Genomic DNA, 72089 nt, shown 5'->3' on the forward strand with positions numbered 1-72089 from the left:
AGAGGGCAGCTATTCAATATCGTAGTAACTTAAATTACTTTAATTCTTTATAACGTAATACCGACCTAAATTTTGCTATTAAAACTTGTCAAATGTACTTATTGATAAATGGTACTTTTTGTTAATAAATAGTACTCATTTTAAACAATATTCCCCAGCAAAAATATTCTAATAACTTGTACTTACTCAATAAGTACTACATACCGTCTACATTACTTAGAAATAGTCAAGTAATGTCTTACAAAACAGTTTTTGTCAAAACTAATAGTAGAAGCAGTGGAACTATCATACTGTTATTTTTTTCCTCAAAAACATAATAACTTAACTCCTTATTAGCAGGCGATCGTAGTAAGTACTTACCTATCTTGTTATTTGTAAGCGAGCATCTTAGGTACTTGCCTCCAATGTCATCACTGCATTAAAACTCCTTACTATTCAATGTAAGTTTTTGCTGGGATAAAATTCTATTTTTCATTAAATAATGTTTTAATGTGATATTTTTTTATCAATTGGTACTTTTTATAAAAAGTATTATTATAAATATGTCCTAAGGGTCCCCACCAATTGATTGATAGACTAGACTATAGTCTAGACTATAGAGTAGACTAGACTATAGACTAGACTACAGACTAGACTATAGACTAGACTATAGACTAGACTATAGACTAGACTATAGACTAGACTATAGACTAGACTATAGACTAGACTATAGACTAGACTATAGACTAGACTATAGACTAGACTATAGACTAGACTATAGACTAGACTATAGAGTAGACTATAGACTAGACTATAGACTAGACTATAGACTAGACTATAGAGTAGACTATAGACTAGACTATAGACTAGACTATAGACTAGACTATAGACTAGACTATAGACTAGACTATAGACTAGACTATAGACTAGACTATAGACTAGACTATAGACTAGACTATAGACTAGACTATAGACTAGACTATAGACTAGACTAGGACTATAGACTAGACTATAGACTAGACTATAGACTAGACTATAGACTAGACTATAGACTAGACTATAGACTAGACTATAGACTAGACTATAGACTAGACTATAGACTAGACTATAGACTAGACTATAGACTAGACTATAGACTAGACTATAGACTAGACTATAGACTAGACTATAGACTAGACTATAGACTAGACTATAGACTAGACTATAGACTAGACTATAGACTAGACTATAGACTAGACTATAGACTAGACTATAGACTAGACTATAGACTAGACTATAGACTAGACTATAGACTAGACTATAGACTAGACTATAGACTAGAATATAGACTAGCCTATATCCTAGACTATAGCCTAGACTATAGATTAGACTAGACAATAGCCTAGACTATAGACTTAACTATAGGCTAGACTATAGACTAGACTATAGACTAGACTATAGACTAGACTATAGACTAGACTATAGACTAGACTATAGACTAGACTATAGACTAGACTATAGACTAGACTATAGACTAGACTATAGACTAGACTATAGACTAGACTATAGACTAGACTATAGACTAGACTATAGACTAGACTATAGACTAGACTATAGACTAGACTATAGACTAGACTATAGACTAGACTATAGACTAGACTATAGACTAGACTATAGACTAGACTATAGACTAGACTATAGACTAGACTATAGACTAGACTATAGACTAGAATATAGACTAGCCTATATCCTAGACTATAGCCTAGACTATAGATTAGACTAGACAATAGCCTAGACTATAGACTTAACTATATACTAGAGTATGGAGACTATATAGTAGTCTATAGACTAGACTATATAGTTGTCTAGACTTTATAGTATTCTACAGACTAGACTATAGACTGCACTATAGACTAGTCTAGAGACTAAACTATGAACTATACTATAGACTAGACTATGGACTACACTATAGACTCGACTGTGGACGTCACTATCTGCTATAGGCTGCACTATAGATCAGACTATAGATTACACTATAGACCAGACTATGGACTAGACTGTGTTGATTTTAATAGATATCGGATCAAAAACTTTAAATTAAACTTAGATTTGTATGTGCAATTTAAAACTTGTGACTGTTCTACTGAAAAGTATTGTCGTAGATTTGGGTTCGAAGGACCTATTATCTACATATACGTATATGTATATACAAAAGAGTCGTGGACTGATTGCTTATCATACAGTCTAAACGACAGAACCTAAAATTACGATATATTGACAGTATATAGTTTTGGTCATGTGATCCACTTAGGACGGATTTTTAGAAAGTAAAACCGGTTAAATTTGTAAAACTAATATCATCTAAACTAAAACAGATAAAATATAAATGTTTAGACTAAACTTTATTAGTTCAATTGGTCTGGTACTTTTTCGAAATTCTGTACTTTGTGGTAGTAAAAGAACGAAAAGTGAACTTTCTTGTAGCTGATGTACCCTTTAAACCTGTGATTATACATATGTCACATTTGTATACACTTTCTGGTACTTTTTGCTCTTTAACGAGGGCTTATAGGTTATTCAATTTATCCAAACAATTTACAATTGGAATAGCTGCAGCTTACGCACCCTCTCACAGTTTTTTCTATACAAAAATCTTAAAAAGAAATCACCTTAAACCAGCTCAATTAAAACAATATTTAAAATACACTTTAAAAAAATTGCTTAAAAATGATAAAAATATCAATTTAAAAAAACACAGAATTAAATTAATTAAGTCCAAAAGAAACAAATATAACAGATCATAGAGAAAGTATTAAGAAAAAATTGCAACAAAAAGCTAAAATCTCAAAACAATATAAAAATCTATAGAAAACAAAAAAAAAAAAATGATCCCTCCAATTAAACAAAATTATATATAATATATTTATATATTTATGATAAAAAATATATAAAAAACTCAAGTAAAAGAAAAATCTCAACAAAACAAAGCTTAATTTCTGTAATTAAATAGTTTTCGAGTGTAGAATTTTATTCCTTTGTATAATTTTTATTAATAATTTGTTTATATGTAGATGACAGAAAAACAGAAAAGAAACACATAAAACAAACTTTAGTAAAACAAAAAAATAAACAACTTTGTAATATAAATTTATATACTGAACTGATTGAAATTTAACAAAAAAAAAAAAAAAAATAAAAACAAGGAGAAAACCATAAATAAACTAAAAATTAAAAAAAAATCCAATTAAAAAACCAACACACACATACACACAAATTTGTATTAAATAGAAAAATTCATAATTAAAGGATTTAAAAATTGTTGCTCTAAACTCAAAAATATGAAGACTACTTTTAGGCATAAATAACTAATATAAATAAATTCAAATTTCAAAAGCGATTTTCTACTAAACTTTTCCCAAAAGTAGGCTTTATATTTAAGAACAAACGGCAAAAATTTCAAATAAATCCTTTTATGGCAAAAAAAGTATTAATTATAATTTCATTAAATATTTAATTATTTTAACATAAATACATAACAAGTATTTTAAGGTTATAATTAAAAATTTTTAAAAATTATTATTTCATTTATTATGACAAAAATAATAAATAAATTATGCTAAGTAATAAAGTGACATGTTTGTATTTGTTTAAATAGTATTTATAAACATTTCCCTTCATTTACACATGCATTCAAATACTTATACATATAACACAAATATTTACATACATACATATTTATGTATTTGAAATTATATAAAACTGCAAAATATATAAGAAAAAAATCAAATGATTTCATATAAAAATTTTGAATTGTGAAACTGTGTAATCATTAATAAACTAAAATTTAAATCAATTATACTCCAAAGACAAGAAACAAAAAAAAAAAAAAAAAAATTGAACCTACATACAACGTACATAGATTGCATATAATTGGAATAATGTTAATTTCAATAAAAATATATTATAAAAATGAAATTAAAATAACAAATAAATAAATAAATAAAAAACAACAAAAAAACATAAAAATATGGTATTTCATTTAAACTAAAATTTCTAGGTTAGGTTGAAAACATCTATACATATAAACAAGTAAGCATTTATCTTCAATATTCCCTTGTTCCGATACATTTAAGCAATTTATGGATGAAAAACTAATTTTCTGGGGGCTAGGGGCAAATATGGACCAAGCCCGATAAAATTTTGTGAATATATTTATATTTACATAATATTTTATTGTACTGAATTTCATCGCGATATTTGTGTTTATAAGTTAATTTGGGACATTCAAGTAATTTTCTGAAGGGGACTTTGTATGGGAGCTAGGGTCAGATGAGGCCCGATCTTTATGAAATTTGGCAGGGTCATCAAGACTTCTTTAAAACTTAGTTGCGCCGTATTTTATCGATATAGCTGTATATTTAACATAATTATGAGCTCAGAAGCTCTTTTCGGGGGGACCTGTTCTATGGGGGCTAGGTGAAATAATGGACCGATTTTAACCATTTTCAATAGGCTTCGTCCTTGGGTCAAATAAAACGTGCGTGCCAAATTTCATCCAATTATCTTGAAAATTGCGAACTGTACCTTGCGCACAAGGTTTACATGGACAGCCAGCCAGCCAGCCGGACGGACGGACATAGGTTAATCGACTCAGAAAACGATTCTAAGCCGATTGGTATACTTTAAGGTGGGTCTAGGACGAATATTTTTGTATGTTACAAACATCAGCACAAATCCAATATACCCTCTCCACTAAAGTGGTGTAGGGTATAAAGATTCGCTTTACTGACTGATTGTTCCTTACACAGCCTAAACGTCTGAACCAATGTTTGACATTGGTTTCTATCAAAAACAGTATCCTCTAGTTCTTTCTTCAAAAGGCTGAAAATATATGGAATAATCTTGATACATGTCGAGAGGACAAGTTAATGTAGCCTTCTTTCAATGAAAAACGCACTAGACAGCTAATAACCCGGAAAAGGCGGGATATATCTTGATACATGAAGAGAGGCCAAGTTAATGTATCCTTCTTTAAATAAAAAACGCAGACAGACAGCTAATAACCCGGAATAGGCGGGATATATCTCGATATATATGTGCCAAAATTAACTGGTGTCTATGCCTCAGGCAGGCACGCAGGACGGTTTGCTCTCCGCTTTAATGAATACTGTCGCAGTTGCAAGGATAGGACGAATGCCCTGCTCCATCCGTCAATAGAAACAGATTCCTTGACAATTATTTCATATTCAACATTTCAAAAGGAAATGCTTTCGACTCTACTTGACTGTTCACCTCGGGGTATGTTTCTTTGATGTATGACCTGCATCTTGGTGTATTGCAATCCCGGGGTTATGAGGTGCTACCAGTACCTCTAGTCTGCAGGGACACTTCATTCCTCGTCCTTGATATGATTTGACATGGGGTCTAACCAAAGCACCACATAATCTGGTACTACGGGTGGCCAGTTGCCACAGGATAGTTTCTTGGCTGGTCAGTTGGTTGAGGTTCCTTCGGGATCTACGTAGTGGCTGTGGTTTAAACCTAAATTAGCAGGAAGGGGGTGCATGGTTAAAAGATTGATACACATGATATATAAATTTACGGCATAAGTTTCTGTTCTAGAATCTGGAAGCGGTACGAAACACAAAACATGACTGTGGATTAATAAGATGTTGTCAATTGAAATGATCTGTGTTTCGGACTACCAATTACTCCCCTTAGATGCTGTTGCCGAATCAACAGATCCATCTCAGTAGTGTGGTTGGGCGACATATAAGGTTTTCCATTGTCTGGCTTAGATTGAGCTTGCTCATGACACCTGTTCTTCCCCAACGGGACTACTATGGCAATAGATTAGATAGCTCGAGCAAAGTGCACGTATACTGGACTGGAAATTCCATATACGTAAATTGACACCGTTGTGTAAGAAGCACAATGGGGCGGTGGTGAGTCGTTGCAAAAGCTCAGCCAGTGGTTGAAAAAGACCACCGTGAAATAAGGCTCTCAGGGCAGGCGTTCACGTAAAGCACTACGACATTTTCCTTGACTGTTTGTGCACAGTGAACTACTGCCAGGAAGGCCCCTGTTTTTTCGCCAACAGCCCCTGGAGAAGGTGATGATAAAATATATCCTCGGTCTTTCCTTGGAATGATTTGAAATGGGGTCGGAACCCAAAACCACATAATGTGGTACCACGGGAACCGAAAGCATACAGTTCAGAGTTTCGGATTTTGTCTTGTCCCGGTTATTGGAGAGGTCCCTACCGGGAGCCCGGAAGAGAATGTGAGTTAAAGTATTGATGCACTATAAAGTGGGTGGGACTAAGCGTTGAAAATGAGTTGGTGTTATGCGATTATTATACGCGATATGTGTGTCATATGTTTTTCTCAATGAAAGTGTCGGTTGAATATGAAATGTGCTGAGTTGAATTGTGATGGACGTAGGGTAACTTATACAAGTGATATTAGATTTACCACTACTGATAGATTCGTGTTCCGGTCTAACGATTAGGTCATCACATCTGTGTGGTTGTAAACGGAAGTGATTTTTTCGCCACTCGGAAGTTAAGAAACGGCGCAGCAATGGTCAAAAATTAGATAGATTGAGTACTTGAGCAAAGTGTTCATGAAAAGCACTTCGTCTTTGGTTCATGCACTACGATGCAACCCAACATGAAGGCTAAACCAACTGTTTTACCAAAATGATCCCAATCTTAACAATTGGAAACAAATATCACTGAACAGATCTTGTAGAACAAGTTCCAGAAAACTTCAAAGGTTTAAAATAAAAAGTAGAATTTTATTTCACTTCAGATAAGATAAAATAATATGGTAAGTAATTGCAATAGCTCTATATTTTACAACCCTGATATATATACAAAACAGGATTAATACACGAAAGTTTGTAATAAAAATTATAAAAAATATCTTGATTTGTTTTATTATTAAAAAGCAATAAAATATTTAGTTATTTTGTTAATTTCCTAAACAAAATAAAAAAAAAAAAAATTATTATAGCATAATTTGGTTTCTCTTAAATCGACACACTCTTAAATCTTGAAACTGAGATACTTATGAATATTTAAATTTTAAAAATAAAAAAGATCGCCAAGAACTTGTTGAGAGTGAGATACATACTCTCAAACAAGTTCTTTGTATTGAATTAAATAAAATCAGTTTCAAAGAGATGCTCGTCGAGACAACTTAAAAGCGGGGATTTATTAAAGCGTTTATGGAACGCCAATAAAAAAAAACACACAAAGATCTTGAAAATACTTAATAAAAACAACAAAATTTATATACTACATATCAAGTACTCGTACTACATGTATTTTGGCTGTTGTTTTTGTTGCGGTTTAAGTTTGAGTCGTTTTTATTATTATTAACAAACAAAACTTAATTTATAGAATTTTAGTAATGAGAATTTCTAAAAATGTTTATCAATATTTCATACAAATAATTGTGATCTCATTATGTTTAACGAATTTTTATGGCGGTAAGTGATAAGACAAGATTTATTGGAAATGCCCAACGAAAAAAAGCTTAATTGTAAAGCCCCGTGCACTTTTCCTGCCAGCGATTTGTTTATTGTGACAAACAGATGATTTTTGTTACAAGATGTTGCCAGATTTTTAAAAGATTTTAAACATCTTTAGAAATAAACAGATAATGTTTAAACTAATTAAAACATTAAAAATTTAACAAACTATTTTTGATAAATTTTAAAATTGATTTTAAATAAAGCCTAAAATCTGTATTAGATTTGATAACGAGATCTTTAAGGTCAGTTTATATAATTTTCTTAAAAGTTATGGTTTTTTTGATATTTTAATAATTTATCTGGCAGTATCGTGCAAAACACATAAACAGAGAGTAAAAAATGGCAAGAGAAATTTAAAAATGTAGGGAGAATGAGAATAAAATACCCACTTATAAGTGTGAGATAACTTCAGACCCCAAGTATCAAAATACGTATTGAATGATCAATACATAATCAGTATGGTTTAAAAATAGTATTATTTTTTATATATCTATAATGTGCTTCTTCGAAATACTACTATATAAATGGAATAATTTTTGAATTCGTGCTCTAAAAAGAAATTGCATATCTTTTCTTCTCATCTTAATACTAACCATTAAAAAAGACCGGTTGTATATTGATTCCGTTTATCAAAATATCGGTTGTAGACCCACAGAAGCTGAAGCAATTTCAACGAACACTTAAAAAATAATTTATACTTCGATAATCGCTAATATGACATCAAAAGTTCTTTCAAAGTGTGACTTTTAAGTTAGGTACGTTTGATAGGAGGATGTATACTATATCAAATCCGAAGAAATACACCTTAGGCCACTATCGGGTCTGTTATGAGCTGCTTTTCATAGCAAATGTTTGCTGGTAAAACAAAAACCTTACATAGTCATCAATGTAGGTATTATCGTCCGATGTTCAGAAACTCAGTTTCCTGGGCGTAATCCCTAAGAATTTTTCTATAAGTATTGGTGAGGAACATTGTATCCCGAATAATGTTACTCCTAAGATTCTTGGATCTAATTTCGACTACAGTCTGTCAATGCAAAGAAGTAATTCAGAGTTTCAAAGTCCTCTTCACAGGCTCTACATTCGTCTGAATCATTGCGTCCAATTTTGTATAGTTGTGCCAATGATCTGGTGTGTTCACTCAAGATACGTAGCATCATACTAACCTCAGACCTCTTTTTCATTATTCCAAGATGCCTTTTGGGTTTCGCATTCTATCTGGTTCCCGACATATTATGTGTCTGGCATGAGATCGGGCAAGTCCAATGTTTGTGTATAACCTTTCAATGTGTCCAGTATATTTTGATTACTCGTCCTTTAACTGTCAAGTTAGAAGCCGTTTGGTTATAAGTTCCGCCTCATATATTATACATTTCTATTATTTTAATGGGTGGAATATCTAGAACCGTTTACACAAGAGAAGAGAGCTGATATTTTTAAATCTCTTACTTTTTTGAGTCCATGTACTTGCACTTAATATTCGATACTACATTACAACAGCCTTAATCTTTATTCTCATTCTCTACATAATCTAATTTCAATTAAAAACAAACCTAATTAGAGAACCAAAAATTTCCGATATTTGAACTTCTATTTATAACTAACTAGCCCGCTCCCAATGTAGCTACAATGACTGGGCATGTGATAATGGCCAGTGTATACCCGATGACAAATTGTGTGACGGCAAAGTGGATTGTCGTGATCGATCAGACGAAATTGCCGAGAATTGTATACAGTTTCATGAGTCCTGTCCAAAGTATGCCTTTCGTTGCGCGTATGGTGCTTGTATAGACGGAAAGACAAGATGTAATGGTGTGCAAGATTGTGCTGACAATTCGGATGAATTGATATGTATTAAAAAAGATGATTCAGATTTTCAAAATATTTGGTAAGAAGTAGGGGAGATTTATAAAAATTATAATATTTTAGTTTTTTGATTAATTTGGAATGTAATTTACAGTTCGGATACTGAAATTCAATGTGTGAATTCTAAAGAATGTATAAACTCAATTAATCTTTGTAACGGTCGTGTAGACTGCAAGGATGGTTCCGATGAATCATTGGAGTTGTGCATCAACTTTGGTTGTATATCCTATGGTTTTCAATGTGGCTATGGTGCATGTATTAGCGGCAATGCTAAATGCAATGGTGTAAAAGAATGTGCTGATGGTTCTGATGAAGCCTGGGAGTTGTGTAATACACCACGAAAGACCACTAACAATATTGGTGGTGTTACACCAACCCCAATACCAAAACCAACACCCACACCTACTCCCGCACAATTTACTAGATGTATTATACCAAATATACCACAACTACAGGATTTGGTATTTAAATTACATCCTGAAAATGGAACGATTCCCATAGGATCATTTGTGGATGATTTCGATATTATACATATGGAATGCCAGAACAAATATACTTTAAGAGGTCAATCCAGTCTTTTGTGTCAAAATGGTAAATGGAATTTTGATTTTCCTTCCTGTGTGGGTAAGTCTTGGCTACGGATATTTATAATTTACTCTCTAACCTTGGTTCCTAATATCATTTAGGCTATTGTGATGGTACACTTTTGCGCGGTCTCTCTGTGCGTGCTGTTTGTGATTATAGAACTCATTTTAAGGATTGCCCGAAAAGAATTCGTCCTGGTACTGAAATTCAACTTAATTGCAACTTTGGTTTTATACGTAATCCAGATGTTCCACAGTATATAAAATGTTTATCAGACGGTACATTTGACAAGAGTCCCTTGCCTTGCGAACTTCATTGTGGCAGAGTTTCTCCTAACTCTGAACCGCTGTCTAAACGTGGCGTTCCCATTAAAGCTAGTACAGCACCCTGGCATGTGTCTATACATGAAAATAATAGTGTTTATTATGATTACATTTGTAGTGGATCCATCGTATCGCCTCGTGTTATCGTAACAGGTAAATTATTAATGAAGAGAAGACTACTAGAGCTTAAATACTTATTCCGATTTACTTTCAGCTGCACATTGTTTTTGGGATCAACCAACATTAACATTGAGAAATTATACGGAATATCAAATTATTGCCGGCAGTAATACGAGTAATTATACAACGGAGCAAAATGAATACTTGCAGGTAGTACAGGTGGAGGAAATACATATTCCAGTAGAGTAAGTATTATTTTAGACTTAAATAAATGAAATCATATATTTTTCATGAGAATACCTATAGAACCTCTCAACAAGTAGTATATATAATAGAATCAAAGAAGCTCAAGACTTTATCATAATTTCCACAATTATATACTTTAAAATTTTCTCTCATTACAGTTATCGCGGTAAAAATGGACGTCAAAGGGATGATATAGCATTTTTAAAACTTAAAACTGGTCTCAGATTCTCAGAAACTATAGCCTCAATTTGTATGCCAAATCAAATTCGCAATTCTGCATCAAATTATATTCTCTCCAATCAACCAGGTTTTATGACCGGTTTTGGCCTAAACAATCATTTGGAAAGACTTAACATGCTAACGTTAGACTATAATGAATGTTATAAAAAAAGTGTAAACGATGCCCCCATAGCAGATGATAAATTTTGTATTATCAATAAAGAAGGCGCTTCAGTGTGTCGCGGTGATAGTGGTGCAGGATTTTTTACCGAAAACCGAAATTTAGACAATGAAATTATATACAGACTATTGGGTGTAATAAGTAATACGCCGACCACTAGGAATGATTGTACACTTGTTGATGATGATGCTTATGTTGCAATTACAAACATTCACTATATGACTTCGGAATTTAAGAAAAAATTATTTGATGCTATAAACGAAGATCGACCATTATTTTAAGTATTAGTGAAGAATTTTGTTTATAAGTGTAAATTTTAATTAGATTGTGCAATAAAGATAATTTTAACATTTTTTTCTATATTTATTTAACTATTGATTTTTGATGTTGGCTCTATATATGGACTTTTTTATTAGATTAGTTTCAACGTGAGGGTGATTTCTGGAATAAGAGATTTGGTTAGTTATGAATCCAGCTCTTCAAAATTAAAGAAGTAATTACTTTTTCGAATTGTTCATATAAAACTTGCTTATATCGAATTAGAGGTAGGGTCAATTATGGACCCTCCTCCAAGAACTTAGTAAAGAGATTTCGGTTAATATAACACACATTTATGTCAAATTTCGTTGCATTTAACTTTAAAGCCATTTCTCGAAGGAGGCCTTATATCGGGTGTAAATTATGGACCGATCCACATAATACTTGAGTGATTTTGTTTCCCCCAAAACTTGTTTATTGTGTATTTCATTGCAAAAGTAGTATTTCTGATCCCGTAATGAGATATTTTCTGAGGGGGACCTTATATGGGGGTAGGATTAATTATGGATCGATTCTCATAAAATTTGGTATAGAGAATTCGGTTCTTATAAAACTTTTCTATGTTAAGTTTAATCGCTAGACAGGCCAGATATACGCGTTAGAGTAATTTTGTGATGTGGACCTCATATGGGTGGTAGGGTCCAAAATGAACCTATATTCATAAAAGTTGGCAGACAGTTTGTAGTTAATATAAAACTTGTTTATTTAAAATTTCATCAATATTCAGGTACTTTTATTCCAGCTATGAGCTTTAAAGTAATTTTCTAAAGGGGGCCTTTTATGGCTGGTAGGGTCAATTATAAAACTTGGTACAGAGATTCCCGTTAAACATTTGTATTGTGAATTTCGCCAAAGTAGAATTTTGAGTCCGTAATGAGCGTTAAAGTCATTTTCTGGTGGGTCTTATATGGGAGAGAGAGATTTCTGTACTTCTAAAACTTGTTTATGTCGAATTTGATCTCTGTATTGGTCTTTTCAAGCCAGTTATGACTGTATGAACTGTATACTGGGGGACAGGTGAAATCGTGAACCGATCTTGCCCTCTCCTTTTCCGTTCGGACTCTATCGTGTTTTCAACAGACGGACGGATCGTCTTAGAATCTAATGAGGACCAAGAATATATATACTTTTCTGGATCGTAGACCAATATTGCGTTGTGTTTTTAGGATTTTTTAAAGGATTTTTATCTACTTTTAGGTTAGGACGATGTAGCCAATTTTATTATTTGAAAATCGATTAGCGCTTTTTATACCCATTGATATTGCTATTTCCTTTGTAAGACATCGAAATATTCTCGATAGGATTTAAACGGTAAGAGATAGTAGTTTGAAGATATCTATTTATATTCTCTGTCAATTAGATTTGTTTGGTATTGAACCAGGATGATATTGGTTCTTTATTTCAGCTATACTTCATATCGCAATATTAGTGTAGACCTTCACATGTTTTCAATAAGTTTCCATCCCAGTGTTTTAGAAACTTCAAATTATGATTACAAATTTTACATGGATAGAGAGATGATCGGGTGGATCGGAGAAAGTGTATCTGAACCGACTGGTATTAAGATTGAGATTAATATTTAAGTGTGTTACTAATACAAATGATTTCATATGATAACAGTTCAAATTTAAATTAATCAATTGAGCGAAAATCAATGTCTCTTTAATCAGATACTGTTCTCAATATATTAAAATAACAGTTTTCAATTGGAAAGAAATCAGTTTTTAAGAGTTGCTTATTAGTTCAACATATAGAGTTTATTTTACTGTTTGGGTCAAGTGTTTAAATATAAATTGAAATAAATAAAAATTATTTTTAAAAATGTTCAATGATTTCAAAATACAATTAATTTTAATTTCACTATCTTTTGTGAACTGTGGTAAGAGAAAAATTATTATCATTTAAATTTGTTTATGATCCCAATTTCAATTAACAACAATCAAAATCATATAATTACTTAGTATATAGGTTTTCTGATATTTTAAGTAACATTTTGTACATTTACATTAGTCCATTCCCAATGTAGCAACAGTGACTGGTCATGTGACAATGGCCAGTGTATATCCGATAATAAATTGTGTGACGGTAAAGTGGATTGTGGTGATCGATCGGATGAAATTGCAGAGAATTGTATACAGTTTCATGTTATCTGTCAGAATTCTACTTTTCGTTGTACATACGGAGCTTGCATAGACGGCAAGGCTAAATGCAATGGTGTGCAAGATTGTGCTGACAACTCGGATGAATTGATATGTATTCAAAAAGATTCAGATTTTCAAGGTGTCTGGTAAGTGGGAGAATTATAACTAATATGTGTATGCTTTTATTTTAAATATTTACAGCTTTGCTACTGAAATACAATGTGTGAATTCTAAAGAATGCATAAATTCAATTGATCTTTGTAATGGTCGTGTAGACTGCAAAGATGGTTCCGATGAATCCCTGGAGTTATGTATAAATTTTCGTTGTGTTGGTTTTACATGTATTAGCCTTAATGTATTAGCCTTAATGCTAAATGTAATGGTATAAAAGAATGTGCTGATGGTTCAGACGAGGCCTGGCAGTTGTGTACTACACCACGTAAGATCAATTATGAAACTGCTGTAACACCGACTCCAAAACCAAAGCCAGCACCCATAGCCTTACCAACATCCGTTCAATGCATTATACCAAATATAACAGAACTACAGGATTTGATATTTAAACTACATCCTCAAAATGAAACTATTCCCATAGGATCATTTGTGGATGATTGCGAAGTCATACATATCGAATGCCAGAACAAATATGCTTTAAGAGGTCAAACCAGTCGTTTGTGTCAAAATGGTAAATGGAATTTTGATTTTCCTTCCTGTGAGCGTAAGTCTTTCTTTTGATATTGATAATTTGCTCTATAACCTTGTTCCCCATTTCATTTAGGCCATTGTGATGGTACACTTTTGCACGGTCTTTCTGTTCGTGCTGTATGTAATTATATAACACATTTTGAGGAGTGTCCCAAAAGAATTCCACCTGGTACTGAAATTCGCCTTAATTGTAACTTTGGTTACACTCGTAATCCAAAATTTTCACAGTACATAAAATGTTTACCAGATGGCATTTTCGATAAAAGGCCTCAGTCTTGCGTTCACAGTTGTGGCAGAATTGCTACCTCCTCTGTATCCTTATCTAAACATGGTATTCCCATTATATCCATCTCAGCTCCATGGCATGTATCTATACATGAATATAATAGTATTAATTACAACTTCATTTGTAGTGGATCTATTGTTTCGCCTCGTATTATCATAACAGGTTGTTGAATAGATTTAATTAAAGGTAGGACCGTATTTATTTTAAGGTTCTTTCAGCCGCACATTGCTTTTGGGATGAATCGACTTTGACATTGAGAAATTATAAGGAATATCAAATTATTGCTGGCCGAAGTACGAGTAATTTTACAACGGAACAGAATGATTTCTCGCAGATAGTACAGGTGGAGAAAATACACATACCATCAGGGTAAGTTATCGTTACTACATATAACCCCCTTACTACCAGCTATATGAAGTAAGTGGGCGTTGGTGCTTCAAATGATCAAATTATAGCTCCTTTTATAGCATTTAATTTAATGTACATATATTTTTTTGTTACAGTTATAACGGTGTAATTGGACATCAAAAAGACGATATAGCTTTTTTAAAACTAGAAACTGCCCTTAGATATTCACTAACCATTGCACCGATCTGTATGCCAAAAGAAATTTACAATATCACATCAAAATATATGATCTCTAATCGTATAGGTTTCATTACTACTTTTGGCCTAAACACTCAATTGCAAAGACTTCGAATGATAACATTATCCTATCATGAATGTTATGATAAAAGTCCACTTGATTCCCCATTAGCAGATGATAAATTTTGTATTATCAATAAAGAAGGCGCTGCAGTATGTCGTGGTGATAGTGGTGCAGGATTTGTTATTCAAAATCGTAATCCAGATGGCAACGAAACTATATACACACTATTGGGCGTTATAAGTAATTATCCGACTACTAAGAATGATTGTACACGAGACGATGATAAGGCTTATGTTGCTATTACAAATATTAACTATATGGCTTCCGAATTTAAGATAAAATTAGCAAATGCTATTACCGAAGATCAAACTTTATTTTAAGTATGAGTTGAATAATATTAGGATGTAAGTGAAAATGATAATTCGATTTTGCAATAAAGATAATATTTATATTTAGGAAACTAATCTTAAAATTAAGGGAGATACATATTTAAAAAATTTATTAAAGGAAGACGAGGATCGAAAATTGACTTCTCTAAATAAAACATAAATAAATGTGTGTCAAATTATTTACGATATTGATAAAAATTTTGAAAAAATGTAAAAAAAAAGAATCATAATGTCAGAAAGAATTCCGTAATTGCCAGAAACTGAAAAGTAAAATAATGGAAAAATTTATAATTTTGCCCATAGTGTCCACATTTCTTTAAATTCAGATGAAAAACAAGGGAAATAGTGGAAAAAAGGTTCCCTATTTTCAACACCCATAGCTCCGCCCCTGGAGCAAGTATGAGGTTTAGCTTCAAAAACTCCTAGGCAACGCCCATATTAAATTTTATTTCGATTAGATAAGCCGTTTAGAAATCCGAGATTTAATTCCAAAATATATATAGAATCTGCCCACTGTGCATTCTTAGAAATGTTTGTTGATTTTAATTTAAATATTATGACGAGGATTTCGAATGCAGTATGTGATAAGACAGTTGAGATTGCATAACCAATACTACCACAGTGGAGAGTGGTATTCAGTCCATTAATTTGCGTCGATTAACAACTGCTCGTATAATTAAAAATTGCTAAATTTCAAAGAAATTTAAAAGAAGTGATCAAAAGGAGAACTTAGATTATTTTTTAATTAAGATTACACAGACCAACAAATTTTTAAGCCATAGACCAAAGTATACTTTTTGAATGGATTGAGCAACGCTAAAATAGTGCCCTAAAAACTGTAAATTTACCATTTTTGGCCATATTAGCAAATTAACTCATTAGAGCATAATGTTCGTTAAATAGGACGCTAATATATTCAATATATTTTTATAAATATGTTAGGTTAGGTTTCATGCAGGTCTTTTAAAATCTTCAACCTGTAGTTTAAATACACATTTTACATGATTAGAGAGCTAATGGGACTTGAACCGACTTGTATTAAGATTGATATATATTTATAAATATGTTAGGTTAGGTTTCATGCAGGTCTTTTAAAATCTTCAACCTGTAGTTTAAATACACATTTTACATGATTAGAGAGCTAATGGGACTTGAACCGACTTGTATTAAGATTGAGATTAATATTTAAATGTTTTACTAATACAAATGATTTCATATGATAACAGTTCAAATTTAAAATAATCAATTGAGCAAAAATCAATACCTCTGTAATCAAAAAGTTCTCAATATATTAAAATAACAGCTTTTAATTGAAAAGTAATCAGTTTTTAAAAGTTGCTTATAAGTCCAACATATACATTTTATTTCATTGTTTGGGTCAAGTGTATATAAATTGAAATAAATATAAATCATTTTTAAAAATGTTCAATAATTTCAAAATACAAATAATTTTTTTAATTTCATTATCTTTTGTGAAATTCAATTGTGGTAAGAGAAAAAAAGATGATCATTAAAACTTGTATGATCTTAATTTCAATTAACAACAATCAATATCATATAATTAGTTAGGATATATATATATGTAGGTTTTCCGATATTTTAAGTAACATTTTGTATATTTACATTAGCCCATTCCCAATGTAACAGCAGTGACTGGTCATGTGACAATGGCCAGTGTATATCCGATAATAAATTGTGTGACGGTAAAGTGGATTGTAGTGATCGATCGGATGAAATTGCAGAGAATTGTATACAGTTTCATGATATCTGTCAGAATTCTACTTTTCGTTGTACATACGGAGCTTGCATAGACGGCAAGGCTAAATGCAATGGTGTGCAAGATTGTGCTGACAACTCGGATGAATTGATATGTATTCAAAAAGATGATTCAGATTTTCAAGGTGTCTGGTAAGTGGGAGAATTATAACTAATATGTGTATACATTTATCTTAAACATTTATAGTTTTGCTACTGAAATACAATGTGTGAATTCTAAAGAATGCATAAATTCAATTGATCTTTGTAATGGTCGTGTAGACTGCAAAGATGGTTCCGATGAATCCCTGGAGTTATGTATAAATTTTCATTGTGTTGGTTTTACATGTGGTTATGGTGCATGTATTAGCCGTAATTCTAAATGTAATGGTATAAAAGAATGTGCTGATGGTTCAGACGAGGCCTGGCAGTTGTGTACTACACCACGAAAGATCAATAATGAAACTGCTGTAACACCGACTCCAAAACCAAAGCCAGCACCCATAGCCTTACCAACATCCGCTCAATGCATTATACCAAATATAACAGAACTGCAGGATTTGATATTTAAACTACATCCTCTAAATGAAACTATTCCAATAGGATCCTTTGTGGATGATTTTGAAGTCATACATATCGAATGCCAGAACAAATATACGCTAAAAGGTCAAACCAGTCTTTTGTGCCAGAATGGTAAATGGGATTTTGATTTTCCTTCCTGTGAGGGTAAGTCTTTCTTTAGATATTGATAATTTGTTTTCTAACACAGTTCCCCATTCTATTTAGCCTACTGTGATGGTACACTCTTAAGCGGACTTTCTATACATGCTGTTTGTAACTATAGAACACGTTTAGGGGAGTGTCCTAAAAAAATTCCTCCTGGTACTGAAATTCAACTTAATTGTAACTTTGGTTACACTCGTAAACCGAAAGTTCCACAGTTAATACAATGTTTATCAGATGGCAGTTACGATGAACCTCCCCATCCTTGCGTTCACAGTTGCGGCAGAGTATCTTCTATTATTTTCCCCTTGTCTACGCGTGTCATTCGCATAAAATCTAGCTCAGCACCCTGGCATGTGTCTATACATGAACATAATAATATTAAATACAACTTCATTTGTAGTGGATCTATTGTTTCGCCTCGTATTATCATAACAGGTTTATTAAATTGATCACTAAAGGTATACCTATGCTTATATTAACTTTCTTTCAGCCGCACATTGCTTTTGGGATGTGTCGACTTTAACATTGAGAAATTATACGGAATATCAAATTATTGCTGGCAGAACTACGAGCAATTTTACAGCGGAGCAGAGTAGCTACTCGCAGATAGTACAGGTGGAAGAAATACACATACCATCAGAGTATGTTTAACTGTATAATAACTTCTACAATTTGGAAAGTACTCGACTATAACTTAAATATATAGGAAAAATTTTCGGTTTCGTGATATTGGCAACGGATTGTTTTCAAACAATATAAAACATTAAAGAAGTAAGAAATGGCCCAGGGCAGATCATATGATATCATGCAGTATTGATTATTCCAAGACCCATTCGGTCCCAGGCCATATATAGGACATAGGCGCTAGGTGTTATAATGATCGGTTATAAATGATTCTGCCGGAAATTAGTATAATCAATGATCGGACCTCATTTGACCCATTTAGTCTGCCTCGATCGGTTCATAATTGGCCGTGGCTCCCATACAAGGTCCCCTTCTAAAAATAACATAAACGTATATTACTCATTACCAAATAATGATATCCTTACAACATTTTACATACCCTATGTGTCCTACTTTGCGGACCTCTGACTACGTCCCTGGTAGGCCCATGAGGTCCTCAAAACCTAAACTCGTCAACGCTTCCTCTTTACGTATGTGAAATTTCATAAGAATCGGACAAACTTTTTACAAGTTACATACATAATTATTATGATATAAATTTTTATTTAAATTAATAAAATTTGTTTCTTATAGTTATAAAGGTAGAGATGGTGGTGAAAGGGACGATATAGCTTTTTTAAAACTAAAAAGTGCCCTTCGATACGTACTAACAATTGCACCGGTCTGCATGGCAATAGAAAGTCTCAATACCGCATCAAAATATATGATCTCTAATCAAAAAGGTTTCATTACCACTTTTGGCCTAAACACTCAATTGGAAAGAATTCGGATGATAACATTATCCTATCATGAATGTTATGATAAAAGTCCACCTGAATTGCGCATAGCAGATGATAAATTTTGTATTATCAATGAAGAACGCGCTGCAGTATGTCGTGGTGATAGTGGTTCTGGATTTTTTGTTGAACACCGGAATCCAGATGACAACGAAATTATATATAGGCTCTTGGGCGTAATTAGTAATTTACCGACTACTATGAATTATTGTACACGAAACGATGATGATGCTTTTGCTGCAGTAACAAATATCCACTATATGTCTTCGGAATTTAAGACAAAATTATTTGAAGCTATGAAAGAAGACGAAACTTTATTTTAAGTATTATGTAGTTAAATGAATTTAACTTACAAGTGAAATTATACTTAGTGTTTTGCAATAAAAGTAATTTTAATATATATATCGTTTTTTTATTTTGGGAAGTGTTAATGTGAGATATTATTAGAAAGTAGACCATTTAGAAGATGAAACTAAATCCCTTTATCTTGATTTAGCTCATTTACTACAAGATTTGCATAATCCAAATAACGTTGTTTCAAGAAAAATGGTTCTAAGAGCTGTTTATAGAAAACAAGTAAGAAATTATAGTCGGTTGTGGCCGACCAGTTAAGAGAATAGAGTTCCTCCGATATTTTTAAGAAATTTATTGACAAAAAACTAATTTTCTGATCCAGACTGGGGGAAAATGTTGACAGATACTCATAAAATTTGGTGAATGGAAAACGTGTATAGTTATTGCATATTTTAAATACCAAACAAATTCTAACTCTTTCCGTTCGGACTAGGGATGCCAATCCCGAAATCCCGATCCCGAAAATCCCGGGATTTTTCGGGATTGGCAAATCTCGAATCCCGGGATTTGGAAAATAAATCCCGGGATTCTTTCGGGATTAGAATATCCCGAAACCCGGGATTTTTCAAAATAAATCCCGGGATTTGTTTCAAAAACTGTTTTTATTTTCTTTTTTTGAGCCATAATTTTCATTAACTTGAAAATTACGATCTTATTTTATTTTCGACTCATGCAAAACTAAATTCCGCAGAGCTAATTTTATACATATTTAAACCTTTTATTTTTTAAAGTGGTATGATTCCATACACATAGCACATATAAATTTATTTATTCACTTCGTTTTTATACCCTACACCACTTTAGTGGGGAGGGTATATTGGGTTTGTGCTGATTTTTGTTATGCACAATAATATTGGTCCTATACCCACCTTAAAGTATACCAATCGGCTCAGAATCATTTTCTGAGTCGATTAAGCTATGTCCGTCCGTCTGTCCGTCCGTCCGTGTAAACCTTGTAATCAAACTACAGCAATTTTGAAGATAATTCTATAAAATTTTGCATGATCTTCTATTGTACTAGAGACGGATCCTATTGAAAATGGGTAACATCGGTCCAATACTTGACCTAGCCCCCATACAACTGAACCCGCCGAATAGGGCTTTTAAGTTCATAATTATGTTTAATATACTCGTATCTCGACAAAAAGCTGCAAAGCCAAGTTCTATACTAGCCTTCATGACCCTGATGTATTTTTTGATGATACGGCCTCATTTGACCCTAGCTCCTATACAAAGCCCCGTTCGAAATATGACTTAAATGTACACAATTTTATTCAACAAAAAATAGCTAAAGTATATCTGAGGCAAGGTACAATTCAACTTAGATGCTTTATTATGAACAATAAATCACATTTTATTTTATAACTGGTGTAGGGTATTATATGGTAGGCTTCGCCCAACTATAACTTCTTACTTGTTAACACATCGAAATGTTGGTCGTAGACCGACCCAAAAAGTATACACATTCTGTGTCTGTAAGCTAAAAACACGAGTTAGAAGACTCATTCCATTTGTGATGCAAATTTGGACCAAAATTGACACAAGAAAACCTAATTGGACCTCCTCTGAAAATCACATTGATGCTGATATTAATATCAATACATTACAATATTTTGATGGTGGGTATTTAATTTCGGCACAGTCGAATACAAACTTTATTTTTCAATACTAGAGGATTTTACATTTCTAACTTTCTACAAATCTGAGTGATACCGGTAAAGGTAAATTACCTTGTTCTGAATGCACATAAAATTTTAAATTAATACTACGAATATAATAACATGTTCCAAAACTAACATGTATTTTGTGTAAAGTTCCAAATATTTTTCAAAGAATAGGTTCTAAATTGATGTACGGATAATTGAATTGGTATCTGTTATAATTATTAGTTCACATGGAACAGTATGAGGTTTTAAAAAGTGCTTATGTCTAATTTCGGAACTTGATATTTATTTAGGAAGTAAGTATGTATTTAAAAAGTTTCAGAAATTATGCAATTCTGAAAGTTTTTATTTAAAAATTGGAATTAATTGGATTGTTTTAATTTAAATATATCTTCTGTCTGCTAAATTTCCACAAAATTAAACAATTTTCTTTACAAATATGATGATTTAAAGATTTTCATATATAAAATAAATAAATTCATGTAATCCCGAAATCCCGTAAAATCCCGAAATCCCGAAAAATCCCGGGATCCCGAAAAATCCCGGGATCCCGAAATATCCCGGGATCCCGGGATTGCAATTTTCAAAATCCCGAATCCCGGGATTTGTAAAAGCCAGTCCCGTTTGGCATCCCTAGTTCGGACTCTATCGTGCTTTCAGGTGACAGACGGACGGACATGGCTAGGTCATCTCAGAATTTAATAAAAACCCATGATATATATGTATACTTTTATTGGTCTTTGACTTTGTGTTACAAACGGAATGACACAATTGATATACCCTGTGCTCTTACGAATTAAAAATATTAATTTTTTGTCAAATTTTTATAACCATAAACTGTTTTTTTAAGGGGTTATATGGAGGGTAGAGACAATAATGTACCTATCCTCTTCGGTTTAGATAATAATTATTTGTTTACAATTTCACCGTGGTACTCATATCTTTAATTTAGTTATGAGCAATTTTTTTTTTAAAGCAATTTTCTGAAGGAAACCGATAATGGGGGGTTGGATCAGTTATCGACCGATCCTCAGTTGACCGATCCTTCAGTTGAAAATTTCCACTTCCTAATTAAACAACCGTAATTTCTAAAGTGGACCTTATTAAACCGATCTTCATAAACTTTTGTACATAAATTAAGTATGTTTCGTAAAGAAGTTGTTTATTTTGAATTTCATCGCCTAAGTCGTATTTTTAAGTAACTAATGAGAGTTAAATTAGTTTTCTGAAGTGGTGCTTAAATGGGGGGTAGGATCAGTTATCGATCCATCTTCATTAAAGTCGGTAGGAAGATTTCAGTTCCCATAAAACTTCTTTATGTCGAATTTCATGGATCTACTGGTATTTTTATGCCAGTAATGAGCATATGAGTAATGGGGGATAGGGTCATTTATGGACTGATCCTCATAAAAATTTGATAGAGAGTTTTAGGTTTGTACAAAATTTGTTAATGTAGAATTTCACCACAGTACTCGCATTTTTAAGTCATTTTTATATGGGGCTTAGAGTCAATTTAGAATCAATGCACATAAAATTTGGTAAAGAGATTTTGGCTCGCAAAGATACTTATTTGTGTCAAATTTCATATCTATACGCGTATTTTTAAGCCAATAATGAGCGTTAAATTTATTTTCAGAAGGGGCCTTATATGGGGGGTAGGGTCAATTATGCGACGATTCTCATAAAAGTCTGTAGAAAGATGTTGGCTCGTAAGAAACTTTTTTTGTAAAATTTCAGTGCTATACTCGCATTTTTTAGCCAGTAATGAGCGTTAAAGTGATTTTCTGAAGGGGACCTTATAAGGGGGGTAGGGTTAATTATGGACTTATATGAAACTTATTTATGTCGAATTTCATCGCTATTCTCGTATTTTTTACCCAGTAATGAGCGTTAAATTTATTTTCTGATGGGGACCTTATAAGGGGGGTAGTGTCAATTATGGGACGATTCTCATAAAAGTCTGTAGAAAGATGTCGGCTCGTAAGAAACTTTTTTTGTAAAATTTCAGTGCTATACTCGCATTTTTTAGCCAGTAATGAGCGTTAAATTTATTTTCTGATGGGGACCTTATAAGGGGGTAGTGTTAATTATGGGACGATTCTCATAAAAGTCTGTAGAAAGATGTTGGCTCGTAAGAAACTTTTTTTGTAAAATTTCAGTGCTATACTCGCATTTTTTAGCCAGTAATGAGCGTTAAAGTGATTTTCTGAAGGGGACCTTATAAGGGGGTAGGGTTAATTATGGGCTTATATGAAACTTATTTATGTCGAATTTCATCGCTATTCTCGTATTTTTAAAACAGTAATGTAAGTTAAAGCTAGAGGGTCCACTTGTATGGGGACTATCCGAAAACATGGACAATATTGCCTATTTTCAATACCAAACAAAGCTTACAGGTAATATTTGTGAACACTTCATTCCTATACCCTTTCTATTCGACCTCTACCGTGCTTTCAACAGACAGACAGGCGGACGGACGGACAGACGTGGCTAGATCGTCTTAGAATTTAATAAGAATCCGGAATATATATACTTTTGTGGGTCTATGACCAATATTTCGATGTGTTACAAACAGAATGGCAAAATCAATATAGCACCCATCTTTTTCATGGTTGGTATAAAAATTTATAATATAATAAACTAAGGGAGTAGCAATAGAGGGCGTGGCACCTCCCATATGAATTAAATACAAAAATTCCTATAACTGGAAAACTATTAGAGCCAGAATCCTCAAATTTTGTACAGTCAACATTGTAATCCACATGAACAATTTGTCCATTTTTTGGACGATTTTTATCTTTATGGTCTATCATAATTTTATTAAGGTGAATCATTAATTAATGTCAATTTAACGAAAATCTGTTTATTTAGATGTATAGTTGTTTTTATATATATAAAAAAACAAGAATTTCTCTTTCTAAGAAATGGGAGTTCCCCATTACTGATAAGATAAGTAAACATTTTTAATAAGAATTTTTTAAAAATTTTATTTGTGTAGTTTAAATTATTAAAAAACAAGTTAGAGTGCTATATTTGGCTATGCCGAATCTTAAATACCCTCCACCAGCAAGCTACTTTTTATTGAAACCCATTTAAATATATAATTTTTAGATAACTTGGCAAAATTTTTGTTTCCTTATTGAGAGTAGGTACTAACATTTAGGCATATGTCAAATTAATTTTAATTAGGTCGAGAAAAATGTATATTAATTGGCCAGTTTGATAACATTTTAATATAATAATTTATCTGTACACAGAACATACTCATTTTGAATTTTATCCGGATGTAATCATTTAATTACGAATTAAGTGGTATTAAGTGGTTTTCAGAAGTATACCTTATATGTGAGCTAAGACAACCTATGGACCGATCCGGAAGAAAAAATCCGTAGAATGATTTATATATACAAAATACACATTTATGTCGAATTTTATCCCGATAATTTTGATTGCTAATGTGCATTTGAGTCACAACTCCCATATAAGGAAATGGTCCTTATATAGGAGTTGTGACCAATTATCAACCGATAATGAAAAATTTCGTATAATGATTTATATGCCAAAAAAATTCAAGTCGAATTTTACTACAATAGATTTATTAATTAATGAAATATGTGCGTTTAGGTGATTTTCGGAAGTGGACTTTATATGTATAGGAGCTATGACCTTACACAAAACATATTTGTGTAGAATTTTATCAAGATAGCTTTATTTGATAATGAAATATGTGCGTTTAAGTGATTTTTTTGAAGGAAATATTACCATATATGGAACAATCCGGAAAAAATTTGGTAGATTGATTTATATGCTCACAAAGCATATTCAAGTCGTACTTTATCCAGATAGCTTTATTATAATATGTGCGTTTAAGTGATTTTCGTAAGTGAACCCTCTATGGGAGCCTATCCGGAAAAAATTTCGTAGAGTGATTCATATAAAGACGAAACATATTTGTGTCAAATTTTATTAAGATAACATTATTTGACAATTAAATATGTGCGTTTAAGTAATTTTCGGAAGTGGGACTTATATGGGAGCTATGACCAATAATGAACCGATCCGGGGAAAAAGTGGTAGAATGATTTATATGTACACAAAACATATTCAAGTCGAATTTTATCCTTATAGCTTTAGAATTTAATGAAATATATTCGTTTAAGTGATTTTTGGAAGTGGACCTTATATGGGAGCTATGACCAATTATGAGCCTATCCGGAAAAAATTTTGACTCATATAAAGACAAAACATATTTGTGTCGAATTTTATCATGATAGCTTTATTTGACAATGAAATATGTGCTTTTAAGTGATTTTCGGAAGTGGGCCTTATATGGTAGCTATGACCAATAATGGACCGATCCGTAAAAAATTTGGTGAAATGATTTGAATGTATACAAAACATATTTGTGTCGAATTTTATTCCGATAGCTGTATAATTCAATGAAATATATGCGTTTAAGTGATTTTCGGAAGGGGACTTTATATGGGAGCTATGACCAATTATGGGCCTATCCGGAAAAAATTTAGTAGAATAATTTATATTTATACGAAATATATTTATGTCGAATTTTATCACGATAGCTTTATTTGACAATGAAATATGTATTTTTAAGTGATTTTCGGAAGTGGGGTTATATGGTAGCTATGACCAATAATGGACCGATCCGTAAAAAAATTTGTGAAATGATTTGTATGTATGCAAAACATTTGTGTCGAATTTTATCCCGATAGCTTTATAATTCAATGAAATATATGCGTTTAAGTGATTTTTGGAAGGGGACTTTATATGGGAGCTATGACCAAATATGGACCTAAAAAATTTCGTAGAGTGATTTATATTTAGACTATACATATTTGTGTCGAATTTCATCAAGATAGCTTTATATGACAATGAAATATGAGCTTTTAAATGATTTTCGGAAGTGGGCCTTATATGGGAGCTATGACCAATAATGGATCGATCCGTAAAAAATTTGGTGGAATGATTTGTATGTACACAAAACATATTTAACTCGAATTTTATCACAATAGCTTTATTCATCATTGAAATATGTACGTTTAGGTGATTTTCGGAAGTGGACCTTGTATGGGAGCTATGACCAATTGTGGACCGACTGAGATCTACGTTAACAGTATGATTTCTGTTCATATTATATTTGCATGTACAAAATTTTGTGTTGATACCGATATATTTGAGAGAGTTATTAACGATAAACTAATTTCCGGGAATATATACCTTTGTATGGGGGCTATGGGAAATATTGGATCGATTCAAAAGATTTTCAACATAATTGATCATTGCCATGAAAAAATAATGTGTGACAAAATTCATCGAAATATCTTAAGTTGTTTCTGAGAAAACTTCAAAAGAATTATGAAAAAAACGTAATTTTTTTCGAGGTAGTCTGAAATTTTTACTCATAACTTTTTACATCGTGAACTGATTTTCAATACCAAACTGCTTAGGATAATAATAAATATTTTGGGTGAATTTGGTTGATATCCTTTGCTTAGTTTTAACGTGAGCGTGTTTTACACAGACAGACAGACAGACGGACAGACAGACGGACATAGCTAAATCGACTCAGAATTTCATAAGGACCCAGAATATATATATACTTTGTTGGGTCTTAGATGAATATTTCTTGGTGTTACACACGGAACGACAAACTTATATATACCCTCTATCACCACTGATGGTGGTGGAGGGTATAAAAAACTTATTGAAACAACATTTAAGAACAATACGTTACTATTAAACGTTGTAGCATAAAATCCCTATTAAAAAAATCCCCTACAATTCCATTAACTTTTAGATACAATATCCAAAAGATACATTTTTATGAGAAAATCAGTGGCAACATAGTTTTTTTTTTCAAAGTATCTCTCACTTTAAAATTGTATTTATTTCTTATGTGCAGTACAATTTATAATAAAGAGTACTGCTAATACAAATTATCGATTTAAGAGTATACAATAAAATACTCTTCTCTTTAATTTTATATAGTAGAAAATTAATTAATAAGAGTACGATTTTGTATAATTTAACAAATAAATTTGAAATTCACTACAAAAGGAAAACATAATTTTAGTCTATACCGTTGCCTTTAAGCGGTCGGACGAGTTTTAATTTTGTTTCGAAAAAGTGCTTTCATTAATTAAAGACGCTACAAATAATTTTTTTTTTAATTTAAGTTTGCAAGAAAAAGTTAATGAATTAAAATTTGTAAATTAAATTTTTTTAATAAAATCAAAAATGCAACAACAAGTTTTGGTCAAATATGCAATTTTTCTAATATCAATACAAATGGTGTTCAGTGGATCTTGTAAGTTTGGTTTTTGGTTAATAGTAGTGTTAGTCTGAAAATTTAAGGTTTAAATAATTGCAGTTGGCACGATATTGTTTGTGTATATGCAGTATATTGTGTGCAGTCAGAGATGGGAAATATTTATATATATTTTTTTATGTTATCGTTTTAATACTTAATTAGAATTAATGAATTTCTTCCTTATTTAATTAGTCATAATAAGTGTAATACACACCTTTAACAATGCTGCTGTTAATTTATTTCTTATCGGTTAATGAAATTGATATTTGTGTAAAACCCCCCATTATATACTATACATAATTATTGTTTTCTCTATGTAATTTAAGTGGAATTGATTTATTTTTAGGTGATCTATATATGTACATAAGTAAAATGGACCAATATTGTTTACAATTATAAGAATTACTTACAAAATTACATTTAAAACAAGTTAGCATGTATAGTCGGGCATGGTCGACCATATGATAGCCTACATTAGTGATCATGTTAAAAATTTGGATTATTTTTTTTTTTATTATAAATCATTTAATTTGACGTTTACCTTATTTCAGAAATATTTTAACAATTTGTTCACAAAAAAAAAAGAAAAGGTGTTATATGGGGAAAGGGGTCTAATATGGACCTACCATTATAAATTTTAGTAGAAAGATTTACATCTACTTCAAAGTTATTTATGCAGAATATCATCTTTATATTAGTGTTTATAAGATAATTTTGATCATGAAGTCCTTTTCGCAAAGGGGACTTTGTATAGGGCCTAGGGTCACATGGAATCCGATCAATGCTAAAAACAGCAGTACATTTAGACTTATATAAAACTAAATTTTACCGATAAGAGTTACAAGAACATTTAACATATTTTGAAGCTCAAAATCTCTATTCGGGGGGTACGTTTGTATGGCAGCTAGGTGTAATAAGGAACCGAGTATTTTTAAAGGTCTTGGGTCCAAATAAGAGTATGTGCCAAATTTCATCAAATTATCTTGAAAATTGTGACCTATAGCGTGCGCACAAAGTTTATATTGAACACATAGACGAACTTACAGACGGACGGACGGACAAATCGACTCTGAGATTCTGAGACGAATGATATACTTTAAGGTATAGGAACAACAATAGATCCATTATGCGATAGATGGATTTACATGGACAGACAGACGGAGAAACATGGCTTAATCGAATCTGAAAATGATTCTGAGTCAATTGGTTATAGGATATAGGACCATTAATTCAATGCGTTATAAATATCAGCACACTCCCCACTAAAGTGGTGTAGAGTATAATTAAACGGTATATATTAGGGTATGTCAGACTTTTGTGATATACAATTTTAATAAAGATGATCTACAAACTTCGGAAAGTGAGGGTGTTTAATTCGACGGCGTCAAATCTTATGTACGCACTATATGCAATGTCAACAATATCGGTTTACGTAGCCCCCAGAAAACAGTCAAATCTTATGTACGCACTATATGCAATGTCAGCAATATCGGTTCACGTAGCACCCACACAAGTGAACCCAAGAAAAAAACAATTTTCTGGGTATTTTTACAAATCTGTTGTAAAAATACCAGTAGAGCGATGAAATTAAGCATAATCCAGTTTTATATATAATAAAAGCATTCTACTAAATTGTATGATCATGGGTCCATAATTGACCTTTCCCGCTATAAAATGTCCCCATCAGAAAATTACTCTTACACTCATTACTGACTTAAAAACTAAGAGTACGGAGATAAAATTCAACAAAAACAAGTGTTGTAAAAAGTAAAATCTCTCTAGCAAATTTTCTGAAAATCGGTCCAAATTGACATCTCCTCCCCCATATAAAGTTTTTTTCGGAAAATGATTTTGACTCTGATTTTAAATAATGCGAATACAGCGATAAAATTCGGCCTTAACAACTTTTGTATGAACTAAAATCTCTTTACAAAATTTTATGATGATTAGCCGTACCACCCATATAAGGTCCCCTTCAGAAATAGACCTTCACGTTCAGTAGTTGAAAATACAAGTGCAGCGATGAAACACAATATTAATAAGTTTTATAGAACTAAAATTTTTCTAGCAAATTTTATGAGTATCAATCGATAACTGTACCTTTACCCCATATAAGGTCCCCTTCCGAAAATAACTTTAAAGCTTATTACTGGCTTAAAAATGAGAGTAATGCAATGAAATTCGACAATCTTTCAACCGATTAATGAGGATGGTCAATAACTAATCATCATAATCGCCATTACAAAATGATTTTAACGCTCAGTACTGCCTTAAAATACAGCTTTAAGAAGTAAGAAAGTATAGTCGGGCCATATGATACCCTACACCAGTTATGGTGTAGGGTACCATATGACCATATGATACCCTACACCAGTTATGAATATTAAATGTGATTTATTTTTCATAATAAAGCATTCATAATAAAGGTCATCAAGACTTCTATAAAACTTAGTTGTGCCGTATTTTATCGATATATCTGTATATTTAACATAATTATGAGCTCAGAAGCCCTTTTCGGGGGGTTCTGTTCTATGGGGGCTAGCTGAAATAATGGACCGATTTTAACCATTTTCAATAGGCTTCGTCCTTGGGTCAAATAAAACATGCGTGCACGTTTATCTTGCACCAATTATCTTGAAAATTTCGACCTGTACCTTGCGCACAAGGTTTACATGGACAGCCAGGTTTACACGGACGTACGGACGGACGGACATAGCTTAATCGACTCAGAAAACGATTCTAAGCCGATTAGTATACTTTAAGGTGGGTCTAGGACGAATGTTACAAACATCAGCACAAATCCAATATACCCTCCCCACTAAAGTGGTGTAGGGTATAAGAATCGAAACAAATAAGTGTTATACGCACCGAAATCTATCGGTCCATAAATGATCGAACTCCCCTTATAACCCCTTTAACAGAAAAACAGTTTATAATTATAAAAATTGGACAAAAATTATTTGTTTTTAAAAATTTATATTTTTTAATTTTCAAAAGCTTATAATTGCTAATAACCATCTCTGGAATTAAAGTTGAAATGTCAATGATAAGAGCACAGAGAAAGTTTTACTAAAACACATTAAGAGTATATAAAGGGAGAGATGAAATAATAAAACTATATACATAAATATAAACATTTTAATAAAAACAACTTTTGTTTTTGTATAATTGTTTGTAAACAAAACGATTCATTTTTTTTAAATAAAAATACGTTTTAAAAGTTGATGACAGTTATCAATAAAAATAAACAAACTTTTTTGGGGGTTAAACCCGTTGGCAAATATCTGCTGGTTTTGTGAAAAAAATGTGAGGCTTAAATAAAGATCTGGTTGCACATTTATAAATTATATAAAATTTAAGTATATAAATATAAGTTCTTGTTAAGTTTTTGTTACATACTACACATGTACAATGAACTTTTCTCTAACTTTGTCTATAAGGATCTTCTTGTTTTCTTTGTAAACGTGTTTTCAAATACCAGAAATTTATTTAACCAGTTTCTTACGATTTATGGATACATACTTAAAATAATAATAATTCTTAGTTAAGGTAAATTTCTACTAATACAAACAACTTGTTTTTATACGAAAAAAAGTCATCATTGCAAATTTTATTAAGAGTTTTTTAAAGATCATTTCATTCATTTGTTAGTTTTTAATTTTTGATAAATTTGAATTGTCTTTGGAAATTCTCAACTGATACTGCTAGCAATGAAGTTAAGAATTATAATAATTAAAACTATTTTAAATAGTTTTATTTTAAATTAATTGGTATGTACATATATATGTATTGGGTACACAAACATATGTACAGAGTAAATATTCAACCGAATCTTACCTTAATTCAGAAATATTTTTGTTGACAAAAAAGGGATTTTCTAAATGAGGAGTTCTACGGGACAAGGGGTTAATATGGTCCTATCCTTATAAAGGGATTTCGGTTACTTATTTATGTACAATATCATAATGCCTTTATAAGTGATTTTCGACCATCAAGTCATTTTTTGAAGGGGATACTTTAAAATAGGTATAAGTGGTTACAAACATCAGTATACAAATCGGATCAGAATCACTGAGTCGATTTAGGTATGTCCGTCTGTCTATGTGACAGGATGCAATAGATAATATAACGAAATATGACGAAATTTGGTATATACTATTTTTGAACCCCTCTCTCTCTTTTTATATCTCCACCACCATCAGTGGTGATAGAGGGTATATATAAGTTTGTCATTTCGAGTGTAACACCAAGAAATATTCATTTGAGACCCAATAAAGTATATATATTCCGGGTTCATATAAAATTCTGAGTCGATTTAGCTATGTCCGTCTGTCTGTTTGTCTGCCACGCTCACGTTAAAACTAAGCAAAAGAAATAAACCAAATTTACCAAAAATATTCACTCTTATCCTAAGCAGTTTGGTATTGAAAATCAGCAAAATCGGTTTACAACGTTAAAAGTTATGAGTAAAAATTCAGACTACCTCGAAAAAAATTAAGTTTTTTTTCGTAATTCTTAAATCGTTTTTTCAGAAACTACAAAAGGTAATTCAATGAATTTTGTCACACGTTACTCTTTTTACCCAGAGATCAATTATGTTGAAAATCAAAACAATTGATCTAAAATTTCCCATAGCCATATATCCGGAAATGGATTTATCGTTAATAACTTCCTCAAATATATCGGTAGCAACTCAATTTTGTACATATAAATATAATATGAACAAAAATCATACTAGATTTGTATAGGTCCATAATTGGTCATAGCTCCCATATAAGGCCCACTTTCGAAAATCACTCAAACGTGCATATTTCACTGATAAATAAAGCTATCGTGATAAAAGTCTATGTATTGAGTTATTTCATCACTCACTCATAAAACAAAAATCGGCATCAATATGTTTTGTGTATATATAAATTACTCTACGAATTTTTTTCCGAATCGGTCCATAAATGGTCATAACTCCCATATAGCGACAATACCTCGAATCAGTCCATCAGTATGTATCAATCATTCTACAATCAATTACTTTTTCCGGATAGGCCCGTAATTGGTTAAGCTCCCATATAAGGTCGAGTTCCAAAAATCACTTAAATACACACATTTTATTAATTAATAAAGCTATCGGGGTAAAATTCGACGTGGATATGTTTTGTATATACATATATAAATCATTATTCGTAATTTTTTTCCCGGATCGGTCCATAATTGGTCACAACACCCATTTAAGGATCATTTCGGGAAATAAATTTCATTGACAACTTTTTTCGGATCGATCCATAAATAGTCATAGCTCCCATATGAGGTTCACTTCAGAAAATTTCTATTATTAAATGATTATATCATGATAAAATTCGACATGGGCATATTCTGTGTATAGATATATCATTCTGCTAAAATGTTTTCCAATTGATCCGTTATAGATCGTAGCTCCCATATACTACCAATACCATCGTTTAAAAAGTCCATATCCGAAAATCACCTAAAATAAAGTTTTTCGTGTAAATTTTCAGATATTAGTATAAAAGTAACCCAGATATATGAATTTTTGAATTTAATTCATATGAGAGATTCACATGGATGAAATGGACCTTGTATGAGTGGTTATGTCAGTAATGGCCGATCCTCATCACATGTGTTAAAGTGAATTTCGTGACTATGTTAGTACTATAATGAGAGTTATAAGCATGAAAGTAATTTTCTGAAGCAATTATAAATGGGGGATAATTATGGACCGATCTTGAAATAATATTAAACTCTTTTTAACTCATTATATGTATAATATATTGTTTCCATTGATCTTTCCCTCTACCTTGCAGCTGCAGGATGTCCTTTATATTCATGGCAATGTAACAATGGTCAGTGCATTAAATCCGATGAACTTTGTGATGGCAACTATGATTGTGAGGATAAATCGGATGAGACCGTTGAAGAGTGTTTACTCAGACCCTGTCCAAGTTATGCCTTTCAGTGTGCCTATGGTGCCTGTATAACGGGAAACTTTAAGTGTAATGGCGTTGTCAATTGTGTGGATGGCTCGGATGAGACAAGATTCCTGTGCAATACCAAAGTAAACTATGAAAAGGAATTACAAGGAAGCTGTGTGTAAGTTGGTATTGAAATAAGAGAAAAGTTGAATATAAATTAAATAAAATTATTAAAATATTTTATTACAAACAGGTTTCCCACAAGCATGGAATGTCAATCAGGTGAATGTATTAGCAACGAAAAGTTATGTGATGGTCATGAAGATTGTCTGGATGGTAGCGATGAGATAGTTCAAGTGTGTAGTTTTCTTAAATGCCCCGAGTATTCTTTCCGCTGTGGTTATGGTGCCTGCGTGCCTGGTTTGTCAGCCTGTAATGGCATTAAAGATTGTAGAGATGGTTCCGATGAAATTGCCAGTATTTGTTCAAACATTACCATTACAATGCCCACGACAGTTAGACCAGAATCAGAATCCACTACAAGAACTACTACTTCTACTACAACGACAACAACAGTAACTCCCTTATATCCCGACACTACTCCAAAACCCACAATTTCAGAAAACTATTGTTCATCTACCATTATTGTACGTGGCATTTCCTCGTTAGCTACTTGTTATTACCAAAATAAACCAGTGAGTTGTAAAGATCACATACGTGTAGGTACCGTAGCCAATATTACGTGTGCACCCGGCTATGTTGAGAAGCAAGTGAAGAAAAATATCTCTACAATTAAATGTGACACAGACGGTGAATGGACTCGTTCTAAAGCGAAATGTATACCGGATTGTGGAACTCTAAACGATGATCAGAAAGACAAAGTGACAAAACCTTGGGATGTAACTATATTAAGGCGTGACTATGTTCCCATTTATGATCCTATATGCAGTGGAGTTATTGTTTCACCCAAAATCGTATTGACTGGTATATACCTAGAAGATTTTTAACTTTCATCATAATTATTTTAATTATATGTTTAACTTTTCAGCTGCTAATTGCTTCCGTATCCGCAATAGTGATTATAATACAGATCATGCTTACTATAGTCTGATACAAGGTTTCTACAATCAGTCTTATGCTGAGGGCTATCATACGTCAAACGCCGATATTCACAATATATCCAGTATTAGTATGTAAGTAAATAAGTAAAGAGATCAACGTTTAAGTATACATATAAACTGAGAATTACTCTTAAATAGGTTTTGAGTCCCTAAACTCTTGTTTATTAGACAGACGTATATTTGGCTACAAATTCGGTAAAAAGTAAATTTTAGCTGGCCAAACATATGAAATTTGACCCTTCATAGGGTGTTATAGGAAAGCAGTGTAGGACTATATAAATTGCATTTAAAATACAAAAAACTTTTAACCGATTTTTATAAAATATCAGTTTTTTTTTGGAATTAAGCCTTTAATGGGACCTTCGCTCAATTGTGGACTAAGCTTTACAAAGTTTAAAATATTGATTCCAAACATTAAACCGATTTTCGGTAAGAGGCTAATACAGAAGATCAATAATGTACCGATCGCCATGGTAGAAAGACTTTGATTTCTATAAGACTTCCCAGCAGTTCGGGAGGACAGTCTCGAACTAGCTGTTTAACATACAACTACGAGTTATTCCTAGTCACCCGACCAACAAGTTGATTAGCTATTTTAATCGTCAAACGGTACAAAAAAAGGAAGTCAATCATCACTTCATGGATTACAAAAAAAAAAATACAGTCTGAAAGCTAGTTCAGAGGTGTCAATACATGGCTATGAATCGTTTTGCTTAAGTTTTATTTTGAGTGTTTAGTGACCTTACAAAAGGTCACTAAAGTGACGATTGTCTTCACTATCGTTTACAAAGAGTACATATATTAGAACCAACCAGGTGGTTAGAAGTTATTGCAAATTATTGTTATTTACGCATGCATTGATTCATTTTCAAACTACACACAGAAAAAAGATCAGTCGGAAATCGGTTGAAATTATAAATATTTAATAATCACAATAGAAATTTAATTGTTATAATTAAAATAATGTAACTTCAACTATTATTCTATGTTTAAAACCAAAAGAAAGTAATTTGAATCAAATTAAGGTCTAAACAACTGTATATATATTTAACATAATCGAATCGTAATATTAGGTAAACTATCTATAACGTTCGATAGATGTAACAAGCTAGAATTCATTAAAACATGTCTCAATATCAAATATTGGTCATTGTAACAAATAAATTCGGTTAATGTATACAAAATTTTCAATTCGGTATTCCCAACGTATAAAATTGTTATTTTCACTTGACGTTTAGAAATAAAAACAATTTAAATAAATTTTTAATTTATATTAAAAATCAAGAAAACAGAAAATAAACAATAAAAATATTTTATAAATCATGTGTGCAGCAAGGTAAGTTTGATACCAATTCACGAAGCACACAAATGTAATTGGTATTTCTTTTAGCTTAGTTCCATTGTCAACATAAATAGCTAGTTTGGGAAAAATTTGGTGACCATTAGGTAAAGTAATCTGTCCATTAAACATGAAGGATTAGATTTTCTAAAAATATATTGAGGTTTGTAATTGCATCTCATTTTCTTTAATATGTGTCTGGTCCTAATTTAATAATTTTCTTCAAATTTAATATACATAGCTTCTCAAGAAAATTCTGTAGAGAAAAATTTATGTTTCAAAACAGTGTTGGATCTGAAGCAAATTGGAATTTACGCGAGTGTAAAATTTCTTTTAAATGTATGTAAGCGTATATTTACATTGTAAATCTACCAAAAATAAATATAAATAAACAAAAAATTATGTAATTTATAACAATCGAGTGTTTCGATTATAAGAATCGAATTTTTTAATACCATTTGCAGTTGCGCTAACCAATATATTCAGTTATTCTAATTAAAGAATTCGGTATAAAGAATTGAAATATTCGGCTATTGCAAACGATTTATGTGATAGTTGTCATAACCGACCAAATTCGTTTGGAAACAAATTCGGTTATCACAACGAAACTGTTTTCTCTGTGTAGGTACTGGGTTATATAGCATGTCAAGAATGTCGAACAAATCTTACCAAAGAACAATGTTTCGCGAAAATTTCAGCTCTTACTCACTCATACACGAACCCTATCGTGTTTTAACAGACATCTATTATCGATGCAGAATATGCATTTTTAAATCTACGACCAATAATTCGAAGAGTTACAGACGAGATGACCAAAATACCGTGGTACCGCTACCACACCTTCAGATATTTTTTAAGTTATTAACTTCTTATAAAAAGTCCACATGCTAGTCAATAGACTAGTTTGTATTTGTAGACTGTACCATAGACTTGCTATGGCGTAATTTATTTTATAGTCTAGTCTATAGCCTTGTCTATAGTCTGGTCTTGTCTATGGTCTATATTCTAGTCTATAGTATAGTCTGTAGACTAGTTTCTAGTCTAGTTTTTGGTCAAGTGTATATTCTAGTCTATATTCTAGTCTATAGTTTAGTCTATAGTCTAGCTATAGTCTAGTCTATAGTTTAATCTATAGTCTAGCTATAGTCTAGTCTATAGTCTAGTCTATAGTCTAGTCTATAGTCTAGTCTATAGTCTAGTCTATAGTCTAGTCTATAGTCTAGTCTATAGTCTAGTCTATGTCTAGTCTATAGTCTAGTCTATAGTCTAGTCTATAGTCTAGTCTATAGTCTAGTCTATAGTCTAGTCTACAGTCTAGTCTATAGTCTAGTCTATAGTCTAGTCTATAGTTTAGTCTATAGTCTAGTCTATAGTCTAGTCTATAGTCTAGTCTATAGTCTAGTCTATAGTCTAGTCTATAGTCTAGTCTATAGTCTAGTCTATAGTCTAGTCTATAGTCTAGTCCATAGTCTAGTCTATAGTCTAGTCTATAGTCTAGTCTATAGTCTAGTCTATAGTCTAGTCTATAGTCTAGTCCATAGTCTAGTCTATAGTCTAGTCTATAGTCTAGTCTACAGTCTAGTCTATAGTCTAGTCTATAGTTCTAAGTAAGGGAAAATTAGTTTTGTACAATCAAACCTGAAGAGTACTATTATTGTTTTAAGTTGGTACTATTAAAATTTTTCAATTTCATGGCATGGGCTGATTTACATTGCTAATTTTTCATTATTTCTCTTTCCATTTCAGTAAAAACATGCACAGAACACAAGATTTGGCCGTTCTAGTTGTGGTTAATTATTTCCAGTTCTCGCACAACTTAAAACCCATTTGCTTGCCCACGGCTCAAAGCAATATATTTCCCTTCTACAGTGATAATAAATTGAATATCGGTCGTCCAGTTATACGTGACACTTCTCGCATCTATTTGGAGTATTTAATTGCCAGTTTGGAGACTAAAAGCAATGGTCGTAATGCCTTGACCTATGTCAATATTTTTAATTATATACCATTTATTAATCGTGAAATAAAGAAATACGATTATCTACTTTAAATAAAAGACCGAGAGAGCGTAAAATTAATTAACTCTCTGTTAAGAATTAAATTTTTTAATATTTAAGACATTTATTTAAGTAACTTTTTTTGTTCATTCTGAATTATTATTATTTTGTATTTCTTTTTTTTTTAAGGTTTTCTTTATATAATAAGTTTAAATTTAATACTATTAATTTATAACTTACATAAAAAATATATTTATATATATATATGTATTGTATTTGTATTTATTTTGAAATAATGTGTGATTTTTGTGTGAGTGTGTATGTGTGTTTTCATGATTAAAATGAATTTTTACATAAAAATTACACAATTAATCATTTTTATTAATCAATTCAATTGAAAATTTAATAAAAAAAATTTACATTAAATTTTTTTGTTGTTTTATTTATTTTGTTAATATACAAGTGCTTATATTGTTTTTATTATTTATAGTTTAATTTAATTAAATTTATAATTTTTTTTATTTTTTTTTTTGAAGATTTTCTTCTTTGTTTTTTTTTTGTTGTTGTTGGGTTTTTTTTTTATGTAATACAAATACTTAAAATTTTTAATTTTCTAAGAAAACTACATTTAATTTATGTTTTTCTTTTTAAATTTAGTTTATATTCATTCGGTAAAATTATTGTTAAATACAACAATAAGTTTTTGTTTCGGTTTCTGCTTCTTTTTCTCTAAGTATTTTCTTTATTTAAATTTATTTTTTTTATTAATTTTATTTAATTATAAATGTATTTTTGATTTAATTTGTATTGTATAATTGAAAATATGTATGTAAGTATGCATGTAAAAATGGCTTCTTTTATCTTGCATTTCATCATATTACATATTATTAATTTAAAATTTAAATAGTTTGCATATTTAGGACACATTGAGTTCTTACTTCTTTTTTTTCTTTTTTGGATGATTATTTCTTGTTTGTCTGTTTTGTGATTTTAATTATTTATTTACGACTTTATTAACACTTTTCAGAAGGATTTTCAGAGAATTGTTTCTAGTTTTATGTTTGGCAAGATGTCTATTAAAAAGAAGCTTGTAAATCCTCGATGCGATACCCTATATCTCTCTAAGTAAACTGAATCCTGTTTTCTGAGCAAGAAGATACCGGTGACAGTCAGGCTAAGTACTTAGGTGTAATCCTTGACCGGAAATTAAAATTGAGACACCACATAAAGGATAGAATCAACAATAATTCGGTAACTTCTAAACGGTTAATCCGATTTTAATGAAATTTGGTATGCACAAAGAGGAGGTGTTGTCGAGTTTTGATTTGGACCTTATAGGCCAACCAGGGGCCCGGCGGGGGGTCCTCAAATTAGGACACCTCGGCTATGTTAAATTTTTAAAACGATCCTATTTCTTCATTTGAGTTCCGATTTATATATAGAATCTCCTCATCGAGCACTATAAAAAATGTCGTCGTAGCAGTAAATTATCTCTTATAGTATAGGAGATATTCGCATTTGAAAATTAAAATTTTAAAATTTTTACTGTCCTTACTTTAGTTTTTTGAATATTCCCGATTTTCGCCATTTTTTTTTATTCGCTTAACAACAAGTTTGTATATCAAGCAGTGAAAGAATTATGTAAAAATCATGACTGAGTCCAAAGTTATAGGCATTTTAATTTAAAAAATTAAAAAAAGGCGATTTTTTGCCATTTTTTTGGGAAAAAAGTATCTTTTTCTTTTTAAGTTATCTAAAAAGTTTCTAAGAAGATGTATATAGAATTTATACTTTTTGGAAAGCTGACTTTACATAAAATACGATAAATGAAACAAAACCTAAAAATTTTTGATACCGAGGGGACCAGGTCCATCCAAAAAAACCCTATTTTTTATGGAAAATTCAATTTTGAGCAAAAATTCTCAAATCGCATAGTCGATATCAAGTTATAGTGACCTGTTTTATATGACCCAATATGTTCTTAATCATTTTGTAACGGGTTTCGATAACCCCGCCCCTGGTATGGATATAATAAGCAAAAAACCAAAAAATCCCATTTTTGGGATTTTTTAAAACTTTTTTTGGGAATTCCGGGATTTCTAATAAGAAAATTGGAATTTTTTATAGTGCTCGATGAGGAGATTCTATATACGAAAGTTTTTTTTAAATCAGAACTCAAATGAAGAAATAGGATCGTTTTAAAAATTTAACATAGCCGAGGTGTCCTAATTTGAGGACCCCCCGCCGGGCCCCTGGTTGGCCTATAAGGTCCAAATTCAAAACCTAAACTCGACAACACCTCCTCTTTGTGCGTACCAAATTTCATTAAAATCGGATTAACCGTTTAGAAGTTACCGAATTATTTCCCTCTTTTTTTTTTTCCTTTTTTAGCTAATGCTTCAAAAATCTGGTGGACTGCTTTGTACGAAAAGTGTCAAACTACTACAGGGAGATCAGCGTACATACTGCTGATCCAAGGATCTGAAACGTTCCTAGGTATTCCACACATAGAAACATATAGAAGTCATGAGACGGAACTTACAACTGAACAGCTCATTACTTTAGGCAAACTGGCCAAAAGCGGTTATAGGACTCGTCATGAATGTATGCTGAACACATTGGAATGGTATATACCATCATCGGACACAGACAGAGAAAATATTGAAAATATAGAAATTTTGTAACTCTACTCCAGATAGAATCCTACTGGGTTCAGTAAGAATCCGTTGCTACGTGGATGGCTCGAAATTGGGGGACTAAGTGGACCTGGGGTTCTATATTAAAGACTAGCAACAACTTAATCACAACACTATCTTCAAGGCAGAAGTAGGAGAAATAACGGAATTCTTAAATTGAATTGGAATATATATGGCCGCCACAGGGCTTAACATATTTACCGACAGCCAGACAATAAGGGCGATATCAGATGATAAAGTTAAATCTAAGACTGTATTATATTGTGAAAAAGCTTTAAACGAATACTCTCCCAGGGATAAGATTTTCATCATATGGATACCATACCACTAGGTAGTAGTTGGCAACGAAAGAGCAAAAGGGAAGGAAGATCGAGGTAGTTAACCTGATGAACCCAAAACGGTTTTATATATTCTGAAACGTTTTTATATAAAATGCTTGACAGTTCGGTGTTCAGCGTACGTGTTGCTTGGGTATAAGTGGTGCCAAGAGTACTACGGAAATTACAGCTGAACGGCTCATAACTTTAGGCAAACTGTCCAAAAGCGGTTATAGGACTCGTAATGAATGTATGCTAGACACATTCGAAAGCTGGGAAATTTTGTAACCTTGACTCCAGATAGAATGGGTTCAGTAGGAATCAGTTGCTATGCAGACAGCTTGAAATTGGGGGACTAAGTGAGCCTGGAGTTCTATATTGAAGACCCACAACTACCTAATCACAACATTAGCTTCAAGGCAAAAGTCCACGGAATGCGTAAATTGGGGCTTAACATATTTACCTACAGCCAGAAGGCAATAAGGGCGATATAAGATGATAAAGTGAAATCTAAGACAGTATGGGATTGTAAAAAAGCTCTAACCGAATACTCTCCCAGAGGTAAGATTTTTATTATATGGGTACCAGACCACTCGGGAGAAGTCGGCAACGAAAGAACGAATGTAATAGCTTTAAAGGGAAGGGAGCTCGAGGTGGTTAACCTGATGAACGCAAAACCAATAGACGCAACGAGAGCAGAATTTAAAAATATAACTAAGAGAAAGCCGTAAGGCCTCTTGGAATAATGAAACGGTTTTATACATATATTCTGAAAAGTTTTTATATAAAATACAGTTTAGAGTTCAACGTACGTCAAGCAAGGCTCTGGAAACGTTGCTAGATATTCCACCCATTGAAACATATGTATATAATATATGAGACGGAACTTACAGCCGTACGGCTCATAACTTTAGGCGAACTAGCCAAAAGCAGTTATAGGATATGTTATCAATGTATTCTGGACATACTGTAAGGCAATATACAATCATCACACGTGCCCGATCGTATACTAGACCCATAATAAGTCGGGAATTTTGAAAAACTGATCAGTAGGAATCCGTTGCTACGTATATGGCTCTAAATTGGGAGACACAGTAGACCTTGGGTTCTATATTGAAGACCCAGAAACAGAAATATACCACTGTTTACCTAATCACAATACTAGCTTCAAGACAGAAGTCCGAGCAATAACGGAATACGTTTATTGGTTTAGAATAAATATGGCGGCCACAGGGCATAACATATTTACCGACAGCCAGAAGACAATTAGGGCGATATCAGATAATACAGTTAAATTTAAGACCTTATTGCTTTTTAAAAAAGCTCTAACAGAATACTCTCCCAGAGGTAAGATTTACCAGGGCACTCGGAAGTAGTCGGCAACGAAAGAGCGAATGTTATAGCTTTAAAGGGAAGGGAGCTCGAGGTAGATAACCTGACGAATGCAAAACAAGGCCAGAGTTACAATATGTCATTGAGCAAGACATAAGGCCTGAAACAATAGGTGGAACCACAATGATCCTATGGGGTGACCCCAATGAGAGCAGGACGGGAAGTCTCCTTAAAATGAACAAGTCTGAGTGGTCACACAGGATTATGTGACAGCTAAAAGAAACGGGACGTGCATGTACTTAGGAGGATAGTGAAACCCTGAAGCACTTTCTTTGCCATTGTCAGGTCTTTGCCGAAATTAGATCCAAATATCTTGGGTATGATATGATCCCGGATATAGCAACCCTCACAAACACTAATGGAAAAATCCTTAGAAATTACGTTAAGGAAACTGAGTTTCTGAACTTCGGACGATAATACATTCTGTGAAGACTATATAAGGTTTTTGTATTCACCAACAAATATTTTCCATGAAAAGTAGCGCTCAACAGGCCCATAGTGGTCTTGGTGTATTTCTTCGGATTTTATGTTGATATATAATCCGCTCAACCTAATATAACTTATACACTGAATGAAAAATTCTTAGGTATTACGTACAGGAAACTGAGTTTCTGAACATCGGACGATAATACATATACTATATAAGGTTTTTGCTTTGACTTACAAAAATTTTCAATAAAAAGAGTACATAACAGGTCCGATACTGGACTTGATGTATTCTTACGGATTTCATGTTGATATATCCTCCTGCAAACCTAACCTCACTTCATGTATTTGGCGTAATGTTAGGCTCTAAAGCACAATTTTGGGGGGTCCGCTTGTATGGGGACTAGGTTAAATAATGGTCTGTTATCAACCAAAATCGATAGCGTCCTTGATTCAAAAGTAATACGTGTACCAAACTTCATCGAATTATCTTCAAAATTATAGTTTGATTACAAGGTTTACATGGACAGACAGACGGATAGACGGACATGGCTTAATCGGCAGAGAAAATGATGAATGGGTATAGCACCATTAATTCTATGCGTTACAAACATTAGCACAAATCCACTAAAGTGGTGTAGGGTATAAAAATCTCTCCGATTAGTGTTAACAAATTCAAAAGCTTATAAAATTTAGTGTATATTTTTTAGTATTTAGGAAATTCTTAGTGTTTCTTTGTTGTTTTTTTTTTTTCATTTAAACAAATTTAATAAAATTTCTTTTTAACATTCGGTTCAGTCTTAGTTAAATAATAATTTTTTAAAAATATTTAGCAAAAAAGTAAAAAAAAAAAATATTTATTTATAATTAAATCAAATAATATAAATTTTGAATTATATTTCATATTTCGTATAAAAAAATTATTCGTATTTTTTAATTTCTTTCAGAAATTTTATGCCTTATAAATGGAGATGATTTTTTCAAAAATGTTTCTTTTTTCTTTTAAAAGCTAATACATACTAAATTTTAACATTTTAGATTTTTTTTTTAAATTTAGATTTTTTTCTTCATTATTTTTTTTTATAATTAGTACAAAAATAAAATTATAATATAAATTATATACAAATATATATATATATATTTTTTTAATAATTATATTAAGTAATAATACATACAAAATTCCAGTAATTGGGAGAGGGTAGCTGAATAGAATTCAAACTTAATTGCTTTTGTTTTTGTTTCTTTTTTAAATCAAAATGTGTTTTTAATCAATAATATTTGATTTCTCTTTAATTTTGTATATAATTTTGGTTTTTAAATAAAAAAAAATTCTATTTATAATTATAATAATGAGCGAGTGATTCATAGAAAAAAATTTAATTTATAAAAGTAAAATTCATTATTAAACTTAATGGACGGTTTTTATACAAATTATTGTGCTTTTGCAAATAAAACTTAAAATTTGTGTTTTAATTAATGAAAAAAATTAATACTGTACACTTAAAATTAAAATGTTTATGGAAGATGTAATTATAAAATTAAATTATTAAATTTGCATGCAACAAATATTTATGTCAAAATGTTTATATTTCAGTGGAAGAGCTTTAAGTTTTTGTACGTCCTTCTAATATATAGAATCGACTGTCTCAAGAAAGTTTATTCGGAAATGCAGACCATGCAACTATTTAAAATTTTTTTTGCCATTGTCAGGCTTTCGCCGAAATTAGATTCAAATATCTTGGGAGTGATATTATTCCGGATATAATAACTCTTACTTTTTACCCCTAAACATTCGAATTTCCAAAAATTTGGTGGGAGACCAATCTCTAGTCGAAATTTTAGCTTCAACAGTTTAGGCTGTGCATTGATGAATCTGTCAGTCAGTCATTAACGTTAGAATTTTATATACATACATATGTACTAGCTATACCCATTGTGCTTTGCTAGCCTAAAAACATTATAAATAAAAACCTCACGATCTTTGAAGATTCTAACTCTATTAGTTTCCCAGTCATACGAATTTTTATTATAATGCATATGGGAGGTACCGTAGCCTCTATTGATAGTCCATAATAGGGGTATGATACCACCCATGTTCATATGAATGTTAAAGTTCTTGATGCAAAATGAATGCCCGTACATTTTACTCCCAAATATTCACTTTTATGTTAAATCTCTTTTTTTAATTTCAAGATTCTATCTCTAATAGTTTGTATATAAACGAATTTTTGTATTTAATTTATATGGAAGGTACTACGCTCCCTATAGCTAGTCCGCCAATTTTTCCCCCAAAATGTTCACATATAGTATGTTAAAGTGCTTCCTGAAAAATTTAAAGATTCCAGCTCTAATAGTTGCCCAAATAAACGATTTATTGCATTTAATTCATATGGGATGGTCCACGCCACCCATTGCTAGTCCGCTCATTTTTTGTCCTAAGTATTTATGTTGATACTAAAGTGGCTCCGAAAAATTAGAGGACTCTAGCTGTTATATTTTCTCAGATATTAAGTATTAAGTATTTAAGTATTTCTTTATATGGGAGGGGCCATGCCCACTATAGCTAGTTCGCCCATTTTATCCCCATATGTTCATGTAGATGTTAAAGTTGTCCTTACAAAATTTGAGGAATCTAGCTGTTGCAGTTTCTGAGATATGTGATTTGAAATACTTATGGGCGTGGCACAATATGTATTTGGGCGTGGCACTTTAAAAAGTGGCTCCGAAATATTAGAGGACTCTAGCTGTTATATTTTCTCAGATATAATAATTTAGAGATTTCTTTATATGGGAGGGGCCACGCCCACTATAGCTAGTCCGAATATTTTGTCCCCATATGTTCATGTAGATGTAAAAGTTGTCCTTATAAAATTTGAGAAATCTAGTTGTTGCAGTTTCTGAGATACGTGATTTTAAATACTTATGGGCGTGGCACAATATGTATATGGGCGTTTGCCCACATGAAATTTTAAAATAGAAAGTAGTCTATAGTTCCTTCCAGACTTACTTGGGTCAATTACACAGGCCAATATATTTTTAGCCCATAGACCAAAGTATTGTTTTCTAAAGGATAAACTTGGCATTGGAATTTCTTTATAACATCAAGTTTTCGAAATATCATGTCCCAAAGTTTAAAAACTTCCGTAGCACCTCAGGAAAGCGAGGTGCTACCAATACTTTAAATACTTGTAATAATTTCATGAAGGTTCGATCTACAATACCTAAGTCCATATATATGACTATTTTCGAAATTCATTTTAAGGATTCGTTACAGACGAACGTAACACTTTTGAATTTAAAACACGAACACTTTCAACACAAGCTTAATAATATTCGTACCCTGGAGCTACATTCATTCTTTCATACAGTCTTAGTCCTAGGTGGAATAAAAATCTGAGCAAATTAAAAGGATTTTGAATACAGTTGGCAAGTATTAAAGTGTAAATATTTGTTGCAAACATTTTTAATATAAATAAATTATAAATTAATTATTTAAAATATTAAAAAAAAAAAATTATAACATTAATATAAACTAAACTATTGCGCTAATTAAAACAAACGCCAAAGAAAATTAATTTAAAAGTATAGCTATCCCTTATCTTTACCTGGACCCACACTAACACCCAATAAATGTTCACCGGCCATCGTTAAACCAGCCGGTTGATGTGCATAGTTGCGTATCTGATGCAGCGATATCAACTGATTTGGAAACGAATTCGAAGCATTATTTTGATTGACATTTTTATTCTGAAAACTAATGGCATCATATAAATATGGACGCTGGCTCATGGCATGATGTGAGAGGGTATTCAAATGTGGTGGCATTGAATTGATCGGTGTAAATGCTGAATTTGTGGTGGTTTTTGTAATACTTGAGGCATCGTAGGGGCCCACAGTTGAGGGTGTTGAAACTATAGGGGAAGAGAAAGAAAATTATTATTATTTATTAATTAAATGTATATTAAAGGCTATTGGTGTCATATTAGACCTCCATAAAGTATATTCTAGTAATTCACTGATAACTTGCCAGTAACCAGTAACAATCCATATTTAAAATGGATGCTTTTTAAATCTTTCTAGATCTGTGATATTATGTCAATATAAATATATATGAATGATTTAGTTATGATGAGAACTCTGTATATAATCAAGGTCGTTCTATTTCGAAAGTTACAAGGAAAACAAAATTTCTCAAAATGTCTCACCTATATCCTCTCGACCCGTGTCATTCATACGATGATGATTTTGCAAATCATTGTGTGGATTATTGGCGCCAGTCGCCTGATGATTTGTATAGTCCATATGAGTTTGGCCTTGTTGCTGTGTCGGAGGTTGTTGTTGGGCGTTCGTCTGTTGCGGATGATGGTGTTGCTGCTGTTGCGTTGGCTGTTGGCCATTGTGAGCTTGTTGCTGCTGCTGTTGTTGATGATGTTGTTGATGGGAATGTTGCTGCTGTTGTTGTTGCGGCTGTTGCTGATGCATGACATCGTTCATATTGGCTGCCGAGTCGGGACTGACTTTGGGCCAATACGAGTTGTCGGTGGGTGCTATAGTTACCGGTGGTAATGAGATATTGTTGCGGTTGTGTTGATTTCCTGTACCAGGATGACCTCCGCCGCCGCCGCTTCCTCCTCCTCCTACACCTGCTGTGGCAGTAACATTATTAGTTGTTGTATTACTTCCTACAGCTGCATTATTGTTACTATTACCTGTTCCAGTTCCGGTAGCCGAGTTACTGCCCGCATTTGTGGCCACAATGGGCGGTCGTTTGTCTGTTCTCTCCGAGTGCTTTTGCATATGTTTGTTTAGATATGTTTCCTGTGTATACGATTTGCCACAATACTGGCAAATGTGGGTTTTCAAATGCTTGGACTCTTTGTGTTTGGGTATGTGATCCAAAAGGGAGGCCTCGTCCGAGAAACATTTATAGCAAGAGTTGCATTTGAAGGGTTTGTCTGTTTGGTGGCACCTGGAGTGAGATTGCAGATTAGAGAGTTGTGAGAAGGCCTTTTGGCAACCAGGATGTCGACACTTGTACGGTTTGTCACCGGTATGCGTGCGTATGTGCTGTTGCAGATGCGAGAGTTGGGTAAATTTGCGTTGGCAAATCTCACAGCGATACGGTTTAATGCCCAAATGTATTCGTGTATGCTGTGAGAGATACGATGAGTTGGCAAACGCTTTAGAGCATTGAGTACATTTATACGGCTTCGATTCACGCATATGCATTTGAGTATGTAGTTGGAGATCAGCTTTTGAAGTGAAAATCTGTAAAAACAAATGTACTGTTAATATCAAATTTAAATTAAGAAAGATTTTAATATCTATCGATAGAAATTGTTTTTGGTTTTTAAATTTCAATAAGAATAAACATTTTTGGTTACCCCTAAAAATACCTTGGTATCTTTAATATCTTGCATTTGCATATGATGATGAGGTGAAGAAGTTGACGATGATATTCCATTATTGTTCGTTTCATTCTGTTGCTGACGATTTTGGGCCCGTGTTCCCCCATTGTCCACGCTATTGCTAGTAACAATTATATGCTGATTGGGATTTGTATAGATTTTCGATTTACGTCCTCTTCCGCCTGAAGTGGGTTGGCTAGATGTAACAACTGCTCCTGTAGTAGAATCTGCCAATTTACCATCCATGCAAGCGCTTTTAGTTAGTTGCATCTGAACATTTTCGGTACCAGAAACATTGCCCGTCGTAGTTGAAACCGTTCCCTGTAGTTGATATTGCGGTTGCTGATGCTGTTGATGCGGCTGATTAGTATAATTCAAAACGGAAGTTCTTATATCGGCGGTATTAGAGAAAACACTTAACGGTCCCAAAGTGACACGTTCATTGAGTGTATTGCGCAATTGATCTATGGAACGATGTACCGCTTGCGAATAGTCTCCGCCCGGTGGTATTTCACCTATCAATGGTGAGTTGTGATGGTAGTCTAGACCACCTCCTATGGGTCGGTATTCAAGTAAACGACTTTCCATGGTTTCTTTTAAGCAGTTCATTGGTGTTTGTGTGTTGTGGGTTTTATGAGTTTTTATAGCTTTAACTTTGGAGTTTTAAGAACATCTTTGATGATTCAACTTTTCATTATTTAGTAATTAGTTTAATTTAGGAACCGCAAATGTCTATTAACATTTTTGTTATTAATTATTTTATTTATTTATATTATTTTCACAATTTGTTTTAGGCCATTTTAATTAGTTCTATATAAAGTTAACAAAAAGATTTATAATATTGAACTAAATTTTTATACATATCTTTGCAAAAACACTCATAGTTCCACATCGTCTACATTGTATTGTCAAAAATTCAAAATTTTTCGTTTATGCAAAATTGCCACGGAATTTTAAAACTACCTTCGTATATTTAAGGGCTTTGTTTGAATAAAATAATACTCATAATTTATTTATAGAAAAACAAAAGAACACTTTAGGAAACGTTTAAAATAGATTGAGAAATTCCTTTTGTTTGGTATTTAAAAATTTTCTCTGTCTAAGTATCTGATTAAAACCGCACCATCGCCTCTTCTTATAATTATACCCAACACCACTATAGCACTGAAGGTATTATGCTTTTGAGTTGATGTTTGTTATATCCGTGACTAATGTTCCTACACCCATCTTAAAGCATAACGGCTCAAACTAATTTTCCGATTTGAGGTCCGTCAGTCCGTCTCGTCAATGTAATCAAGCTACTAATCAGACTTAATTTTTCTTCAACATGGCTTTATTTCTCATATAGAACATATGAATCCAAAGGTGGTGTTTTTAAACCCAAGGGTTAAACCCTGCATTTACTTTATAAAGCGGGAGAAATTCATCGAGGACACATAAATAATAGTTAACCTGTATCTCATTCATTTGACATCAGGTCATACAATTTTTCTCCTATGTCTTTGAGGCAACAACATCGAAATTATAAAGAAATCACTGTTGCCAGTTTGACGTTTTTTAAATGACAATTACGGGAAAATTGCGTTTTAGTCATTAGCGGGAAATTTGATGATTTTAAACCAGCTTTTGTAAATTTCTGTAAATAATTTTTTCACAAATCGTAGTCTATAACCGAGTCTATAGACGAGTCTAATAATCGAGCCTATAATCTAGCATATAGTCTACTTTATAGTCTATTGTCTAGGCTATGGTCTAATCTATAGTCTAGTCTATAGTCTAGTCTATAGTCTAGTCTATAGTCTAGTCTAGTCTATAGTCTAGTCTATAGTCTAGTCTATAGTCTAGTCTATAGTCTAGTCTATAGTCTAGTCTATAGTCTAGTCTATAGTCTAGTCTATAGTCTAGTCTATAGTCTAGTCTATAGTCTAGTCTATAGTCTAGTCTATAGTCTAGTCTATAGTCTAGTCTATAGTCTAGTCTATAGTCTAGTCTATAGTCTAGTCTATAGTCTACTCTATAGTCTACTCTATAGTCTAGTCTATAGTCTAGTCTATAGTCTAGTCTATAGTCTAGTCTAGTATAGTCTAGTCTATAGTCTAGTCTATAGTCTAGTCTATAGTCTAGTCTATAGTCTAGTCTATAGTCTAGTCTATAGTCTAGTCTATAGTCTAGTCTATAGTCTAGTCTATATTCTAGTCTATAGTCTAGTCTATAGTCTAGTCTATAGTCTAGTCTATAGTCTAGTCGATAGTCTAGTCTATAGTCTAGTCTATAGTCTAGTCTATAGTCTAGTCTATAGTCTAGTCTATAGTCTAGTTTATAGTCTAGTCTATAATCTAGTCTATAGTCTAGTTATAGTCTAGTCTAGTCTAGTCTATAGTCTAGTCTAGTCTAGTCTAGTCTAGTCTAGTCTAGTCTAGTCTAGTCTAGTCTAGTCTAGTCTAGTCTAGTCTAGTCTAGTCTAGTCTAGTCTAGTCTAGTCTAGTCTAGTCTAGTCTAGTCTAGTCTAGTCTAGTCTAGTCTAGTCTAGTCTAGTCTAGTCTAGTCTAGTCTAGTCTAGTCTAGTCTAGTCTATAGTCTAGTCTATAGTCTAGTCTATAGTCTAGTCTATAGTCTAGTCTATAGTCTAGTCTATAGTCTAGTCTATAGTCTAGTCTATAGTCTAGTCTATAGTCTAGTCTATAGTCTAGTCTATAGTCTAGTCTATAGTCTAGTCTATAGTCTAGTCTATAGTCTAGTCTATAGTCTAGTCTATAGTCTAGTCTATAGTCTAGTCTATAGTCTAGTCTATAGTCTAGTCTATAGTCTAGTCTATAGTCTAGTCTATAGTCTAGTCTATAGTCTAGTCTATAGTCTAGTCTATAGTCTAGTCTATAGTCTAGTCTATAGTCTAGTCTATAGTCTAGTCTATAGTCTAGTCTATAGTCTAGTCTATAGTCTAGTCTATAGTCTAGTCTATAGTCTAGTCTATAGTCTAGTCTATAGTCTAGTCTATAGTCTAGTCTATAGTCTAGTCTATAGTCTAGTCTATAGTCTAGTCTATAGTCTAGTCTATAGTCTAGTCTATAGTCTAGTCTATAGTCTAGTCTATAGTCTAGTCTATCGTCTAGTCTATAGTCTAGTCTATAGTCCTGTCTATAGTCCTGTCTAGTCTAGTCTATAGTCCTGTCTATCGTCTAGTCTATAGTCTAGTCTATAGTCCTGTCTATAGTCTAGTCTATAGTCTAGTCTATAGTCTAGTCTATAGTCTAGTCTATAGTCCAGTCTATAGTCTAGTCTATAGTCTAGTCTATAGTCTAGTCTATAGTCTAATCTATAGTCTAGTCTATAGTCTAGTCTATAGTCTAGTCTATAGTCTAGTCTATAGTCTAGTCTATAGTCTAGTCTATAGTCTAGTCTATAGTCTAGTCTATAGTCTAGTCTATAGTCTAGTCTATAGTCTAGTCTATAGTCTAGTCTATAGTCTAGTCTATAGTCTAGTCTATAGTCTAGTCCAGCGGTTCCCACCGATTTTTACTTCGCGGACCCCTTGAAGAACTTATTTAATTTCGCGGACCCCCATACATATTTTGATATTCTATTGTTCTAAATAATTGTCCATCCGAAAATTGACCTAGTCCATTAATCCCTAGGTCTAATAAATGTAGAGATGTCATATCTATAAAATATTCCCGTACATTGAGAATATATAATATTTCAAATAGGTTTTCAATTGCAAGTTTTGAAGATAGAATGACTTCTTTGTTGATATGTTAACATGATGTTTCATTTTATGATCGTGAGATCTTTCATGTTCATTTTTCTTCAAGGTAGCGAAAATATCAATATCAAATATTGTCACATGTGCTTAAGGAGTCACGTTTCAAAAATTTGTTGCGATTGCAAAGGGTGAACTGAGTAAGTGAGCTAAGTTTTCGAGAAAATAATATAAGAAAGTTGGACTTCTTCTATGTTGTTGCGGAATGCGTTATCCGCATAATATATGATTTGAACTCTTAGTTAAAGTACTGTGAATTTGGAACTTAAATTTAAATTTTAAAATACCAACGAATTATTTTACTTCATGGTTTTTGGCTACATATTTACGCGAAACGCTATGGATTTTCTGATGTTAATTTAATAATATGTATTGGTCGACAAAATCAAGTTAAAATCTGTGTATCACGTCGGATTGAAATATTTATAAAGAGATGCATAAAGAGTCACCTCTGTTTTGAAAATATATAATTTTAGTCCTTTCAAACAAGAACACTTTTGCTTACAATTTGATAAACTTAAATCTATAATAAGCTTGTCTTTGAATTGAACTTCATACTCCGGAATTAATTTAATTGTAAGGCAGAGTATTATTTGTCTGAAATAAAAACCAATATTTCAGTACATATACAGGAAATAAAAATTACAAATCACGCAATACTTTACTTTATAAAAGTTATACAATAAATTTGTACGGCCTAGCTTCTTCCTGATAAACAACCGAAAAAATAAAATTCAAAAAGTCACCAAAAAATTTAGGATTATTGCACAAAAATTGGAGATATTTGTACATACATATAAAAGAATATTGTTTATTCATGTTTTTTTTCGTTCGTCTTCGCGGACCCCCTAGGATTTTACTACGGACCACTAGGGGTCCGCGGACCCCCATTTGGGAACCGTTGGTCTAGTCTATAGTCTAGTCTATAGTCTGGTCTATAGTCTAGTCGATATTCTAGCCTATAGACTAGTCTCTAGCCTAGTCTAAAGTATAGTCTATAGTCTGGTCTATAGTCTAGTCTATAGGCTATTCTATAGTCTAGTCTATAGTCTAGTCTATAGTCTAGTCTATAGTCTAGTCTATAGTCTAGTCTATAGTTTCGTCTTTAGTCTAGTCGACAGTCTAGCCTATAGACTAGTCTCTAGCCTAGTCTAAAGTATAGCTATAGTTTAGTTTAAAGAAACTGTCAGAATCTAAATCTAAATAGTGAACAAAAATTGGCAACACTGTCCGAAACACTGATTTCAACTTGCATTAGTATTAAAACCGATACTCTCTTTATGCGATTTTGGTTTAAACATAGCCATCACTCGAATACTGAAGGTACGTTTCAAGACAAAGTCCGAAACACATGACTCCCTCAGTTTATAGTCCTAACAGACTAGAGGCATTGTCAGCACATCTATTTCCATTGCTTTTAATAACACCCAAGTCAGAGCGGTTCTCCTAGATAATATACCCCGGGGTGGACTTGTTCATAATTAACGTATGATTTCTTGTTTACTATAATACTCGGCACAAGACCGAATTTTAGACGAATTCCTATATAAACTTTATATCGAATTCTTATATAAACTTTATAATTCTATTCAACTAAAAACCAGATTATTGATATTTCGGAAATTAAATGAGAGATCAATTCGAAAGCCTTATCGCGTGCAGAATACACTCCGCGATAAAAATGTCTGCGAAGTTGTTATAAACCTTGGCATTATTCAAATTTTGAATCGATTTCTTACAGAACCAATAACGTAACTTCTCTTCTTCTTAATTCGATGATGATTTATTTTAGGAGCATGTTCTAATAAATGTTTCAGATATTTTTAAGAGTTTTCTTTTTTAGCGTCATCAACGTAAATCCCCTTTACGTCGACCTTGATTCCTGCAGTTATTTCAATTTATTCCCTTTTAAACTTCTTAGTTTTGGAATCCTCTTTGGCTTTAACTTCCTTCTAACATGCAAATAAAAAAGCGAAATAAATGGTCAAATAAACCAAGAATATGAAAATAAAACGCGGGGCAAGATAAATAAAAAGAATTGGACTGAACTTCATAATCATCAACCAAGTAGTGGCAGTCATTAGAACTCTGCCAAAAGAAACTAGAAGTGTTTTCAAAGAAGAGCAGAAAAAACGTAAAAAAATAGTAGTGAAAAATATAGAAAATTTGTAAGAAAAAGTAATAGCAGCTGAAAAGTTCGATTAAATTTTGTATTTTTTTGTTTTGTATAAATTTCATTTATAGTGGAGGGAGGAGATTTTCATTGTATGAATGGATGCTTTAGACGATTTGTCTGACTCTGTGTCTAATGCAAATATCCACATATAACATACTTGTATGTATATATAACTGTTGGATTTTTTTGTGTATATGTTTTCTATTTTTTACTATTTCTATGAATTTATTTTTATTTTCCATTTTTATATAAATTTTTCCAATTTGATACGGGATGTGTTTTTTTTTCGGTAGACAATCACCCAGACAGTCGACTGCACGACTAAATTGCACATATTCACATATGCATTTGCACATAAATTTATATTTATTTTTAAAAAGGACATACATACATATATATTCAAACATACAGGATATAGTATGAACCAGGGATGCGAAAATTTAATAGTACCAACATTATTTAAGTAGCTGTACTCTTTTGGAATTTTCTGATTGATGGAGGGTGTTTCCGATAGACTAGTTGGAAGTCCGCAGGTCATGGGTTCCATTCCCACCAGAGACTCTGATAAAATATCATACAACAGGCCAGAGTTTATCTGGAGATAGGGAGAGTTCTGTTTCGATCGAAATGAACATGTTCTAGGCTACTTAGAAGGCGGGGTTGCAATACTTCCCAAACACAGTTTTTAACTATTCTTAAAAAAGATGAACGAGCGTTTCCCCACACTAATACTTGCTGTTTCGATTATAATAAAATGGACGCTGTTCTTACTATAGATCAGATCTATAGTTGCTTTATGTATTAGGCGTTGTTGTTGACTAGTTAGAGGGGCTTCACATATACTTCTTTATTTTGTTTAACAACAATCTTCATGGAGTAATGCCACCAATGGATTATCCTTGAACTTTTTGAATGACCTTAACGGGTTTAGTTTTCCATATTTCAGTTACATCTTTAAATCCACAAAAACAAACAAAAAAGCGTTTAAATCCCTGGAGCATCAAATACACTTTTACTCGAATTGAAAAATTACATCAGACTTTCCCGAAAATGATATTCTGTCCGCACAAAATTCAACATTTTCCAGTTTTGTGATTGTAGGAGAGAGGGAGAGAGGAAATAAGAATGGTGATTGGTTCGGAGTCACTTATAGTGACGATTTACCCTCATCCTGAACCTGGTAGCCTGCAGTCATAGTTTCGGACTTTGCCTTGTCCCTTGAGAGTACACGTGCCGCCCATGATAGGACCACAAGAAGAGAATTTTAGTGAAAAGATGGTGGAATCCATATTTCGGGATAGTTCGGTGCTTTTGCCGAAAAAGGCAAAATATACCCCACTAAGGAGTGACTTTGGGGACCTTTTCATATCCATATACTCGTATGAATATGTTGAATATTTTCTCTTGAATGGGTCGGTTAAATGAGAAATGTGCTGGGTTGAATCTTGGTCGATGTACGCTATCTTTCTCAGATGACATCAAGATTTTAACTTCTGTATCAGGATTGGCTCTGTTCATAACTGACTTACCATAGTGTGCTCTCACAGAGTACGTTTACGTCTCTATGTGCAGTTGTCGAATAAACGGACATTCCCTCTGCCTAGTTGTAAATGGAAGTGATGTTTTTGCATCTCGGATGTTACACAAGAAGATACGATGGTCAGAGTATAGACAGTTCAAGTACTCGAACAAAGTCCTTGTAAATGGTCCGGTGAAGACAAGTAGGCAAATTGCTAACCCCATGCTCTTTGCAAGTCACAAAGAGGCGGTAGAGTGTCCTCTCTAGCTCACCCCTATGGTTGAAATGGTACTATAGACTAGACTATAGACTAGACTATTGACTAGACTATTGACTAGACTATAGATTAGAATATAGTTTAGAATATAGACTAGACTATAATATAACAGAGTCTATAGACTCGACTCTTAACGAAAGACCAGACGATAAACTAGGCGATAGACTAGACGATATACTACACGGTAGATTAGAAGATATACTAGACTATATATAAGACTATAGATTAGACAGTAAATTATACTATTGACTAGACTGTAGACTAGATTATAGAATAGACCAGACTATAGACTAGACTATAGACTGAGCTATAGACTTGAATATAAACTAGACTATAAACTAGACTATAGACTAGATTATAGACTAGACCATAGACTAGACCATAGACTAGACTACAGACTTGACTATAAACTAGACTATGGACTAGATTATAGACTAGACTATAAACTAGAATATAAACTAGAATATAAACTAGACTATAGACTGGAAAATTGACTAGACTATACTATAGACAACACATATAGACTATAGACTAGACTACAGACTATGCTATAGACTAGACTATAGACTAGACTATAGACTAGACTATAGACTAGACTATAGACTAGACTATAGACTAGACTATAGACTAGACTATAGACTAGACTATAGACTAGACTATAGACTAGACTATAGACTAGACTATAGACTAGACTATAGACTAGACTATAGACTAGACTATAGACTAGACTATAGACTAGACTATAGACTAGACTATAGACTAGACTATAGACTAGACTATAGACTAGACTATAGACTAGACTATAGACTAGACTATAGACTAGACTATAGACTAGACTATAGACTAGACTATAGACTAGACTATAGACTAGACTATAGACTAGACTATAGACTAGACTATAGACTAGACTATAGACTAGACTATAGACTAGACTATAGACTAGACTATAGACTAGACTATAGACTAGACTATAGACTAGACTATAGACTAGACTATAGACTAGACTATAGACTAGACTATAGACTAGACTATAGACTAGACTATAGACTAGACTATAGACTAGACTATAGACTAGACTATAGACTAGACTATAGACTAGACTATAGACTAGACTATAGACTAGACTATAGACTAGACTATAGACTAGACTATAGACTAGACTATAGACTAGACTATAGACTAGACTATAGACTAGACTATAGACTAGACTATAGACTAGACTATAGACTAGACTATAGACTAGACTATAGACTAGACTATAGACTAGACTATAGACTAGACTATAGACTAGACTATAGACTAGACTATAGACTATAGACTAGACTATAGACTACTATAGACTAGACTATAGACTAGACTATAGACTAGACTATAGACTAGACTATAGACTAGACTATAGACTAGACTATAGACTAGACTATAGACTAGACTATAGACTAGACTATAGACTAGACTATATAGACTAGACTATAGACTAGACTATAGACTAGACTATAGACTAGACTATAGACTAGACTATAGACTAGACTATAGACTAGACTATAGACTAGACTATAGACTAGACTATAGACTAGACTATAGACTAGACTATAGACTAGACTATAGACTAGACTATAGACTAGACTATAGACTAGACTATAGACTAGACTATATACTAGACTATAGACTAGACTATAGACTGGACTATAGATTAGACTATAGACTAGACTATAGACTAGACTATAGACTAGACTATAGACTAGACTATAGACTAGACTATAGACTAGACTACTATAGGCTAGACTACTATAGGCTAGACTATAAACTATAGACTAAACTATAGACTAGACTATAAACTACAGACTAGTATATTGACTACTATGTGGACTGCTTATTAAACGTTTATAAGATAGAAAATGTACCGAAAATGTCGGCATTTTTCGATATCAAAAAGTACTAAAGTACATAATTTTACTTTTCCCGTACCAACAATAAAATAGTACTAAATTTGGATTCCCTTTTCTACTCTATTCTCTATATTTGTTTGTATGTAACAGTGCATTGGGCATATAGTATGCAGTTAGCAGTCCTTTAGTCTGTCAGGTGAAAGTTCATGTAGATTCAATACATATACTTTTTTTCTATTACACCCAATATCTACATTTATCTTTTTGTTTTTTCCTCTCTTTCTAGCACTCACTTGATTTAGTCAAATGCATTTAGTATTTAAACAAAAAAATATATATAGTAATAGAATAAAATATATTTCTACTACTAGAATTTTTTTTATCCGCGGGTTTTTCTATTCATATGCACTAGATTTAGAAAAAAAAAACAACAACAACTACAATGGTAGAAAAAAATGTAAATATTTATAAAAATTGCATGTCGTGATGGTGGTGTTGATGATTTTGTGTGTTAGTAGTGGTTGTTAGAATTTAGAATAATTTTATTTAGGTTTATGACTAAATTGACCTTGAAAAATTATGTTAGAAATTTTAGAAAAAAAATTGGATTTTTTTGTTTTGCAGGAAATAGAAAAAAATTGATACGTATATTTATTTTTATTGAAATTTATACATGGCAGACTTTAGCCATTAAATCATCTTGTTGAATAAATATTATTTATAGATTTAGTTTTATTTTCGGTATTTAGTTTTAAATGTTGACTGACAGAGATGATGGTAGTAAAATTGTGGAGTATTTTTTAGACAAACATTTACTTTTGTAAATTTTATTACAAAATTTGCAAATTTTTAACTTTTCATTTAAATTTCTAATTAAAATTTTTGCTAAATAAAACAGAAATCTGGTTTCTTGATTAGGTTATACTAGTGGCATTTAGATTTTTAGTTTTTTGTAGGAAATAGTTAAATTAAAGAAATTTATATTTTTTCTTAAATTTAAACAAAATATAATATTTAATCAGTATAAAATGGCCCGGCCCCTCTTGCCACTTTAAAGTGCTATAAGCGGAAACCTCTCCTTTCTCACCCTACATAGACCTATCACATACATACATACATATACAAACATTTGAATATGTAATTGGTGCAGAAATGATGCTGTCCTGTTTAATATTTATTTAATTTAAACAGCCAGTATGTATTAGTTAGTGTTGATTTGAATTTAATAAAAAAACATTCATACATACATACATATATTCTGATTAACTCAAACTACATATTTGTTTACACATTCATACTTTATTTTTATGGCAAATTTTAAAACTCAAACACATTTTGAAATAAACATTTGCATAAAAAACTGAAATCAACTCTCACACATTCATAGTAACAGTTACTGGTTTATTAGAATAATCATTTGAATGCGTATGTATGAGTTCAAATAAAATAATATGAAAACAATTACATAAAAGCCTTTATATACAATATTATATACGGACATACATACTTATGTATGTGCATACACTTATCTGTATCTTTGTAAATGGGTACAAAACATAACATATTATAATGGTGTGATTATAAAGAAATTAACCCCAAAAATGTTAATAAGTTCAGGATAGTTCAAATTTCGGAAAAAATGTCTATAATGCTCTTTATTCTTTTGGGACCAGCAGGGTTTCTTTATGTACCTCTAAAACCAAGATAATCATAAGGAAATTGTAGCAAAAAACAATTGATTAATTTGAAGAGATCATTTGCCGAATAACGTCCACAATATAAGATCAGAAGTACAAGTAAAGTAAAGCTGTGTTTAAACGTGTAAAAGCCAAGTAAACTGATTTGTAACCAGTTATTTTTTGGTCATCGTCGAACAAATAAAATAAGTAGTTATTCATTCAAAAAGTAACTACTTACACTTTGATCCAATATTAATTGCCAACTTAACGGGTAAGTAAGGATTTTGCTGAGAAATGGGACAAATTTTGTTATACTTATATCAGGTATTAATAATAACTACCTTTTAAAATATTGTTGATAAAAAGGAAAGGAAATACAATTTGATGATGTATACTTTATTGAAAACATTATTAATCGAATTACTCAAGATAATGCAGACCAAAGGAGTTTTTCAAAGATCTGATATAGGCATAGATAACTATTTATCTTGTAATGATTCAAGTGTTTAATAGAAAATAGGAAATGGTGGTCAATAAATTTGAAAAAAGAAAATTCTATATTCAGTTATCTTGTTCCTATAAAACGTTAGACGCATTCAAAGTGGCAACATGTAAAAAGTACCGTTTTATTCATATTTCGTCATTCCGTTTGTAACACATCGAAATATTCATTTAAGGCCTATAAAAGTATATATATTATGGGTCCTTATTAGATTTTAAGACGATCACGTTAGAGTGGAAATGGAGAGCCGACGCATTTTATTTGGTATTGAAAATCGGTCCACGATTTCGCCTAGCCCCCATATAGGTTCCATTCAGAAAATGACTATAACGCTTATAACTGGCTAAAAGAAGCATCTATGACGGTTAAATTCGGCACAAATATGTTTTAAAGAAACCTTAATCTCTTTGTAAAATTTGGTAAGGATAGGTCTATAATTAAAATATACCAATCGGCTCTCAGTCTCAGTCGATTTAGCTGTGTCCGTCTGTCTGTGTGTCCATGTAAAGCTTTTGCGAACGCTAAAGGTCGCACATACTCATTTTTTGACACAAGGACGAAGTCTACTGAAACTGGTTAAAATCGGTTTTTTATTTCACCTAGCCCCCTTATAACCGTACCCCCCGAATGGAGCTTTTGAGCTCATAATTCTAGTATCTCAAAAAAATAAACTTAGTTTTATAAAAGCCTATATGACATTGCCGATTTTCTCAATGATCGGGCCTCTGATGAGCCTAGGCCTTATACAAACTTCCCTTTACAAAATGACTTAAAGGTAAAAATTCACTTATAAACACTAATAACACGATGAAACTCGGTATAAATAACTTTAATGTAGACTTAAATTTCTCTACCAAATTTTTATAAGGATAGGCCCATATTTACCCTTAACCGTCTTGTAAAAAATCTATTTTTTTTGCCAACAAAAATATTGCGGAATTAGGGTAAAAAAACAAATTAAATAATTTATTATAAAAAAAATAATTCACATTGTTGTAGGGTATCATATGATCGGCCATGCCCGACAAATACATTCATACTTGTCTATTGATAAATTAATCAATAGACTTGGTGTTGGCATCAAAACTGTCTAATTGATTAACGAAATAGTGTCACTCATACCCCAATATATCCTTGAAAATTTCTATCAAAATTATTAGAAACTCCATCACGTACTTTTTATACCCTACACCACCATAGTAGGAAATGTATAATGCATTTATGCTGATGTTTGTAAAAAATACAGTCCACACTTGACCCGTCTCAGCATCTCTTTCTAAGTCGATTTAGAAGGGTCGGTTCGTCCGACTGGCTGGCTTTCCATTGGAGGTGTTCAAAAACATTGATTTTTTACAGATTAGGCCTTACAGGTGTACAATTTAAGTCAAATCGGATAACCGAGGGTTCCCGTTGGATCAAAATATAACATTTTTGATTTCAAAAAAAATGTAAACTTTGTACACAAAGTGCAGTGGATCATACGTGTATACTAGACTAAGAAGCCTATTGAAAATAGTAGCAATCACCTAGCCCCCATACAACCGGGCTTTCCAAACTGGTTGTATGGGGGCTCATAACTACGACAAATACATATACTAGCATATCTCCAGAAATGTTGTGCCGATTAACATTGACGATTTTTATAATGATTGATGATAATGATAACGTACAATAATATTGGTACCATACCCATCTTAAAGTATATTAATCGACTTAGAATCATTTTCTGCTATGTCCGTCCGTCTGACCGTCCGTCCATGTAAACCTTGGAATCAAACTACAGGTCGCAATTTTGAAGAAAATTCAATGAAATTTGACACAGAGACGAATCCTATTGAAAATTGTCAACATCGGTCCATTATTTCACCTAGCCTCATATAACTGAACCCCCGCGAATATGTCTTTTTAGGTCTTAAGTGTGTTTAATATAGTACTAGCCCTGTACTAGCCTTGATGACCCTGATGAATTTTATAATGATAGGGCCTCATTTGAACCTAACCTCTATACAAAGCCTCCTTCAAAATATGTTTTAAATGTACACTGTTTTATTCAACAATAAATGGCTTAAGTATATCTGAGACAAGGCACAATTGACTTAAATGCTTTATTATGAACACTAAATCACATTTTATTTTTATAACTTGTGTAGGGTATTTCTACTTGTTTTAAAATAAATATGTTAATGAGTTTGAAATATCAGGATATCATTAAGTCCAAATCAGTAACTGAATTTAGTTGCAATAAAAATATTATAAAAGTTTCAGTATAAAAGAAGAAAACGAAGCTTTATATGAAGGCAAGGCTCAACTATGGAACGACTCTAATAAAATCTGATAGAGAGATTTATATTGATCGAATTGTGATACTGGTGTTTAAGTGAGTTATGTAGGCGTGCACATCATTTTCTAAAGGGAACTTTGTATGTGGGCTGGTTTTAAGTGAAGCTCACTCATTGCAGGGTCATTATGGTAACAGAAATCGGTCACAATAAAAATGGACCTGACTTTTTAAATCCATTTTTTTTTTCCAAAATTACAAGGTCCGGCCTATATATTTTGATAGAGGAGTCAAAAACAAAATACGCGTGTATCTTTCATATTCGCAAAAATTCAACAAACATTTTTTAAAAGAATCCTCGATTTTTAATCCATTGATATTTAATACGTCTACCTTGTCTTTTTCACATGTGAAATTAAGGAGGAAATATTAAATATCTCATGTACATACATATATCTCTCAAAAAGGTCTTTGATGTGCATAATAAGAAGTTGTAAATATATATTTATATTGAAATGAAGTTGGACATAAATCAGCTTTATATAAAAACGCTAGCTTACCCAGAGTACTACGCCACACTAATCGACGTTAAATTAAATGGAATTTTATAAAAGGATATCATGCGAACATGATTCATAAATTTATGATATTCTTTTATAAAATTGTAATACAAATTCCATTTAATTTAACGTCGATTAGTGTAGCGAAGAACTCAGGGTAAGCTAGTGTTTATAATGTTTTTATTTACGAATAAGTTCCTTCTTTAGATGTGTTTGTAGTTAGATAATAGGGGTACTATTTGTGTATGTACATTTATGTATGTACATATATCCTCATTCGATCGGGACATAGTAGATATGTTAAAATACTTGTAAATAAATAGAAACAATATTTATAAAACAAGTGAGATTGTTATATTCGGCTGTGCCGAATCTCATATAACCACCAACAAACCGTATGCCATAAAAGGAATACTCCCCTGTAAACAAAAGGGTGATACATATTTGGAATATATCTTAAGTCAATTATTGACCGAGCTCTTTTGAGTTAACAAAATATTTATTTAAAAAAGAAATATTTTTGTTAAATTTTTAAACCATGAACATATCTATATACATATATGGACAGTAGGGCCAATTATGGACTGATTGTCGTAAAACTTCATAGAAAGGTTTCGGTTCGTGCAATACATATTCGTTTCGAATTTCAACACTCTACTCGTATTTTTAAAAGCGTTAAAGTAATTTTCCGAAGAGGACCTTATATGGGGGGTAGGGTCAATTATAGACCGATCCACATAAAATTTGGTTGAGAGATTTTGGATCGCATGAAACTTATCTGTTTCGCTATATTCGTATTTTTAAGCCAGTAATGGGCGTTATAGTAATTTTCTAAAGTGGACCTTATAAGCGAGGTAGTGTCAATTATGGACCGATCCACATAAAATTTGGTAGAGAGGTTTTGGATCGTCAGAAACTTGATTATGTCAAATTTATTTGCTATAGTCGTATTTTTACGCCAGTTATGAGTGTTAAAGTAATTTTCTGAAGGGGACCTTGTATAGTGAGTAGGGTCAATTATGGACCGATCCACATAAAATTTGGTAAAGAGGGTTTGGCTCGCCAGAACCTTGATTATGTCAAATTTATTTGCTATAGTCGTATTTTTAAGCCATTAATGAGCGTTAAAGTAATTTTCTAAGGGGAATCTTATATGGGCGGTAGGGGTAGACCGATCCACATAAAATTTGGTAGGGAGATTTTTGTTCATATGGAACTTATTTATGTCGAATTTCATCGTTATACTCGAACTTTTAAAACAGATATGCCCGTTAAAGCTATTTTTCTGGTGTCCACTTGTATGGATGTTATCCGAAAATGTAGACCGATATCGCCCATTTTCAATACTAAACAAACCTTACCTATAGAGAATATTTGTTAAAAATTTCAACCGTTCCGTTCGGACTCTATCGTGTTTTCAACAGACAGACAGACATGGCTAGATCGTCTTAGAATTTAATAAGGACTCAGAATATATATACTTTTATGGGTCTATGACATATATTTCGATGTGTTACAAACGGAAGGACAAAATCAATATGATGGTGGGTATAAAAAAAGTACCAAACATAAGTACAATTTTTACTTCCTAAATGTCTGATTTTATAATTTCAAGAACCAGACACCTGACCGTTTACATTTTAAGCATCTTTGATATATTTACTTTACTTTAGGAGATATGAGGTCGTTGTATTTATCCGTTCTTATCCCATAAAAACTCGAATTTCAAAAATACATCTAATTTAAAAATATCATAATTCTCGGTTCAGCCATTTAGGCTGTGCGATGATCAATTAGTCGGTAATGCGATTATTTTGTATACATATAGATAAATTCATTTGCAAATATTCATATACATATACTTATGTATGTATATCGGTCTATAGTTAACTGTAGTCCCCATATAAATCCTCCTTCATAAAATCGATTTGTTGTCAATAGTATAAACTAAATAATTGAGATAAAACACAACATAACGAAGTCGTTATATTGTATCGAATAACGAAATAACGTTATAATGTATCAATAATTGAGATTAAACACAACATAATGAAATCGTTATATTCTATCAAATAACGAAATAACGTTATATTATATGAAATAACGAAATAATTTTGTAATTATATGAATAAAAACATTAAAAATTATTCAATTACGGATCCGTTAAGTTCAAAAATATAACAAAACAAGTAAGAAATTATAGTCGGGCGAGGCCGACTATATAATACTCTGGACCTGTTACAAAAATAAAATGTGATTTAATTTTCATAATAAAGCATTAAAGTTGAATTGTACCTTGCCTCAGATATACTTAAGCCATTTATTGTTGAATAAAATTGTGGACATTTAAGTCAAATTTTGAAGGGGTCTTTTTATAGGAGCTAGGGTCAAATGAGACCCTATAATTATAAAATTCATGAGAGTCATCAAGGCTAGAATAGAACTTGGTTTTGCAGTTTTTTGTCGAGATACGAGTATATTAAATATAATTATGAACTTAAAAGCTCTATTCGTCGGTTCAGTTGTATGGGGCCTAGGAGAAATAATGGACCGATGTTAACCATTTTTAATAGGCTTCGTCTCTGGTACCATAGAAGATCATGTGCCAAATTTCATTGAATTATCTTCAAAATTTCGACCTGTAGTTTGATTACAAGGTTTAAAAGCCCTATTCATGGATTCAGTTGTATGGGGGTTAGGTGAAATAATGCACTGATCAATAGGCTTCGTCTCCGGTAACATAAAAGATCATGTGCCAAATTTCATTGTCATTATCTTTAAAATTGCGACCTGTGGTTTGATTACAAGCTTTACAAGCCCTATTCAGGGGTTAGGTGAAATAATGGACTGATGTTAACCATTTTCAATAGCCTTCGTCTCCGGTACCAAAAAATATCATGTGAAAAACTTCATTGAATTATCTTACAAATTGCGACCTTTGGTCCGATTACAAGCTTTACAAGCCCTATTCAGGGGTTCAGTTGTATGGGGGTTAGGTAAAATAATGGATCGATGTTAACCATTTTCAATAGCCTTTGTTTCCGGTACCATAAAAGATTATGTGCCAAATTTCATTGAATTATCTTCAAAATTGCGACCTGTAGTTTTATTACAAGCTTTACAAGCTCTATGCAGGGCTATAACTGAACGTTGTATGGGGGCTAGGTAAATAATGAACAGATCTTAACCATTTTCAATAGGCTTTGTCTCCGGTACCATAAACGATCATGTGCCAAATTTCATTGAATTATCTTCAAAATTGCGACCTGTAGTTTGATTACAAGGTTTACAAGCCCTATTCAGGGGTTCAGTTGTATGGGGGCTAGGTGAAATCTTAACCATTTTTAATAGGCTTCGTCCCTGGGACAATAGAAGATTATATACCAAGTTTAATTGAATTATCTTCAAAATTGCGACCTGAAGTTTGATTACAAGGATTACATGGACGGACGGATAGACGAAAATTGACTCAGAAAATGATTCTAAACCGATTGGTATACTTTAAGGTGGCTATACGACCAATATTATTGATTAATTAATTATCTTAAGCTCAATTGTTTACTTGATTTCAGAGTGGATTTAAGAATGTAAACGAAATGGGATTGATTTGAGTTTAATTCGTTATCGATTTCAAAATTCAGAAGATTTCAGCAAAAAAAAGTGTGATAAAATTTTAAATTTTACGAACGGCTATCTGCAATTGATGCTAGAACTCTTATTAGTTTAACTTCTGAACCGATGTGATACAGATTCCCATGCTCACAGTCTAGTTTGTGGGCATATGTATACACATGTAAAATATTTACCGTTATAAGTAGTTTTGGCGGTTAAAGGGCGTGACTTTCTATTAATTTAATGTATAACAAGTACGTGTGTATTTGTTAAAAAATAGAAATGTCAGAAACAGAAAAAAATATATTTTAATCAACAGGTTTGAGTTGTTAACAAAAATTTTTTTTGTTCAACTAATAACCACAAACAAACAGGGGGCGTGGCTTTTAATTTAAAATAATAATTTATTTGTTTGTTTGTTTGTTAAAAAATAAAACTAAATTATAAAACGGCAAATGTCAAATAGTAGAATAATGATTTAATCAAATGGCAGGAGTTATTAAACATTTTCAACAATTTGTTGGGGAATTGAAAACATTTGAGGGTTAACTAGTAGGTAAATATGTACACAGAGATACTCATACCCATTACCCGGTTATATAAAAGTATGTATATGTATGTGTTTTATGTTTAATAAAAATAGCAGTACGAGTTATATACAAACATATTTATAAAACTGCTAAAATACAACAATAAAAACAATGATAATTAATGACATTCTATGCATAAAATAGATTAATTTAATCACAAAAGTACATATGCACACAGTTTTTATTTAGTTGGAGGGGGTTTTATGTTGTTGTTGCTTTTAATGTAAGTAAATAATAAAAATACATTAAAATTAAATTGTTTTTGTTGCAGCTTTTGTTGTAGTTATTTGTTTATGGTTTTGTTGTTTTGTAGCAAATACTATATAGAATTTTTTATGTAGCAAAAATAACAAAAAACTAAAAAAAGGAATCAAACAGGATTATATATACTTGGCGGTTTTTTAGTTGTTTCTATTGTTGTTATTGTTGCTGGTTTGCAATTTTATTAAATTTATTTTAATTTTTAACTTTTTTTCATAAACTTTTAATGATTTTTAATAAAAAATGATTAATAACTAGCCGAAGGCAAAAACTGTTATTGGCTAGGCCCACTGTTCGCAGGGTGTTGCAGTGTGGTGTGCTGGTAAATGATTTGTTGGAAAAAGGATTTTAACTAATTAACATTTAGTGGTTTATAGAATTTTTTTATTGAACATTTTTTATTAATATTATTTTGTTTATTAATTAAAAAATATAATTAATTTTTTGCTTAATTTTTTTTTCTATATTTTATATGTAGAATTAATTAGTTTTTCTTTAGTTTTGCTCATAAATAATTTAATATTTATGTTTATTTTTTAAGCCGTTTTTTCTGCCATATTTTTTTAAATTTGAATTTAATTAATATTTGATTTAATTAAAATTTTATTCATTTATTTTTCAAAAGAAAACACACTACACTTTTACTCCTTCTAAATTAAAAATAAAGTCCTTTATACTGTTTTTAAAATTTATTAAAGTTCTATTTAATTTTTTTATGTTTAGTTTCGTTTTTGTTTTTCTAAGTTGTTGTTAATCGCGCCCTTGTCTTTGATTTACTGATCTTTTAACTTTTATAAACTTTGCAATTGAGCAGAGTAGTGTCTGTTGTCCCTACATGTATGTATGTTGTTGACTTTTTGTTTTTGTTTTTCTGCTTTTTTTCCTGCATGTATTTATGTACATAGCGAGTATGTGTCATGTCATCATACCATTGACAAAATCGAAAAAATTATCTCACATTATATTGATACAGGATTGTGACAAATACACACAGTGACCGAGACACCGATACAAACACATGTAATTTTATATGCATAAATAGTATCCTTATTATAAAATAAGTTATACACACACTGAACACTTAACATCAAAGAAAGTATAGTAGAGCATACCCGACCAGGTGTACACACTACTTCATTACAATGCGAAGAATGCCGAACATTATTAAACAGAAAGGTGAGGAATTCAAGGGTCGTTCTCGAATGGGTACCGGAGATTCGAATTGCCTACTTCAATTCGCTCCTGAGGCACTGGTAAAGGGGTCGAGGTGTGTGCCTTAACTAACTAACTAACTAAATAACTAACTAACTAACTAACTAACTAACTAACTAACTAACTAACTAACTAACTAACTAACTAACTAACTAACTAACTAACTAACTAACTAACTAACTAACTACTAACTAACTAACTAACTAACTAACTAACTAACTAACTAACTAACTAACTAACTAACTAACTAACTAACTAACTAACTAACTACTAACTAACTAACTAACTAACTAACTAACTAACTAACTAACTAACTAACTAACTAACTAACTAACTAACTAACTAACTAACTAACTAACTAACTACTAACTAACTAACTAACTAACTAACTAACTAACTAACTAACTAACTAACTAACTAACTAACTAACTAACTACTAACTAACTAACTAACTAACTAACTAACTAACTAACTAACTAACTAACTAACTACTAACTAACTAACTAACTAACTAACTAACTACTAACTAACTAACTAACTAACTAACTAACTAACTAACTAACTAACTAACTAACTAACTAACTAACTAACTAACTAACTAACTAACTAACTAACTAACTAACTAACTAACTAACTAACTAACTAACTAACTAACTAACTAACTAACTAACTAACTAACTAACTAACTAACTAACTAACTAACTAACTAACTAACTACTAACTAACTAACTAACTAACTAACTAACTAACTAACTAACTAACTAACTAACTAACTAACTAACTAACTAACTAACTAACTAACTAACTAACTAACTAACTAACTAACTAACTAACTAACTAACTAACTAACTAACTAACTAACTAACTAACTAACTAACTAACTAACTAACTAACTAACTAACTAACTAACTAACTAACTAACTAACTAACTAACTAACTAACTAACTAACTAACTAACTAACTAACTAACTAACTAACTAACTAACTAACTAACTAACTAACTAACTAACTAACTAACTAACTAACTAACTAACTAACTAACTAACTAACTAACTAACTAACTAACTAACTAACTAACTAACTAACTAACTAACTACTAACTAACTAACTAACTAACTAACTAACTAACTAACTAACTAACTAACTAACTAACTAACTAACTAACTAACTAACTAACTAACTAACTAACTAACTAACTAACTAACTAACTAACTAACTAACTAACTAACTAACTAACTAACTAACTAACTAACTAACTAACTAACTAACTAACTAACTAACTACTAACTAACTAACTAACTAACTACCTAACTAACTAACTAAGTAACTAACTAACTAACTAACTAACTAACTAACTAACTAACTAACTAACTAACTAACTAACTAACTAACTAACTAACTACTAACTAACTAACTAACTAACTAACTAACTAACTAACTAACTAACTAACTAACTAACTAACTAACTAACTAACTAATCGAATAGTCTTGAGTACAATTGATGACAACATAATATTATGTTCGAACAAATTTAATGCTCTTAAATTATTCTTTGGATCCCACAAACTAAAAATAAAAAATTTTGAAAATTCGAACTCATGTTTGAAAATAATTTATATGATAAAATCGATTTAACGTGGATCGATTTGTCTAAAATTTGGCAGTGTTAAGTGTAGTTAATGATGATGCGATATTATCTTAGAATATTCGAAATTAAGTTCGAAAATTCGAAGTAATATTCAAAAAGTTTGTTAATTTGTCGAACTTAAAAATTTGTTAGCTTTCACTCGATTGTATTACGGTATACCACTTGACTTGAATCACTTAAACGCTCATTACTTGTATCGTTTGAACACTCCTTAGTTTCAACTCTTAGTTTTGACTGTTACATACTCGAGCGCAAACTTACTTCCACACTATTAAAGTGTAGGGTATAAAAAACACTGCTTACAAATAAGCACGTATCTATTAGTAACCCTTTCTTATTCATTTTTAATTCGTAATCATTTGATGTATAAGGATGAGTGTGTGTAAGCGTGTGTGTGTATCTGTTTATAGGTGTGAGTATACTTGTACATGCAAATACAAAAACAAACTCATTGTTTACGTTTCAATGGTCAAGCAGTTTGTTAAGGTATGCTTTACATTCTTGATTTAATCGGAGAATTGGTATGGGAATTAACGTTTTTTATTATAAGTTTCAGCAGAATTTAAGTAGATGAAGAAGAATGATTGTCTAGCTTTACGGGAACAAAGACTAAAATATATTGGTATAGGGCTCATAACTGAACTGTCTTAAAGATGTGTCACTAAAGACCCTAATCAAATGTGTTAATAGTACTGGTTGATTATCACCATAGGATTTACAAGATCTCCCAAGTTAGGGAGGGATCTAAGTATCCTCAAAGTGCTCTTGCTGAGTTGCAAGCTTACCATTTAATCTAATCTTTATCTTAAGATATAGGAAAGCAGGCCTGAAGAAGATTTCGGGCATATGGCCGCCACGGTCGAAGCATATTCTAAACGTTCAATTTTTCACTTATTATTTTACAATTTCGACTATGACCCCTTCTCAATCGGATGTCATGGCTTACGATAAATTAAAGAAAATGAAACAAGCAGGAAAATGTTAATCATTCTAGACAAGAGTGCCGAGAATGCTGTCTGTCGTTCTTCCTAGACGAGTACCGACAGTTTTTGATACGACTCAATACATTAAAGATGTTGCCACAGTCAAAAAATAGGCAGAAAAATAACCAGAGCACCATATAATCTGGCACGACAGGTGGAGAGTTGGCCGCCAATTGGTTGACGTTCCTTTGGGATCCACGTAGTGGCTGTGGTTTAAACCCAAATTCGAGTTGAGAGAATGTTGGTTTAAGTACTGATATATCCTATGCCATATATGAATGGATTCTTTGTCCGATGCTGTTGCCATCTCAATAGATGTCACTGGGTGATGTGACAGAGCAACTTAGCTGAATTCTTGAACCCGTTGAGTATGTCATACACTTCGCGTAGTAGGGCGCCAGTATAGTTTGGGGAATACTTAGGTTGACACTTGGTAGTTGCCTGTCATTCCGTAGAATGATCTTTATGATCTGAGAGTGGAACTGATGTAAGTTGGTGAACGATCGGGAAAGACTGCATATAGTATCATCCTACGCGATTTATGGTTAAGAGCGGCTACTCAACTTGTGGGGGCAATTATTAGGTTAGAATTTACTTTGGAAATTCCTATATACTTTGTTACATTCAAACACGTCTCTAGAGCCTGAACAGACTTGCGATTGGCTCGATCTCTAAGAATGCAGACTAAAATATTTTGGTACAATCCTATATCTT

The 72089-nt window shown here is 32.0% G+C and overlaps 5 protein-coding genes and 1 long non-coding RNA gene across 9 annotated transcripts; 5 read left to right on the forward strand and 1 right to left on the reverse strand.

Annotated features, from left to right (window-relative positions):
- The first annotated feature begins 7131 nt into the window (after nt 1-7131).
- LOC119611357 (modular serine protease-like) lies at nt 7132-11405 on the forward strand. Of its 2 annotated transcripts, none has more exons than XM_037966909.1 (6): nt 7132-7452; nt 9106-9385; nt 9458-9987; nt 10050-10424; nt 10486-10636; nt 10796-11405. In XM_037966909.1, the coding sequence occupies exons 1-6, from the start codon at nt 7374-7376 to the stop codon at nt 11316-11318; spliced, it is 1938 nt and encodes a 645-aa protein (XP_037822837.1). In that variant the 5' UTR covers nt 7132-7373; the 3' UTR covers nt 11319-11405. The 2 variants fall into 2 exon arrangements, with proteins under 2 accessions (XP_037822837.1, XP_037822838.1); XM_037966910.1 differs by having other exon boundaries at nt 9122-9385.
- A 1686-nt stretch (nt 11406-13091) lies between these two features.
- Nucleotides 13092-15647, forward strand: LOC119611361 (modular serine protease-like). Its single transcript, XM_037966917.1, is given in 7 exon segments — nt 13092-13234; nt 13366-13642; nt 13698-13848; nt 13851-14214; nt 14275-14649; nt 14706-14856; nt 14991-15647. Coding segments are annotated over 7 exon segments (1902 nt in total). The 5' UTR covers nt 13092-13176; the 3' UTR covers nt 15517-15647.
- Nucleotides 15648-16867: 1220 nt separating this feature from the next.
- On the forward strand, nt 16868-19860 carry LOC119611360 (modular serine protease-like). Of its 3 annotated transcripts, none has more exons than XM_037966914.1 (6): nt 16868-17013; nt 17154-17433; nt 17489-18006; nt 18067-18441; nt 18497-18647; nt 19264-19860. In XM_037966914.1, exons 1-6 carry the CDS (start codon nt 16947-16949, stop codon nt 19787-19789), a joined length of 1917 nt encoding a protein of 638 aa, XP_037822842.1. In that variant the 5' UTR covers nt 16868-16946; the 3' UTR covers nt 19790-19860. The 3 variants fall into 3 exon arrangements, with proteins under 3 accessions (XP_037822842.1, XP_037822844.1, XP_037822843.1); XM_037966916.1 differs by having other exon boundaries at nt 18497-18621; nt 19264-19383; XM_037966915.1 differs by lacking the exon at nt 16868-17013 and having other exon boundaries at nt 17524-18006.
- A 7713-nt stretch (nt 19861-27573) lies between these two features.
- On the forward strand, nt 27574-38616 carry LOC119611358 (modular serine protease-like). Its single transcript, XM_037966911.1, has 5 exons — nt 27574-27809; nt 33632-33917; nt 33993-34723; nt 34788-34932; nt 37946-38616. The coding sequence occupies exons 1-5, from the start codon at nt 27740-27742 to the stop codon at nt 38247-38249; spliced, it is 1536 nt and encodes a 511-aa protein (XP_037822839.1). The 5' UTR covers nt 27574-27739; the 3' UTR covers nt 38250-38616.
- Nucleotides 36148-36601, forward strand: LOC119611359. Its single transcript, XR_005232063.1, has 3 exons — nt 36148-36196; nt 36251-36362; nt 36441-36601. It is a non-coding gene; the product is annotated as an uncharacterized LOC119611359 (long non-coding RNA).
- A 6707-nt stretch (nt 38617-45323) lies between the features above and the next one.
- Nucleotides 45324-49215, reverse strand: LOC119611355 (zinc finger protein rotund). The gene is made up of 3 exons (XM_037966908.1): nt 48424-49215; nt 47233-48295; nt 45324-46938 (listed from the first exon to the last, which is right to left on the reverse strand). The coding sequence occupies exons 1-3, from the start codon at nt 49042-49044 to the stop codon at nt 46616-46618; spliced, it is 2007 nt and encodes a 668-aa protein (XP_037822836.1). The 5' UTR covers nt 49045-49215; the 3' UTR covers nt 45324-46615.
- Between the last annotated feature and the right edge of the window lie 22874 nt (nt 49216-72089).

This window comes from Lucilia sericata, unplaced genomic scaffold (genome assembly GCF_015586225.1).
Source record: "Lucilia sericata isolate MDLA Ls3-8-SP2 unplaced genomic scaffold, ASM1558622v1 Contig001429F_arrow, whole genome shotgun sequence".
Taxonomy (NCBI): Eukaryota; Metazoa; Arthropoda; class Insecta; order Diptera; family Calliphoridae; genus Lucilia; species Lucilia sericata.

Coding starts and splice junctions, on each gene's coding strand:
- LOC119611357 (XM_037966909.1), top strand. CDS start 7,374: ATGAGAATTTCTAAAAATGTTTATCAATATTTCATACAAATAATTGTG. Junction 7,453..9,105: donor TTTAACGAATTTTTATGGCG/GTAAGTGATAAG, acceptor ATAACTAACTAG/CCCGCTCCCAATGTAGCTAC. Junction 9,386..9,457: donor TCAGATTTTCAAAATATTTG/GTAAGAAGTAGG, acceptor TGTAATTTACAG/TTCGGATACTGAAATTCAAT.
- LOC119611360 (XM_037966914.1), top strand. CDS start 16,947: ATGTTCAATAATTTCAAAATACAAATAATTTTTTTAATTTCATTATCT. Junction 18,007..18,066: donor TGATTTTCCTTCCTGTGAGG/GTAAGTCTTTCT, acceptor CATTCTATTTAG/CCTACTGTGATGGTACACTC. Junction 18,442..18,496: donor GCCTCGTATTATCATAACAG/GTTTATTAAATT, acceptor ACTTTCTTTCAG/CCGCACATTGCTTTTGGGAT.
- LOC119611358 (XM_037966911.1), top strand. CDS start 27,740: ATGCAACAACAAGTTTTGGTCAAATATGCAATTTTTCTAATATCAATA. Junction 27,810..33,631: donor AATGGTGTTCAGTGGATCTT/GTAAGTTTGGTT, acceptor TCTACCTTGCAG/CTGCAGGATGTCCTTTATAT. Junction 34,724..34,787: donor ACCCAAAATCGTATTGACTG/GTATATACCTAG, acceptor TTAACTTTTCAG/CTGCTAATTGCTTCCGTATC.
- LOC119611355 (XM_037966908.1), bottom strand. CDS start 49,044: ATGAACTGCTTAAAAGAAACCATGGAAAGTCGTTTACTTGAATACCGA. Junction 48,296..48,423: donor AAGATATTAAAGATACCAAG/GTATTTTTAGGG, acceptor TTGTTTTTACAG/ATTTTCACTTCAAAAGCTGA. Junction 46,939..47,232: donor CACGGGTCGAGAGGATATAG/GTGAGACATTTT, acceptor CTTCCCCTATAG/TTTCAACACCCTCAACTGTG.